The sequence below is a fragment of the Bubalus kerabau genome, chromosome 14 (genome assembly GCF_029407905.1).
Source record: "Bubalus kerabau isolate K-KA32 ecotype Philippines breed swamp buffalo chromosome 14, PCC_UOA_SB_1v2, whole genome shotgun sequence".
In the NCBI taxonomy this organism is placed as follows: domain Eukaryota; kingdom Metazoa; phylum Chordata; class Mammalia; order Artiodactyla; family Bovidae; genus Bubalus; species Bubalus kerabau.
In genome coordinates this window covers 19,038,419-19,110,507 of record NC_073637.1, presented here as the reverse complement: position 1 = coordinate 19,110,507, position 72,089 = coordinate 19,038,419, and the positions used below count along the sequence as shown (strand labels likewise).

Here is a 72,089-nt window from a genome sequence, read left to right as displayed (position 1 = left end):
GAAATTGGCTCACATGATGCTGGGACCACAAACACCAAATCTGTAAGGCAGGCCCACAGACTGGAAACTCAAATAAGTGTTGCTGTTAAGAGTCTTAGGTCTTTTCAATGCCATTCTCCCAAATCTGCCCAACATGTATAATATCATGTATGAAACAAGTCGCCAGTCCAGGTTCGATGCACGATACTGGATGCTTGGGGCTGGTGCACTGGGACAACCCAGAGGGAGGGTATGGGGAGGGAGGAGGGAGGAGGGTTCAGGATGGGGAACACAGGTATACCTGTGGCGGATTCATTTTGATATTTGGCAAAACTAATACAATATTGTAAAGTTTAAAAATAAAATAAAATAAAAAAAAAAAAAGTCTTAGGTCTGAATTCCACAGGTAGCAGGCTCAGGCTGGGTCTCTATGTTGCAGTCTAGAGAATTCCTTCCTCTATGGGAAACCTAAATCTGCTCTTAATAAGGCCTTCAACTGATTGGATGAGGCCCACGCATATTAAGGAGGGTAATCTGCTTTTCTCTACTGATTTAAACGTCACTTTAAAAAGTCTACTGATTCAAATATTAATCACATCTAAAAAATTGTTTGTTCTTTATTCATTAAGTCAAGTTAGACTCTTTTGCAACGTCATGGACTATAGCCTACCAGGCTCTTCTGTCCACAGCATTTCCCAGGCAAGAAAAAAACACCTCCTCCAAAACATCTAAACTGTTTTTATTCAAACAATAGGCCCATAGCCTAGCCAAGCTGACACACAAAATTAACAGTAAATGTCAGGCTAAAGAATCGGTGATCATCTCAACTGTCTCGATCATCACTTGTCACTGTGGCAGAGGGAAAGCAAACACGATGACTCACACTGGTTTTTAACATTTTCTCCCTGAACCGGTGCAGATCACTTTCATTCACGTTTCAGCGCCTGTTGCAAGTCACAGGATCATGTCTACTTGTAATAGGGTGGGGAAGCACAAGCCTATCATGGGCCAGAACAGAACCAATATAATTATGACTGCTTCCCTGTAGCTCAGCTGGTAAAGAATCTACCTGCCATGCAGGAGACCCCAATTCGACTCCTGGGTCAGGAAGATCCCCTGGAGAAGGGATAGGCTACCCACTCCAGTATTTAAAGGTGGCTCAGATGGTAAAGAATCCACCTGCAATGTGAAAGACCTGGATTCGATCCCTGGGTTGGAAAGTTATGACTAGTTTTAATGCATACCACAGCTTCATAATCTCATCCTCTTGATTTTCAAAAGAAGTCCACTGCCTTTAGTCCTTTTCTTCCTGACTATACCAGATGAGGCTTCCTGCTTTCATGGTATCCAAAGATGCCCTTGGCAGGAAACTGGACAGGGACTGCCATTAATATAAGCACCTATCATCAAAAGTCTACAGATAAGTTCTGGGGAGGGTGTGGAGAAAAGGGAACCCTCCGACAACTGTTGGTATGAATATAAATTGGTGTAACCACTATGGAAAGCAATATGGAGTCCCCTTTAAAAATTAAAAATAGAACTGACATATAATCTGGGTATATATCCAGAAAAGATGAGAGCACTAATTCAAAAAGACATGCAACCAAGTGTTCACAGTAGCACTATTGACAATAGACAAGACTTGGAAGCAACCTATCAGAGGGGTGGATAAAGAAGATGTGGCACATATACGTGATGGAATATGCCATAAAAAAGAATAAACTAAAAAAAGAATGAACTAATGCCATTTGCAGCAACATAGATGGACCTAGAGATTATTACACTAAATGAAGTCAGTCAGACAGAAAAAGACAAATATTATATGATATCAATGCATGTGGAATCTAAAAAACAGTACAAATGAACTTATTTACAAAAACAGAAACAGACTCACAGACAGAAAACAAACTTATGGTTATCAAAGGGGAAATGGAGGAGGTGGGATACATTGGGAGTATGGGGTACATATGGGAGTACATTAACAGATGTACACTACTATATAAAAAATAACTAAACAACAAGGGCTTAATGTATCACACAGGGAACTATATTCAATACCTTGTAATAAACTATAATAGAAAAGAATAAAAAAAGAATAAAGATATATATATGTGGATTACTGAATCACTTTGCTGTATACCTGATACTAACACAATATTGTAAATGCAATTATACTTCAATTTTTTAAAGATAATCTATAGACAAACATGGAATATATATATATATGAAAGTGAATGTGTTAGTTGCTCCATTGTGTTTGACTCTTTGCAACCCCATAGACCCACCAGGTTCCTCTCTCCATAGGATACCAGGCAAGAACACTGGAGTGGGTTGCATTTCCTTCTCCAGGGGATCTTCCTGACCCAGGGATGGAACCTGGGTCCCTGCATTGCAAGTCAATTCTTTACTGAGTCAAAACATGGGGGGAAAAATTATATATAGATAGATAGATAGATATCAGTCAGTTCAGTCAATCAGTTGTGTCCAACTCTTTGCAAGCCCATGGATTGCAGCATGCCAGGCTTCCCTGTCCGTCACCAACTCCCACAGCTTGCTCAAACTCATGTGCATCGAGTTGGTGATGCCATCCAACCATCTCATCTTCTGTTGTCCCCTTCTCTTCCTGCCATACATATACACACACACACACACACACACACATATATAAGCACCTCCCTTTGGACCTCTTATCACAGGGTTTTTCAGTGCTGGAAAGTCTGTTCAGAAAAGGCTGCATGAGATTTTGAATTGCCTACTGAGAGAAGCAGTGATACTTCCCACTCTGCATATCATTCTGGAGTCTTCCTGTGCATTGAGAATTCTAAGAAACAGAGGGTCCTATTTCTTGACAGAAATAGACAGAAATGGGGCAGATGGAAGAGGCATCTAAGTTAACAATTTCTGAAAGGATTTTCAAACATCTTTATCCTGGCTATGGACCAGATTTCCCTTCCCGGTTGCTCTACAGGAATTTTCACAGACAATTTATATGAAACAAGGATCTGTCTCTCAGCGCACAGTCAGTTCAGAAGTAGCCTCCTTCCCACCTTCTGCTTCCAAAAAGTAGATTGGTCAATTTCTTTTCTCCTGCTGAGGCCGCCAAACCTAATTAGCATCCTTGGTCTCAAGTAAGAAATGCTTCTCTTTAAGAAAAAAAATTTTAAAAATAGGTTTGTTACAAAAGCCATGCAAATGTTGGATGGATCATTTTTTTCCTTGACCCCTGTATTGGCAATATGTGTCCTGATTACCCATGGACAAGGGTAGATAGAGCTGGTCTAGTCCCCATGTGATAACATGGCAACAAAGTCTCTACTTTGATTATTATGCTGAGTGAAGTTAGACAGAGGAGGAGAAATATCATATGACATTCCTTATATGCAAAATTTAACCAAAAAAGGATACAAATGAACTTATTCACAAACAGAAGCAGACTCACGGACTTAGAGAACCAAACTTACAGGTGCAGGGCGGAAGAATCCGGGGAGAGGATAGTTAGGGAGTTTGGGATGGACATGTACACAATGCTATATTTAAAATGGATAAACAACAAGGACCTACTGTGTAGCACAGGGAACTCTGCTCAATGTTTGTAGCAGCCTGGATGGGAGGGGAGTTTGGGGGAGAATAGATACATGTATATGTATGGCTGAGTCCCTCTGCTATCCACCTAAAACTATTACATCATCGTTAATTGGCTACACTAGTAAGGGTTGAATGAGCTAATGCTTGTGAAGAGCTTATCACAGTGCTGGCCACCACCACGCTCAGCAGAGGGCAGATATTCCTTTGGGCAGTTCTACCGCTTTGCAGAAGGTGACTGCGTGCTCAGGCCTGAGCCCCCAGAGGCAGATAAACTCCTGACTCAGCTACTCCATGGTCATGGGACCCCGGGCACGTTACTTAACCAACTCTCCAGAAAACTCTTCAGTTTCCTCCTTTCCAAATAAGAAATAAGCAAATACCACATAAGATTATTGTGAGGATGAAAGATTGCTATAAACAAAGCCCTTAGCAGAGTAACTGGCCCAGCCTACATGCATCACATCTGCTTTAATTGTGGCGCTGGAGAATACTCTTCAGAGTATACTGCTTCCTTGGACAGCAAAGAGATCAAACCAGTCAGTCCTAAAGGAAATCAACCCTGAATATTCATTGGAAGGACTGATGCTGAAGCTGAAGGTCCAATACTTTGGCCACTTGATGTGAAGAGCTAACTCATTTGAAAAGACCCTGATGCTGGGAAAGATTGAAGGCAGGAGGAGAAGGGGACAACAGAGGATGGTTGGATAGCATCACTGATTCACTGGACATGAGTTTGAGCAAACTCCAGGAGATGATGAAGGACAGGGAACCTGGCCTGCTGCAATCCACGAGGTAGCAAAGAGTGGGACATCACTGAGCAACTGAACAAGAACAATAAGGAAATTGGGACGTGGCTGGATTGTGGTCCTTCTGTTCAGTTCTTCTCATAACAGTACTGTCCTTTTAGAGGCAATGACTTTCAAACTCTGCCCAAGGAGCCAAGATCCCCCCAAAGGAGGAAGGGGAAAGTAAGTCCATAGCGCTTCATTCCTCCTGTAAGCAGAAAAGCCCTCCTTTCATCCGTTCCAGAAACCGAGATGCAGCACACAAATTCATTACCAGAAGGGTGCTACTGCGAAAGAATATGTGAAAATGTGTTTTTCTGTGTCACTAATCACCTTCTCAGGCTTGGGTCAGATCATTAGAAATTAGAATAACAGAAATAATAATTTTGTCTTGATTTCTTTATTAATTTATTTATTCAGCTTTTTCATTCTTTCATTTGTGCTTTTTTTTTTTTTTTTTTTGGCCAGGTCCCAGGGTGACAACCATGAACAAACCACACAGTCCCCGGGGGAGATGAAGGTCACTTTCCAGCAGGAGAGATAGACGAGGAAACAGCACATGATGCCCAGAGTTTGGAGCATCACAGGGGAGGTACATGTTGCTGAAGAAAAAAAGAGTGTCCGAAAGTCACCGGACTTAAGAGAGAGTTCTGGGGAAAGAGTGTATAAATCTGAAGCCTTAAGACGAATGGGAGAAAGGCGGGGGAAATTTTTCTAAGTAGAAGCCCAGAAGAGAGAAAGCACATGGTATACGCAAGTTGTCCAGCAATTGTAAAGGCAAGCAAGTAGATTCCCCCAAAACGAACATCAAGGACCCAGCTAAAAGCCATTCCTTGCAGGATGGATGCTGCAATCACAGCAGATGAGGCTGTATATCCACTGAATGACTCCAGCCAAGGGCCAGGCATCCCAACAAGCTTGCGGGGCGGGGGTGGGGGGGCTGCGGCGCAGTGTTCTGAGAGGTTCTCAGTCTCTTGAGGAATAGGACACTCATACTGCTTGGATGTAAAGGCACAGGCCGGGAACAGGAGAGGATGGGTGTCCTGGGAGAATGCTGCCTGAGAAAACAGGACAGCAGCTGACACAGCTTTCCCTGGCCTCTCACAGACCTTCTTCCCCTCGCTCCCCAGGGGGGCGGTTCCAAATGCAGTCCGTTGCAAGGAGACCTTTGCAAGACTCCGAAAGTCAAGCCCTTCCCCGAGGGCACAGGTTGGGGCTGGGAAATTTGCTGGTTGAATCCAAGCTTCTCTAGGCAGGTGTGACAGTGTGAATGTTCTCAGATCGTGAACGAGGCCATGACTAATTCTCACTTTGTACACCCAGAAGCCAAGCCAAGAGTCAAAAGTTTCACTTTTTCCTGCTTCCCAGGGAAAAGTAAATGCAGGCCTTCCCCCCTGGGGCAGCAGCTTGGGAATGAAGTCAAGGTGGAGGGTTGTGATCCTAATGGTGTTGAGGTAAGAATAGCTACAACAATAGTGATTAAACTCACTGAGCACATACTCTGTGCCAGGCCCTGTTATAAGCATAAATTAGCCCATCTCAGAAACTCTTTGGAGCCAACAACACCACTACCCCAATTTTACAAAAACAAAAAGATGTCCAGAAAGGTTAAGTATAGGTGGACGTAGAAGGTGGGAACCTACAAAGAGCCTGTATAAGCTGTAAGACAAAATAAACTATATCTATGCATGAAAGTGTTGCTTCCCTGGTTGCTCAGCTGGTAAAGAATCCGCTTGCAATGCAGGAGACCCCGGATGGATTCCTGGGTCAGGAAGATCTGCTGGAGAAGGGATAGGCTACCCACTCCAGTATTCTTGGGCTTCCCTGGTGGCTCAGATGGTAAAGAATCTGCCTGCAATGTGGGAGATCTGGTTCGATCCCTGGGTTGGGAAGATGCCCTGGAGAAGGGAAAGGCTAACCACTCCAGTGTTCCTGCCTGCAGATTTCCACGGACAGAAGAGCCTGGCAGGCTACAGTCCATAGGATCGCAAAGAGTCAGACACAGCTGAGCACCTTTCACTTTCATACATGAAAATATGAGCATTTTTATCAGAAATGACTGCAGAGACCTCAGACCCATCATCAGGCAGAAACTTACCCAGTGACATCTACAGCCTTTCAGGGCACACTGACTCAAATGAGCAACTATAAAGGCCATAGGAGAGTTCAAGAAAAATACTCTGGTTTTCAGAAAGAATATGTTCAACTTGAGGGCATTAGGGAAGTTTTGAGGGAAGAGGTGACCTCAGAATTTGAAGGGTTGGCAGGACATCATTCCAGATTAAGGGAACAGAGAGAGGAAAAGAGGGGGAAAGAGGGTAATATGTCCAAGGAAGAGTGGTTAAAGGAGTATTTCAAGAATCCCCAGGCAGACCCACAGAATCCCCTGTGACCCTCGGGGTCACAGCAGACTCTAAGGCCCCTCCCTCTACATCTCTAGAGTAACTACATTTTTATTTGTTTTATATACTGGGCTTCCATATGCAATTTCATTTGAAGAAATAGGTTTGTTTTGGTTTTTTTGGCCACACCCCCCAGCATGTGGAATCTTAGCTCCCTGACTAGGAATCGAACCTGCTCCCCCTGCACTGAAGTGTGGAGTTTTAACCATTGGACCATCAGAGAAGTCCCTAAAGACATAGTTTTAGTTCATCCCACTTTGTCAAACCATAGCACCAAATGGGTGAAACTGTGTTTGTCACTCAGTCATGTCTGACTTTTTGCAACCCCATGGACTCTAGTCAGCCATGGTCCTCTGTCCGTGGAATTCTCCAGGCAAGAATGCTAGAGTGGGTTGCCATTCTCTTCTAAAGGGGATCTTCTCGCCCCGGGGACTTAACCCGGGTCTCCAGCGTTGCAGGCAGATTCTTTACCATCTGAGCCACTAGTGAAAGCATTGCAGAGGAGGGAGAGATGCAGCAAGAGAGCAGAAAGCTTCCATCAGGAACATCAATCCGACCCCTGTCCATTCTGTGCCCCTAGCAGACATCACTAGTCTAATTCTTTCCACTGTTCTCAGATAGTCAGAACCCTTCTGTAGGCAGTACCCCAGATATAAGAAGTGGCACACCATTGTTAACCAAGGGAGTATGGGCTTTTTTCTACAGGATATAGGAGAACCATGTATTTTTCAACCACTGTCCCTAAATGTTCATTCACTTCTAAACAGTGACACTATGATGGGGCCAAGAACCCGAGGCCAGGATCCACTCGCAGGAAGACCTCACTTCAAGGAAACATGAAGAGATGTCTTTCCAAGTTCCCTGAGCCTCCTTCCTATGAGGTCCAGATCCCCAACAATGAGTGCATCAGTGAAATAAGAAGTGAGAGAGGACTTTCATAGTGTCCAGAAGACCGACCTGGGAGAGATTCTTTCCATTAGCACACAGCTAATGAACTGTTCCTCAGCTGACTACAGTGCTCCCTGGAAACCTGGGGATCCAAGAGTGGAGGGAGTAGGAGATGGCAGCTGGTGTGATGAGGAGGCTCCTGTGAAGAGGAAAAGCAGAGTGGTGCAAGCAGTAAGAAAGAAGGGGGCGCAGACCAACTTCGCCTACTCCTTTTGGTGGAAAGAACAGGATCTAGAGATGTAACTTTGCTATATACAGCTGTGCGACCTTGGGCAAGCCACTTCACCTCTCTGAGTCTCCATTTATACTACGGAGGACTAATCATTTCATCAAGCATCCCTCCTCATAGGATTTATAGGGGACATTTGTCCAGAACATCAGAATTTCCTTTTTTGTTGTTGTTGCTGTTAGTGTTGTCTTTACTTTCACGTATAGAAAAATGAGACAGGTTAAGTAATTAACTCAGAGAGTCACAGTTAGAGTCAGATTCAGGGTCCATTCTTTTTCATTACTTGGCCTCTCTCAACAGTGAAATGGACAAATACAGACAGCACCTGAGAGAAGCCACAAGTGTCCAAGCCTGCGAACTATCTCAGATAGTTTTGCTGGGTCACTAATCCTTGACATTTTTGGTTGACTCTAGGATTTTTATGTTCAGCAATCTGGTAGAGGTTTGGTTTTATTTTTAATTTTTTTTTAATTGGAGGGAAAGTACTTTACAATGTTGTGTTGGTTTCAGCTGTACAACAACATGAATCAGCTGTAAGTATACATATATCCCCTCCCTCTTGAACCTCCCTCCCACCCTCTCCCATCCCACTCCTCTAGGTCACCACAGAGCACCGAGCTGAGTTCCCTGTGCTATAACCGCAGCTTCCCACTAGCTATCTACTTTACATCGGTAGTGTATATATGTCAGTCTTCCTCTCTCGGTTGGTCCCCCCATCTCCTTACCCTGCTGGGTCCACAAGTCCGCTCTCCACATCTGTGTCTCTGTTTCTGCCCTGAAAATAAGTCCATCAGTACCATTTTTCTAGATTCCAGCTTTGGATACAGCCTTGAAGGACTTACACATCAAGATGCCTCAGTTATATCCTTGGTCAAGGAGGGCCCATGTGTTCCAGGCTGGGCCAACCAGACACTCTCACCCTGGAATGGGTATCCTAAGGAGACTAACATAAAAACTGAAATCACTCAGAGACAAAGCAAGGCAAAGACAGAGCCCTGAAGAAACTGCCCTTATGTTTCTGCTCCCTCATCCCCAGAGCACCTCTGGGAACTATCACGGCATGCCCTACTTGCGTCTTTCCAAAATAGTCCTCACCACGTTCAAGTGAGCCAGAGTCACCAGGAACTTTGGCTGATACAGGAGGTGTCAAATGAGGAAATGATGCATGGAAAAGTGCCTAGAGAATGTAAAGGATGTATACAACGTCAGATGGCATTTTCTAGTACATCTCACACTATCTACTACCTAATGATCTCACTAAACGGTCACTGAACAAGCCTGATGAGTGTGCCTACTGTGCTGGGACATGACCTTCCAGAGACTCTTCTGACCTTTCTTGTTCTCCTGGACAGAGTTACTCACCCCTTCCCCTTCACATCATCTTACAGGTCACAGGGCATTGAGTCACCAGAACATCTTTATCACACAATGGCCAAAGCCCTCTCTCTCTTTTCTCTCTCTCTCTTTGCTTTACTTCCTTTATTCCAGACACTTCCTTAGCAGAGTCAAGGAAAATTAAAAGTCATAGGGGAACAAAAATACTTTCACCCTCAGTTCACATCAAAAATCTTTGGGATAATTCAAACAGTGATGTCCAGAGCCCTTCTGGATCAGAAGAGCTATGATAAGCCAGGTCATTTGCCCCTCTGGACCATGGTTTTCTCATCTGTCAAATATGAGTGTTTTTTTTTTCTTATTTTAGAAGTATTTTTATTATTTTGATAATGAGAAAAGTTCAAAATCTTTTCTTTATTCACTAAACACAGTAAGACAACACTAGAATAATACAATAATCAAATCAGTGACTATTCCTTGAAAGTTTGAATTCTCTTTTTCTTAATTTTGAAACTGACTATATTTTTCTATTTTTTTCAAATGTGAGTTTTAAATGAGAAAATCTCTAAGGACTCTTCTAAAGCTGACAGTCTCAGAAATGATTTGCCTTTAATGCCCATTAGGCTTAAAAAAAAGAGTGTACCCCAACTTTAATAGGAAGAGATCATGAACCTCTTCTCTGTTTGGACCAATTTATCTATGGCAGTTATTTCTAAAAGTTCTTTAAACCCCAAAATATTAAATATGTTTCATTGAAAACATCTATATTATTCTGCCCCAAGGAAAAGTTCGGATCTTGAAAGAGATAACATCTCTACAACAAAAACTGAATCCAACAGTTTAATTACAGATCAAAGAAAAGAAATAACTTGCTATCAGATTTTATTGCAGAAAGTATATAATTGAGAATTTTTCCTAAATGCTGCCAAAATGCTTGCAAGCTCTTCAAAAAGAGGAAAAGTGCCCCACAGCATAGTGTTAAAAATAATAATAATAATAAACAAAACTGCCCAACCTTTCAAAAATACATCCATCTCCGTAAGATTAGTTGTCAAAACAGATCATTCTATCTGTCTCAGCAAGTCAGGTGGCCCTAGTGAGAACCATATCTTGGTTCTCCAGGCCTTGTTGTTGTAAACCAGGAAGCATTAAACTTTGAAAGGTCTCGCATTGAAATATCAATGTGGGTAAGGGCCCCTGATTTTACAGAGGTAGAGAAGGGAGCTGGAGAAGACGAAGCATCTTTGATGGACTAGATATGAATTTCAGGGGCTTCCCATGTGAATGAAACCAGAGCAACCTCATCACCAGGCCGGCAGCCCTTCCCAATCCATCTTCTTTGCTCCTAAGGCAAATCCATATGTCAGCACAGGCAGGAGCGGCAGGATTCCCAGGAACTGAGCAGTCCCCACAAGGGTGGAAATTGCTCCAATAGCCGTGATTGTAAAAGCTGCCATCGGGCCAGGAGAAAGCAGCACCAGAGCTGGTGAGGGGGAGGCAAGGGGGAGGCAAGGGGGTGGGGAGCACACGCTCAAGGACTGAGGCTGGCTGAGCATTGCCCACCCCTCTGGAGGGCTGTGGATCCCGTTACCTTTGGAGGCAGAAGAGGCTTTTTCCTTTGCATTTGGGTCCCCCTAGCGGAGCAGAGAAAGTACACCAGCTCTGTCTCCAGAAGGAGGCAGATGGGAGACAGAATTGCCTGGGCTTGCAGCTGTCTTTCCCAACCCCCTGCCTGGGGTATGAGGCCATCTCTGCAACCAAGCAACCAATCAACACGGAATTTGTAGCTACTGTTTACCCCGCAATGGCAAGTGAGGGAAGTACTGCAAGAATCAGGCATCTTCTCCCTCTCAAAGGGTTCAAAACTGTCAGACATGTACAGAAGGTCACAGTGTAATGGCACAGGGAAGGGATTTTTGGGGGGAGTTCTATTTTGCAGTATTCTTAGTGCCTGGTCTCGTGCTTGGCATACACTAGGTGTATGTGTGCATGTGTGTGCTCAGTTGCTCAGTCGTGTCTGACTTTTTGTGACATCATGGACTGTAGCCCGCCAGACTCCTCTGTCCATGAGATTTTCCAGGAGAGAATACTGGAGTGGGTTGCCATTTCCTCTTCCAGGGGATCTTCCCGACCTAGGGGTGGAATCTGCATCTCTTTCATCTCCTGCATAGGCTGGCGGATTCTTTACCACTGTGCCACCTGGTAATCCCATATATTAGGTACTCAGTACATATTTGTTGAATGAAAGAACTAGTCCAAGATCACTGAGCTAGCAAGCAGGGGGATTCGAGATAGGATCCCAGGCAGTCTGATTCCAAGGATCTCCCTCTGAACTGCAGCATTATAAAGTAACCTCCTGTACACATCTGACAGGATTAGCTATGATGTATAGGGTTTGCTGGTTATTGCACGCTATTAACCTTGTTCCATACCCCTCCCCATGAACTAAATCCTTTGAGAGAAAGAGATGATGCCTCATTCCTGCTACACTTCCCCTACCCGCCATGGCTGAGTAAACAGAGTCGTCATTTTCCCCTGAAATGCTCAATCCTCTTTATCCTCTGTTCCCACGCATCAGTCTCTGAGGTTGGAAACCTCAGTGTCATCTTTTATGTCGTGCGTGCCCCACCTCAAGTCCAAATAAGTTTCCAAGTCCTAAAACCATCAGGTCCAAATCTTTTGCTGTCCCTGTCTCCCTACGCCTACCACCAGTCACATTCCTACACTGTTACAAAAGTCAGACAGTCATACTTTAATCCACTTTACATTCTTCTCTAAGAACAGCTCTGAACTTCTGTTCTGAAACCTTTAATAACTTTAATTCAAAGTCACTCAAATTAATTCAAGTTACTCATCCAACCTCAAATCCTTACACAATATATTCCTGAAAATGTTTCAACATATATTTATCAAGTGTCTTGTCTTCCAGACCCACCCACTGTCTAAGCCTGGAGGAAACAGAATAAGTCCAGTTCCTACCCTGAAAGAGCCTGTGGTGTCCATGGAAACTGCCTTTCAGACCTCCTTTGAGAGGCCCTATCCAGACAGCATAGCTCCAGCCCCCAGCTGCCACCTCCACAAATACCATGAAACCCACAGGGGCTCCCAGACAGTGACTGAGCATGGCTGGGGTACTAGATTTTGAGAGAGCAATAAATAGCTCTATTTTTTCCACATTTGAATTCAAACTAGAAAACAGGAGTTCTAGCTGAGATTTCAAAATATTCCCTCTCTTACTATTATAAAAAGATAGGAAGATGAGGATTTTTGCAAAAGCCAGATGGACCTGCTGACTGGGCTCTGCTCCTCTGGGATCTCCTGAGAACACTGGTGGGCTTCCCTGGTAGCTCAGCTGGTAAAGAACCTGCCTGCAATGCAGGAGATCCCAGTTCAACTCCTGGGGCAGGAAGATCCCCTGGAGAGGGACTTCCCTGGTAGCTCAGCTGGTAAAGAATCTGCCTGCAATGCAGGAGATCCCAGTTTGACTCCTGGGGCAGGAAGATCCCCTGAAGAGGGACTTCCCTGGTAGCTCAGACAGTAAAGAGTCTGCGGTGGACAGTATGTATTATGCCTCTGGCAGTCTCTGAAATGGGCTAGAACAAAACATGGGTGGACTTACCTATTCTGACACAGGCCCTGGGTTGAAATATAGCAAGCTTTCCCCTAGAAGAACCAAGATGATTCATGCTCATTCCCATGATGGAGAAAGATGAATATGACCCAGACACACCCAGTTTGCTCTTCCCACAGCACCTAATCAGAGAAGTCACCCTCCCTCCCCCGGAGTAGAAAGAAGGTAAAAGTCAAGCTGAGTTTCTTTACTACAGAGGAAAACATCAGAAATGAGGAAGAAATGTTCTTCTGTATCATTCTTTAGCTTCTTGCTCTCAACTCAATAAGCTTCATTGCTAAGTGCATGGTCAAGGTCAACCACAGTGTGGCCATGGCCCTCATAGGAGATCACCAGAAAACTCTGCTGAGCCTCCAGTATCAGGGCCACTAATAATGGATGGCTAAGACACTGCTTTCAGAAGGCTCTGAAATGCATTAGAACAGAAACAAAATTCCATCAATGCCAGGATGACTTCACACCCAAGGCTAAAAATTCATTCCCTGTTCCACTTACCAAATCATAACACGTGCAGTCACTCTGTCCAACACAGCATATCCAAGATTCAACAGTGAGATGAAATGACAACATTACAATACTCTAACAATGAACTGCATACAGACATCACATACAGAATAACTATAACCTAGAGATGCCCCATTATCAAATTTCTTAGAATAAAATTCATAGTCAAACATTAAATCCTGAGTCCATTCTAAAGGAGATCAGTCCTGGGTGTTCATTGGAAGGACTGATGCTAAAGCTGAAGCTCCAATACTTTGGCCACCTCATGCAAAGAGTTGACTCATTGGAAAAGACTCCGATGCTGGGAGGGATTGGGGGCAGGAGGAGAAGGGGACGACAGAGGATGAGATGGCTGGATGGCATCACCGACTCGATGGACATGGGTTTGGGTGAACTCTGGGAGTTGGTGATGGACAGGGAGGCCTGGTGTGCTGCAATTCATGGGGTCGCAAAGAGTCGGACACGACTGAGCAACTGAACTGAACTGAACTGAGACAAGAAATGAAAGGCATCCAAACTGGAAAGGAAGAAGTAAAACTGTGACTGTTTCCAGATGATATGATACTAAAGACTCTACCAAAAAACAATTGTAACTGTTGAATTCAGTACAGTTGCTGGACACAAAGTTAATATACAGAAATATGTTATATTTGTATACACTAACAACAATCTATCAGAAAGAGAACTTAAGCAAACAATCCCATTTACAGTTGCATCAAAGGCATAAAATACTTAAGAATAAATTTAACCAAGGAGGTGAAAAACTTCTACTTGGAAACTACAAGATTTGACCAAAGAAACTGAAGACAACACAAATAAATGGAAAGACATGTTGTGCTCATGGTTTAGAGAAAATATCTTTAAGATGTCCATACTACCCAAAGCCATGCACAGATTCAATGCAATCCCTATCAAAATACCAATAGCATTTTTCACAGAACTAGAACACATAATTCTAAAATTTGTATGAAACTACAAAAGATCTCAAATAGTCAAAGTAATCTTGAGAAAAAACAAAGATGAAGGTATCGTGCTCTCTGATTTCAAACTATACTAAAAGCTATAGTAATCTAACAGTATAGTACTGCCACAAACACACATACACACACACAGATCAGTGGAGTAGAATAGAGACCCCAGAAATAAACCTACACTTATATAGTCAATTAATGTATAACAAAGGACACAAGAGTATACAATGGAGAAAAGACAGCCTCTTCAATGAATGGTGTTGGCAAAATTAGACAACTACATGCAAAAGAATAAAACTGGAGTGCTTTCTTAATATACACATACATAATAATATACATACTTATAAAAACATACATGTACAAAATAACCTCAAAATGGATTAAAGACTTAAATGCAATACCTGAAACCATAAAACTCCTAGAAGAAAAACATAGACAGTAAATTCTGACATTAGTATTAGTAATATTTTTTGCACCTATCTTCACAGGCAGGGGCACTAAAAACAAAAATAAGCAAATGGGACAATATCAAACTAAAAAGCTTCTGCACAATAAAGGAAATCATCAACAAGACAAAAAGGCAACCTACTGAATGGTAGAAGACATTTGCTAGGGATGTATCTGATAAAGGGTCAATATCCACAATATATAAAGAACTCATTCAGCTCAACACCAAAAATATTAACGACCGTATTAAAAAATGGGCAAAGAACATTCTGGACATTTTTCCAGAAAAGATATACAGACAGCCAACAAACATATGCAAAGATGCTCAACATCACTGATCATCAGGGAACTGCAAATCAAAAGCACAAAGGGATATGACCTCACACTCATCAGTCAGAATGGCTAACATCAAAAAGATAATTAAGTGTTAGTGAGAATGTGGAGAAAAAAGAACCCTAATGCTTTGTTGGTGGGAATGTAAATTGGTGCATCCACTGTGAAAAACAGTATGGAAGTTCCCCAAAAATAAAGAGTAGAACTACCACGCAGTCTAGAAATTTCACTTCTGGGTATTTACGTGAAGTAAACAAAAACACCAATTCGAAAAGATACACACATCCCAATATTCACTGCAGCGTTATTTATAAAAAGCAAGATATGGAATCAACCTAAGTGCCCATCCACAGAGGAGTGGATAGTGAATATTCTATCCACAACGGAATATTATTCAGTCATTTAAAAAGAGTGAAATCATGTCATTTCCAATGTAGATCGACCTGGAGGGTAATTTGCTAAATGGAATAGGTAAGCCACAGAAAGACAACTGCCATCTGATTCCATGAGTCTATGCGGAATCTAAAAAACAACAACAACAACAAATGAACAGAGCAAAATAAAACAAAAACAGATGCATAGACACACTGGTGGTTGCCACGGGGAAGTGGGGTGGGGTCGAACGAAACAGGTAAAGCAGATTAAGAGATATGAACTTCCAGTTGTAAAATAAATGTCACAGGGATGTAATAAACAGAATAATGAATACTGTCAATAATAATGTAAATAACTTCGTAGAGCGACAAATGTTTGCTAGACCTACTGTGGTGATCATTCCATAATATTCTTAAATGTTGAATCCCTGTGTTGTACACCTGAAACTAACATAATAGTGTATATCAACTGTACTTCAATTTAGGAAAAATTAAATCCTCCTGAAAGTAAAAGATATTCAAATCTGAATGAATTAATATCCAGAAACAAGTTACTTTGTCCTCGGATGTTAAAAGGCTCCTCTCCTTGCAGTCCACTATACTGGTCACGTACATTTCCAGCACCTGACACAGTGTCTGTCACCACAAAGACATCAAATAACATTTTGTTTCATAAATTCATGAACTATTAGGTATTCACTGCTAAAGAAGAACCAACCGAGCTAACGTCCACAGCAAGGTAAGAACAATCGACTGAACAGTAACCAAATGGCACTTCTGTTTATCCTTCTCTCATTAAATTTAATTATTTTAGGAACTGCTTCTTTGATTATAATTACTAGCAAATTGTAATTACTAGCAAATGAAGCCAGGCTGCTTAGCACAGTTTCTGGCATATATTAGTTATACAGTGTTATTTGGATTCAGTTCTAATTTCATAAAATTTATATTGGGTAGAAGCAATAAGCATAATCAAAAACTTTAGCCATCTAGAAAGCTAGCTACTTGCTTTTCATTTTTGCAGCTCTGAGAGCAAGGGAGGGGAACTATCTTTTTATATCACTAATCAAGAAAATAATGTCAGAGGTGTCTGCTTCTGCCTGGTCCTCTCCTTGGGCCCTCCCCTTCAGCCTCTGCTCTTCCAGTCCCATTTGCCCTCTGGGCAGCCTGCTCCTCACTGGCTTCATCCCCCTACACTGGCACCTGTGAAGAAGGAGCAGATGCTATCCTGACTAACCCTGCTTGGCCACTGCAGACATCCTGGTCCCTTCCCACTCCCTGCAGGCTGTGCATGCCCAGGCATAGGGACCCCAGGAGCTACCGTAAGCCCTACCCAAGTCAATCAGAGAGTCAGCTCTCCAAAGAGTCAGTCACGACATTCTGGAGCCTTCTGGTCTTTGGTCTTCTCCACCCAGGAATCCCCACTCACATGCCATGCTACCCTCGCAGTGCCCTGGGATCCCTGACTCTACACTTACTCTTCCTCATCGCTATGGGTAAATCCCACCAGCTCTCCAGCCCAGGATCAAAGCATCTGTCTGTACGTCTCTCTGGCTGGGCTGCTTCCATGGATGGGGTGGTATAAATCGAGAGCAACAGCAAGTGGGAAGCATCTATCTCATCACAGCAATGGTCATGACTTCCCTGTCTCAGGAGCTCTGCACCCCTACTTTGCTCCAGCTCCCTCTCCTCCCAAACCACATCCTTCCATACTTTCTCTAGCAAGCTCCTGCCACCCTTTGCCCAAACTTCCATCCTCTCCTCTATTCCCAGTACTGTCACTGTTTCACCAAATGCCCAAGGTTCACCTGATAGTCCCCCCCCCCTATAATCCCATAACAGTTCAATCAGTTCAGTCACTCAGTCGTGTCCGACTCCTTGCAACCCCATGAACCGCAGCACTCCAGGCCCGCTTGTCCATCATGAACCCCTAGAGTCCACCCAAACCCATGTCCATAGAGTCGATGATGCCATCCAACTATCTCATCCTCTGTAGTCCCCTTCTCATCCTGCCCTCAATCTTTCCCAGCATCAGGGTCTTTTCCAAAATCCCGTAACAGTTTGCACTTATATTTTAACCAGATTCCTAGAAACAGACATTGAAATGGAAATTCACATACAGGAAGATTATCATGGGATGCTCTCAGGATCAGCACCCAGAGGAAGCAGGACTGGCCCGAGGAAGAAGCTGAACTGTGATAAAGTCACATAAAAGCTTCAGGCCAGCCCTATAGGAGCTCTGGAGAAAGAAATGGCAACCCACTCCAGTATTCTTGCCTGGAGACGTCCACGGACAGAAGAGTCTGGCAGACTATAGTCCATAGGGTCACAAAGAGCTGACCATGACTGAGAGACTATCACTCACTCACAGGAGCTCTGGAGCTGAACTAGCCATTCAGACTTGCCCCACTTTGAGACCCAGAGGCCAGGCCTTCATACCTTCCATTGCCCAGTTAAGGGAGGCACTTGAGAAGGGAACATGACCTTGAATGAAGCTGCTTTCTCCCACCAAAGGCAATTCCTAGAGAGGGGCTCAGCTGAGAGCCAGCAGCAGCTAACAATGCTTAGAGGAGGAAGGAAAGAGCGCCAGGGTCCCAGAGGGACATCACTGTAACACATGATCCACTGCACATTTGCCACATTCGAAGGCAGTGTCTTCATTCTTGCTTTTATTCAACAAATATTTGTCAACTCTACAGGGCCCTGGGGCTTCCCTGGTGGCCCAGTGGTAAAGAATCCGCCCACTAGTGCATGAGACACAGGTTCCACCCCGATCCAGGAAGATCCCACATGCCAAGAAGCAGCTAGGCTCATGCGTTGCTACTATTGAGCCTGTGTTCTAGAGCCCGGGAGCCGCAGCTACTGAGCCCATGTGCCCCAGCTACTGAGCCCACATGCCTTAGAGCCCGTGCTCTGCAACGAGAGAAGCCACTGCAAGGAGAAGCCTGAGCACCAGTCCTGCAACTAGAGAGTAGCCTCCGATCGTCACAACTAGAGAAAAGCCTGAGCAGAAACAAAGACCCAGCACAGCCAAAAATAAATATTTTTTTAAAAAAAGAACTATGAAATTCACTATATAATTAGCTTAGGCTTAATTCCACTGGTAGTAAATTTGGAGTCAATGGTTGACCCGACAGGCGCAGTTCCTATGGTAATAACGCTCTTCTAACTTCCTGTATGGGGCACTGGGTACCATTTCCTCGCAGTTCATGTGACTCTCTGGCGTGAGGCCAGCAGCCAAATGCCAGGGAAGGGCACCTTAGTGGTAATGATAGTATAATACTCTTAACAGGATTATAAAATTGGGAATTGGCAGCACTCAAATCTGAATTAAGCAGAGTAAACTTGGTCTGTGTGTCAGGAAAAAAAAAAATCAGATTTCTCCCCAGTACTGTGCTGGCATCCAAAGTGCCTAACTCAATCCCAGAAGACTGAGAAAATTCAGTTTGCACAGGGACTGGGGCGGAGTGGGAAAGTAACATGGTTTCTAAGCAAGGTTTCAAGCCTAAAGAGAATCTCAATTCACAGACTCTTGAAAATTGTTTCTCTGCTTACAATTAAGGTTGGCAAAAGTTAAAGTTGGCTTGGTTTAAGAAAAGCAGGTTGTTTCACCGATTATTTGCTTCAATGGCAAGCTAGAGCTTTCATGTCCCAAAGATAAGGGAACATTTGCATTCTTGTGCTTTGAATTTCAGCTGGAAGAGGAATTTCTTGGATCTAAACAGCTCCCTTGGTTCAAATTAAATCAAAGCCAGGACTATGAGACCTACTAGTTCAAAAGCTCCCAGTCCAGAGAATTACAGACAGAGGAAAAGGCTACACCTCTCTCTGTACCTTTGAGCTATGGGCTGAGAGACTGAATATGAGATGCATATTGAAGTGAAAGTCGCTCAGTTGCGTCTGACTCTTTGCGACCACATAGACTATGCAGTCCATGGAATTCTCCAGGCCAGAATACTGAAATGGGTAGCCATTCCCTTCTCCAGGGCATCTTCCCAACCCAGGGATCCGATCCAGGTCTCCCTCATTGCAGGTAGGTTCTTTACCAGTTGAGCCACCAGGGAAGCCTGATATGCATATTAATATAGTGTGAATTGACATGAGTCACACATTTCTGTTCTTGCAGTAAAGACTGTATGGCTGTCTTCCCTCGGCATATTTGTCCCCCTCTGAAACCTGGTTCTAATCCTAACTCTGTCCTGAATCAGCTCTGCGATCTTCAAGAAAATGACTCATCCTCTCTGGATTTCTCATTTCCATCACTGGTAGAACCACCTGACAATGTTAACTGAAGTCTCTTTCAATTCTAAAATATTATGTCTATGACATAAGAGTGTTTACCACTGAACTAACTACTTATCAAATGAGGTCATGAACAGGAGAGGGAAAGAATAAATGAATAAACAAATACTTTAATAAATGGAAACTCAGTAGCTTAAGAGGAATATTTCTACCCATATGTGCGTGCTAAGTGGCTTCAGTTCTGCCCAACTCTTTGTGACCCTATGGACTGTAGCCTACCAGGCTCCTCTGTCCATGGTGTTGTGCTGGCCAAAATCTTGGCTTTCTCTGCCCACCAAACCAAATTAAAAAAAATATGGAGACCGAGTTCAGAGGAAATAGAAAGGTGGCTTTAATTCTCAGCTGGCAGAGAGGGAAACAGAGCAGGCTTATGCCTCAAGAACTGTGCACCACCCCGCCATGAGAAGTCCAGGGGCTTATATGACATGAGGGCTCGCAGTCAGGAGTCAGTGAAGAGGAACAAAGGTGTTAGGATTTTGGTTTCTTCCTCCTGCCTTGTTTCAAAGACAGTCAATGGCTGGCGTCAGTAACCTATAACCCAGTGATTGAGTCTGGCAGTTCAGTGGCTCAGCAGCCTTCTTTCTAACTACAAGGGGAAGGGTGTTTTGAGGGTAAACACCAGATACAGGATGTATTTAACATAGAGTCAAAGGAAAAAAATGTGCATTGTACCTCCTGCAGAGTTAGGGGGCACAAAAGCAAACTTGGTTACAGACATTCAGAGTTATGAGCAGTTAAAGCAAAAAAAACTAAGAATGTTCAGGTCTGCTCACGGTTCTCTTTATCTTCTTTATTCTCAGGAAAGGGGCGGGGGGGGGGGTAATTCCTCTTTTTTTTCCTTTTCACTACAACACTTCTTCTGAACTGGATGAGATACCTCTAAAAGGAAATGCACTGGGTGGTGAATATACAAAATGTTTGAGAGGCACGAAAAGAGACATAGTAATTTTGAGTACAATGGACTCAATGGCTGCTGCTGGAAGCTACAAACACATTAGAGAAAGACAATGAAGGCTGAGGTGATTCATCAGTGTTACAGGGTAAGGAGCAAAAATCAGAGGGCCTCCTTGGCAGTAAGTAGACTCACCACCTGCAGCCAGAGGCAGAATTTGAGCATCAAGCCCAGGGCTTAATTACAAGGCAGAAAGTGAAGAGGAACTAAAAAGCCACTTGATGAAAGTGAAAAAGGAGAGTGAAAAAGTTGGCTTAAAGCTCAACATTCAGAAAATGAAGATCATGGCATCTGGTCCCATCACTTCATGGGAAATAGATGGGGAAACAGTGGAAACAGTGTCAAACTTTATTTTGGGGGGCTCCAAAATCACTGCAGATGGTGACTGCAGCCATGAAATTAAAAGATGCTTACTCCTTGGAAGGAAAGTTATGACCAACCTAGATAGCATATTCAAAAGCAGAGACATTATTTTGCCAACAAAGTTCCGTCTAGTCAAGGCTATGGTTTTTCCAGTGGTCATGTATGGATGTGAGAGTTGGACTGTGAAGAAGGCTGAGCACCAAAGCATTGATGCTTTTGAACTGTGGTGTTGGAGAAGACTCTTGAGAGTCCCTTGGACTGCAAGGAGATCCAACCAGTCCATTCTGAAGGAGATCAGCCCTGGGATTTCTTTGGAAGGAAGGATGCTAAAGCTGAAACTCCAGTACTTTAGCCACCTCATGTGAAGAGTTGACTCATTGGAAAAGACTCTGATGCTGTGAGGGATTGGGGGCAGGAGGAGAAGGGGACGACAGAGGATGAGATGGCTGGATGGCATCGCTGACTCGATGGACGTGAGTCTCAATGAACTCTGGGAGTTGGTGATGGACAAGGAGGCCTGGCGTGCTGCGATTCATGCGGTCGCAAAGAGTCGGACACGACTGAGCGACTGAACTGAACTGAACTGAACTGAAAGCCCCAGAGAAGGCTGGAATCCCAACTGCTGCAAGGCTGCTGTGTCTGGAGTAGAGCTCTGATTGGGAAGAAATGGGACCTTGAGTATAAAGTGGGTAGCAACAACAGGGTCAATGCACTAAGAAACCTTGAGCCGCGAGATTCTCCAAAACCATCTGAGCCTGAGGAAGTAGCCCATTTCTCCTAGTTACAGGTTAGTGCTTCCAGCCCTTGCTGAAGACAGCTCGAATGCATAGTGTAAGGCGAGTGCAGAGAAAAAGAGAGCAAGCTGGGCAGTCAGGCAAGAAAAGGAAATTTATTAGAGGGAAAAGAGAGGATGACTGGTTCTTAAGGAGAACCAGCGTTCTCCCTTTCTGACGGAGTCCTTCTTACACCCCACCAATGAAAAATTCTCTGAAGGGATGGTCATGTAGCCGGAGGTCTGGAATCTGGCGATCTTGCAGCTTTAAGAAGATAAGCACCAGTGAGATAACAGGATGCCATTTGGGCAATTTGGTCAGTCTCACAGATCACTCTGATTTTATTCTTCATTTGCAAGGTCAAGATAACAAGCCATCTTAGCAGTGAGACCCCATGTGGGCCCTATCACATAGACCATCATCTTGCAAGACAACATACGCCCACCCTGGGATCTCACTCCACCTCCTCTCTTGGCCACCAGAACAACAACTAGCATCAAGTTACAATTTCATCAGCCCAGGGAAGTGCTGGACCTGCTACAAGAGGCCTAAGTGCCAAAGGAGATACCAGATCTAGCCAAACCACACCAACAGGAACCAGGAAGGAGTGTATAGGACTGCTGCTGCCGCTAAGTCGCTTCAGTCGTGTCCAACTCTGTGCGACCCCAGCCCACTAGGGTACGGCAGCCCACTAGGCTCTGCCATCCCTGGGATTCTCCAGGCAAGAACACTGGAGTGGGTTGCCATTTCCTTCTCCAATGCATGAAAGTGAAAAGTGAAAGTGAAGTCGCTCAGTCATGTCTGACTCTTAGCAACCCCATGGACTATAGCCTACCAGGCACCTCCGTCCATGGGATTTTCCAGGCAAGAATACTGGAGTGGGTTGCCATTGCCTTCTCTGATGTATAGGACTAGATACTGGATGTTCTGTCCAAAGTAAAAAAAAAAGTTAAAAAATAATAATAAAGTCAAATAAGGAAGAATTTATAGGCCCAATAGTTACCAAGTCCAAGCTCACTCTGCTTGCCACACAACAGGTCAATAGAGAGGACTGCAGACTAATGTTCAAAGTAACCATCTTCTAAGGGTCTGGATGCCAGAATCTTTTATAGGACACAGACTGGGGGAGATGAGGAAATAAAGCAAAAAAATTGTTAATCTTGAAAATTTCTCCTAAAATAGTCAGCCTGGGGGATGGGGGGGAGGTGGGAGGATGTGTTAATTTCGTCCTTCCTGTAGCCACCCACAGGTGAACAGGGTCAGGATATTTCCCAGAACAAAGGCACTTGGTTTAGCATTCAGGCAGAGGGACAGGGTTCCCCGAGGAAGGCCATTATGGTATAAACAGTATCCTTTAAGTGAACAAAAGCAACAGGAAGCAAAGGTTAAAGTAAAAGAAACAGCTCCGATAGTTAGATTTTGTTCTTCCCTGTAACACATGATAGAGTAGAAAAGAGACCAAGCTTGGCCTCAGACGGGTTGGTTCAGTACGTGTATCCAAGCCAATATGCAGCCCAGCTGACTTACAGCCCCATGCAAACATGGCCCTGAAAGACAGTGAGGAGAAGCCCTTCTGTGGTCAGAGCTGCAAATGATGGTCATCCACTGTGTGTGTAAAGAGCCCAGCCAGTCATATGGGCAGTGGCAAAAGACTTGCCTAATTGACCAGGGGCCTGGGAAGAAAAAGATCAAAAGATTAGGGGAAAGGAGGGCAGGAAGGGGCGGGAATTCACACTGAATGAAATCAACACACAGTCCAGGCGCAGGTTCGCCATCACAGCTCTCAGGTCGTAGCCAACACCACCATCCATGGGCTTTCAGTCTTAGATTCACCAAAATGGACTCTGAAGTACATCATTTCAGTCCAACAAACTTGACTTTAAAGCAACAGAGGGGGCTTTGCTGATAGTCCAGTGGTTAAGAATCTGCTGGTCAGTGCACAAGACACAAGTTCAATCCCTATGCCAGGAAGATCCCACATGCCACGGGGCTAGTAAGTTCTTGTGCCACAGCTACAGAGCCCATGCCCTAGAGTCCAAGAGCCACAACAACTGAGCCCTTGCTCTGCAACTACTGAAGCTTGCCCACTGCAATGACAAGCCCAAAAGAAAAGTAGCTCCCTCCCTCCACAACTAGAGAGAGCCTGAGTACAGCAATGAAGACCCAGGATGACCATTAATAAAAGTTATAAATAAATAAAGCAACAGAGGTGCAGGAATGGGCAGGTGGCTGTTGGACTCACCAGGTATAACTCACATCACGCAATCCAGAAATGCCAGCCTCATAGAGCAATGGAAAGGTGTGGTTTCGAGATAATATCCTGCAGTGTTATTCTTCAAGATGTGATATGTACCCTACACCAATGAGCATTTTATGGTGCTCTTTATCCAGCAAATAAAATACATGTGTTCAGAAACCAAAGGCTGGAAATGGAAATAGTCCCACTGACAGTCATTCTCACCAATACACTTACTGTGAACTTAGAAGCAAGTGGGTCACAGAGGAACAAGGGTGCACTTTAGTGGATCCTGGGGTTCAGTGTTCAGAAATCATCTTCAGGACCAAGGTACTCACTCCCCAGCTTCCAGAGAGCTGACTGCTGATGGCTTCTAACGACATGCCTCTCTGGGACCTGCCTTCAGTCTAAGGGAGTTGCCTAGCCCAGGTTATACCCTCTCCAAAGGGGCAGCCCACAAGGAGGGCTGTTCATGCCTGGGTCCCAAAGCCTGGTTCCCTTGCCTCAGAAAAGCCTTCTGAGCTCCAAAGCTCACTACAGATCGATTGAGGGCTCCTTTGCAACTCTATCCACATTGAACTTTTCTCTATGCCCAGGCCTGCTTTCCCCCTTCCTTATATGTGTCAGAATAACATGTATTCTTCAATAAGCCTCCTACATATAAATCTCCATTTGAGATTCTGTTTCCAGAGAACACAACCTAGGACACGTGGTGAAGAGGTGGAAGAGACAGACAGGAAAGGGAAGAAGGCCAAGGAAGGGAGCATTAATGAGGGAGTGACAGGTGTGGGCAGCTGGACCCAGATCTTTCTGGGTGTCCTCTGAAAACCTCCATCGACTATACCTCAGAAGAGCCTGAATCAGGGATTAAAAAAAAAAAAACAGGATGCTTATCCACCAATTCCCTTCCCTCTTTGTTTGATGACTGCCCCTGGGAATTAAGTCTCTGACATTTCTGACTTGCTTCCCCAACCCCAACAAGTGGTCCCAGCCTCCTTCTTCAGCCAGGGAACACCCCCAGTCAGAGAAACAAAGATGCTGGGGTTAAGGTACCCTGGCCTTGGATGGAAGATGGAAGCTGTCCGCTCAAGCTTCTGCTGGTCACCTGAGTGGGCCACAGTGTATGAGTGGGGCAGAGACATCATCTGCTTACAGGTGGTGATAGTACACTTCAGGGTCACCATGAGGATTAAATAAGATTTCACATGTCTATAGTTTTAGTATCGGGCCTGGAGGAAAGCAAAGACTCAACAAATGGTCATCTCCAACCTCTGTAGAGTTGACCCTTGAACAACATGGGTTGAATAGAACCAGTCCACTTACACACAGATTTTTTTTTTCCAATTAATACATACAGTACTACATGATCCGTGGTTGGTTGAATTCACAGATGTGGAACCCATAGATAGGGGAAGGCCAGCTAAGGGACTTGAGCATTGTCATATTTTGGTATCTACTGGTTGGTCCTGGAATATATATAGGCTTCCCTGGTAGCCCAGCTGGTAAAGAACCTACCTACAATGCAGGAGACCCCAGTTCAATTCCTGGGTCGGGAAGATCCCCTGGAGAAGGCATAGGCTACCCACTCCAGTATTCATGGGCTTCCCTGGTGGCTCAGATGGTAAAGACTCTGCCTTCAGTGAGGAAGACCTGGGTTCAATCCCTGGGTTGTTAAGATTCCCTGGAAGACAGCATGGCAACCCACACCAGTATTCTTGCCTGGGGAATCCCCATGGACAGAGGAGCCTGGTGGGCTACAGTCCATGGTGTCACAAAGAGTCAGACACAACTGAATGACTAAGCACACACACACACACACACACACACACACACACATATAAATTTAAAAAGCCAGCAAGGGGCCAGGTATGAACATATATGTCAATATATAATATTAATATTATATAATATTAATATACATATTCATCCCTGCTCCCTTGCTGGATTTTTTTTCTTCATGTAGGTAAATATGAAGGAAAGGATTTTTAAATTAAATAGCAATAGGGTATCAGAGGCCCTAAAAGGTAAACTTTACCAACACACAAAATGTTATCGACAGCCTCCTCACAAATATTAGAGAGGCAGTTAACAGTATCTGCCAGGCAGCCTTCCTTCTAACTCACCTAACATAAACAGTACTTGCCCTTGCCACTGAGCAATCAGCTCTTTGCAAGTCTGTATCATAGCAACATCCAGCTGAACTTTCAAGAGTACTGAAGCATCCCTTTGGTGGCTACAGTTGTCCTAGCAGCAAGATGGAACCAAAGGAAAATCCCCACTGAGTGATCAGTGTACTGGAACTCAGGGGCCTGAATGTCCCACACACTTGGCGCATGAGCTTGACTAGCCTCTTGATTCCTCTGAGCCTTGATTCTCTCGCCTGTAAACCAAGCCCCTGGACTCTATTCATTTGTTTATTCATTTAACAAATATTTGCTGAGCACCTGGTAGATACCAGACTCAAAGCCACTGAGGAGGGGAAGGAGGGTAGCCAATCTTCAGGGTTTTTTCCCAGATTTCACTGGGAGTTGGAATGGCACATGTGCAGAAATATGGAAATATGTCCCCAAACCAGCATTTTCCACATGCCATTCAAGCACCATCTCATAGCCAAACCCTCCATCATGTTGCTAATGACCCTCTTTCACATCACCTTCTTGGTAAAAAAAAAAAAAAAAACACAGTTGTTTGGAGTCATCCCCTTGCCCACCCAAAAGAGGTCATGGAGGAAGAGAGCTGGAAGGAACGTGCGTTTGCCCAGGGTTGCTGACTCAGCCGGTCTCCTCCCTGCTCCCAGTCCTGTGCTCCTCTCCCCTCCCATCTTCTCCAGGGAGCCACGCCCCCTCCACGGGGCTGGCTTCAACGCTGATCTGCATTTTGCACACTCTGTCGGACTGAACTTTGGGATCTCACTAGTCCCCTCAGCAAAATATCAGGTGGAAGTGGACCAGACTTGGATGCAAAGGACAATTATATAATTTGCCTAAGTCCCAGAAATGCCACAGTCTCTGCTAGTTCTCGTTTTCCCTTTCGTCCCTTTCCCTAAGAAGCCTAGGAAAGTAATCCCACAGCCTAGCAACTAAACCCACACATAACCTTTCCGCAACTGAGGGTGCTTTCTTCACACGCTGGGAGACTGACTGCAAACGTGGCTGCAAGATGAAATTCCTTTTGCTTCTCATTACAGTGTTAATGGGGGTGAGACTGTCAGATATATATTAATAACTATAGATATAACTGTCGGAGAAGGTGATGGCACCCCACTCCAGTACTCTTGCCTGGAAAATCCCATGGGCGGAGGAGCCTGGAAGGCTGCAGTCCATGGGGTTGCAAAGAGTCGGACACAACTGAGCGACTTCACTTTCACTCTTCACTTTCATGCATTGGAGAAGGAAATGGCAACCCACTCCAGCGTTCTTGCCTGGAGAATCCCAGGGACGGGGGAGCCTGGTGGGCTGCCGTCTATGGGGTCGCACAGAGTCGGACACTGAAACAACTTAGCAGCAGCAGCAGCAGCACAGATATAACTGTAGACACTATACACACTATTATGTCACTACATATGCACATTATTATATCATGTATATAATTTTATATAAATTAATATTTATATACAATATATTTTATATAATCTATTCAGTTCAGTTCAGTTGCTCAGTCATGTCCGACTCTTTATGACCCCATGAATCACAGCACACCAGGCCTCCCTGTCCATCACCAACTCCCCCAGTTCACTCAAACTCCTGTCCATCAAGTCAGTGATGCCATCCAGCCATCTCATCCTCTGTCCTCCCCTTCTCCTCCTGCCCCCAATCCCTCCCAGCATCAGAGTCTTTTCCTCATGTGAGTCAACTCGTCACATGAGGTGGCCAAAGTACTGGAGTTTCAGCTTTAGCATCATTCCTTCCAAAGAACACCCAGGACTGATCTCCTTTAGAATGGACTGGTTGGATCTCCTTGCAGTCCAAGGGACTCTCAAGAGTCTTCTCCAACACCACAGTTCAAAAGCATCAATTCTTCAGCACTCAGCTGTCTTCATAGTCCAACTCTCACATCCATACATGACCACTGGAAAAACCATAGCCTTGACTAGACGGACCTTTGTTGGCAAAGTAATATCTTTGCTTTTCAATATGCTATCTAGGTTGGTCATAACTTTCCTTCCAAGGAGTAAGCATCTTTTAATTTCATGGCTGCAGTCACCATCTGCAGTGATTTTGGAACCCAGAAAAATAAAGTCTGACACTGTTTCCCCATCTATTTCCCATGAAGTGGTGGGACCGGATGCCATGATCTTCGTTTTCTGAATGTTGAGCTTTAGGCCAACTTTTTCACTCTGGTCTTTCACTTTCATCAAGAGGCTTTTTAGTTCCTCTTCACTTTCTGCCATAAGGGTGGTATCATCTGCATATCTGAGGTTATTGATATTTCTCTCGGCAATCTTACTTCCAGCTTGTGCTTCTTCCAGTCCAGCGTTTCTCATGATGTTCTCTGCATAGAAGTTAAATAAGCAGGGTGACAATATACAGCCTTGACGTACTCCTTTTCCTATTTGGAACCAGCCTGTTGTTCCATGTCCAGTTCTAACTGTTGCTTCCTGACCTGCATATACATTTCTCGAGAGGCAGGTCAGGTGATCTGGTATTCCCATCTCTTTCAGAATTTTCCACAGTTTATTGTGATCCACACAGTCAAAGGCTTTGGCATAGTCAATAAAACAGAAATAGATGTTTTTCTGGAACTCTCTTGCTTTTTCCATGATCCAGAGGATGTTGGCAATTTGATCTGTGGTTCCTCTGCCTTTTCTAAAACCAGCTTGAACATCTGGAAGTTCACGGTTGACGTATTGCTGAAGCCTGGCTTGGAGAATTTTGAACATTACTTTACTAGCGTGTGAGATGAGTGCAATTGTGCAGTAGTTTGAGCATTCTTTGGCACTGCCTTTCTCTGGGATTGGAATGAAAACTGACCTTTTCCAGTCCTGTGGCCACTGCTGAGTTTTTAATTCATATAATAATTTAATAACATGATGTTATATGATCATTAATAATTAAGTAATAATAAAAGCATTATTGATTAAATATTAATAATAATTGGGCTTCCCTGGTGGCTCAAACAGTAAAAAATCTGCCTGCAATGCAGGAGACCCAGGTTCGATCCCTGGGTTGGGAAGATCTCCTGGAGAAGGGAATGGCAACCCACTGCAATATTCCTGCCTGGAGAATTCCATGGACAGAGGAACCTGGAGAGCTACAATCATGGGGTCACAAACAGCCAATCACTTTCATTAATAGTAATTAAATAAATGATAATTGAATAATAAATAGCAATCATATGTGATAAATAAATAATTAACTATGTGCATGCATGCTAAGTCGCTTCAGTCATGTTTGACTCTGTGCAACCCTATGGACTGAAGCCTGCCTGGGTCCTCTGTCCATGGGATTCTCCAGGCAAGAATACTGGAGTGGGTTGCCATGACCTCCTCCAGGGGATCAAAAATTATATTTTATATGAATTATTAATAAATACTGTGTACATATATGATATATGCAATTTAAATGGAGTTTGAGCAAACTCCCAGAGATAGTGTAGGACAGGAAAGCCTGGCGAGCTGCTTTCCGTGGAGCTGCAGAATTGAACACGACTGAGCAACTGAACAACAACAAATTTAAACTGTGACTGCCCCCGCCCCCACCAGATGGCCAACGTTTCATTTTGTACACCTGATCTAAACTTATTCACCAGCTTCTTCCTCAAGGGAGCAGGAACTCACCACCTGAAGGGCTCTCGGTCTCTTCCAGTTGCAAACAGCATCTTTGAAGCTGAGTCACCGAGAGTGAAATGTTCAGTCCGCCAGGCTGTCTCCCCTGCCTGCTGTGGTGCACAGCTTTGTCTCAGTGACTAGTGACCAGAGGAGCCGGGGAGTCTTCCCTGGGAGGGAGCTGGGCTGGGCTGGAGCCAGCCTGGATGTCTCCTCAGGTGCAGGGAATCCTCTCCCAACCTTTGAGGTAACAAGCCACCACCGCTTCCTGAAGTCTGGTTATGGCCCTTTGCCTCAAGCTTAAAAGTCTCGGGTTAATAGGTCCCGAACCCAAGCCCCTGCTGAACCAGCCGTTATTTATTTCTGGTTCCGCATCTCCCCCACTGTATTCACTTCCTAGGGCCGCCATGGCCAACTCCCACAAACTGGGTGGCTTAAAACGACAGAAATTTATCCTCTCACAGTTTTGGAGGACAGAAATCCAAAATCAAGGTGTCGGCAGGACCTCACTCCTCGCGAAGCTGTAGGCGCAAAGGCAAGATGCCGTCCCTTCCTCTTCCACCTTCAGGCGGCCCCCGCCTCACTGGACCTGGACTGGCACACTCCAGTCTGCTGCCATCTTCACAGGGCCTTCTTCACCCTGCCCTGTGTCTCAGTCTCCCCCTCCTCTCTCTCCTGAGGATGCCAGTCATTGCACACAGGGCTCGCCCTCGGTCCACTGTGATCTAATTGCTAGATCCTTAACTTGGTTTTATCTGCAAAGACTATTTCTAAATTTTTTCCCATTCACAAATGGAGGGGTTAAGACTTGTACATACCTTTGGGTGCCACGTTTCAACCCAGTATACTTTCCAAGGACTATCTGGGAATTAGTGAACTCCCCACTCTCCTCCCCCACACTCACAGGCATAGAGAAATCCTCTTATCTAGTGAGAAGCCCCCCTCAGCTGTTTCCCACCAACAACGAGGTACCTTGATGAAGCTGGACTTTTCTGTAAGGTTTGTGGTCCCATAGGACATCCTGGACAAGAGAGTTATTTCTACTAGGAGATGCCTGAAAATTCATCTGGAGTTTCTAGCCAACGTTCCAACTGCCTGATTGTCTCTGTCCTTCCCCAGCTGCCTTTCTTCCCGACACTGGGGCCATCTCACCACCCTCCACCCCCCGCGGAGGAGTGTAATGAAAAGTGAAATGAACTAATTGAGAAAAGCTGAATCTGAACTCCAGGTCTGACATTTCCTCACTATATGGCCTTGGGCAAACCATTGCTTCCATTCGGAACTCTTCCACGCCACACCCCAACCAACAGAGAGAACCACCCCCTCCCCGACCTCCAACCCCCTTCCCACTGGAGGAAAAATTTACTGCTACTAAGTGTGCACCCTGATGCAGCTCCCAGGTGCCAGACACCTCCAGCTAAGGGAAAGATGAGACATGCACAAGTCCTGCCCACAATTCAAAAGTCACCTACTCGTGTCTCCCTGCCTGCTTCTCATCCTGACTCCCCAAACCAAGGACCAAGCACCTGCCCCATAGCCTCAGATAAACACTGGACCATATTCTTAGCTGATTACCTACCCTGTTCTATGAGACATTCAGGATGGTTCCATCATCTCAGTATCATCTCAAACCTGTCAGAATAGCTATCATTAAAGAGAACACAAATAACAAGTATTGGAAAGGACGTGAAGAAAAGGGAAGTCCTCTTACACTGTTGGTGAGAATGAAACTTGGTACAGCCACTGTGGAAAGTAGTATGGTGGCTTCTCAAAAAGCTAAAACTAGAACTACCATATGACCCGGCAATTCCACTCCTGGGTAGGTATCTGAAAAAAACAATACTACAGTAATTAAAAGATACAAGCACCTCAATGTTCATAGCAGCATTATTTTTACAATTGCCATGTAAGTGCCTACCAACAAATGTGATACATATACCACACCTTCTTTAGTCTTTATATATATAATTTATTTAATATTAGATATATATTTTATACATTATATGTATCTCTTATATATATATATCTTTTATATGCATGTGTGCTAAGTCACTTCAGTCCTGTCCAACTCTTTGTGACCCTGTGGACTGTAGCTCACCAGGTTCCTCTGTTCGTGGGATTCTCCAGGCAAGAATACTGGAGTAGGTTGCCATGCCTTCCTCCAGGGAATCTTCCCGACCCCGGGAATGAATTCACGTCTCCTGCTTTTGCAGCCGGGTTCTTTACCGCTGAGCCATAGATAGATAGATAGATAGATACTACTCAGCCATAAAAAAAGAATGACATTTTACCCCTTGCAGCAACATGGATGGATTTTAAGTGAAATAAGTCAGATAGATAAAGACAAATACTGTATTATATCACTTACATGTGGAATCTAGAAAATACAAACTAGTGAAAAATGACAAAAAAAAAAAAGAAAGAAACAGCAGCAGCAGACGCTCAGATATAAAGAACAAACCCGTGGTTCCCAGTGGGGAGGGAGGAGCAGTGTAAGAATGGGGGAGTGTGAGGTACAAACTATTGGGTATGAGATAGGCTACAAGGATGTGTTGTACAACGTGGGGAATATAGCCAATATTTTGCAATAACTGTAAATGGATTATAACCTTTAAAAATTGTACAAAAAAAAATTTTTTTTAAAGGGCAAAAATAATTTAATATGGCAAAATAAAACCCCATCTGAGTCATCTTGGGCACCATAGAAGTCCCAGCATCACCTGACACTTCTCTTTTTTTTTTTTAATATTTATTTATTTGGCTGTGTCAGGTCTTAGTTGCAGTACGAGGGATCTTTCATTGCAGGCTCAGACTTCTCTCTAGTTGTGTCATGCGGGCTTAGTTGCCCCACAACATATGGGATCTTTGTTCACCAACCAGGGATCGAACCCCACATACCCTGCATTGCAAGGCAGATACTTAACCACCGGACCACCAGGGAAGTCCCCATCCTAACACTTCTTTTCATACTGCCTGTACATCTCCTAATCAAAACCATCTCTCACCCTTTCTCTCCCCTTGAAACCTTTCCACAGACCCCTCTAGAACTCAGGTTTTCCCCCGCAAACTCCATCTCCTTTTCATCCTCAACCTCTTCTCTGAACATTCCTGCCACCTTGTTCTACTACCTAAAATGTAGCCAGTCCCTGGGAACACTAAGTCTTCCACTTAGTCTTCCACTAAGTCTTCTCAAACAATCTCTATTGGGGGCCAGCGTGAGGCACTCCGCCCATGGCAAAGGTCATGAGGAAGGAGGCTCAACATACGCAAAGGTGGGATCGAGCCTCAGGAGTCCCCCTGGAAATCCTCGAGCATCTACCCCCATAACCAGAGCCTGCCTACTTTACTACTTTGTGCTCTCATCTACACCTCTGACTTTACAGGGGGCTGTCCCCCACCACTTCTTTCGGAGAAGGAGTTAACTTAGAGCTCCAGTTAATAAAAACTCCTGGGCATGACAAGAGTGTTTTAACCTACAAACTCCTCTGAAGGTTCTCTGGCCTGCCTGACAGGCTTGTCCGGCCACATGTGATTGCTCACAGCCTGCCAACTGTGAGAGGCATGAGATGCTTTAAACCCTCTAAAAACAGGTTCCTTAGAAAAGTTAGAAAGCTATATATGGGCTGATTAGAAATTGTATTGGTGAAGAGTTTTTCATTTGTTGAGCCAATGTTTGTTGCTAAGTCTCCACATCCCCTGCCCTTACACACATTAATGAATATATAGAAGAAATAAGTATTAACCTTTGATATTAATCACGTTAGACCTTAGGCTAAGTAAATTCTTTCCTTAATTAAAACCCACTACACCCTCACCCTATAGGAATGTAACTTTATCTGGTACCTTAGGAAGGTGGAGTCTTTTTTAAGAATAATCACCCCTGGAGAAATAAGTGTCCTGGTTGACTGACCGCTGTCACAAGAAGAGGGTCATAAATTGTTAGCAGGCCCCCTGGCCAGAAGATGATGTAACTCCCCTAAGACCTCTGTATACATTTGTATGAAGCACCTGTCTTTGATAAAAGTCAGGACTGCTGACCCCGCGTGACTTTTGCATAACATCTCAGTGTATAAAAGTAGACCATGGAAAATAAAGAATTGGGATCAGTTCCTCTAAAGACTGGTCTCCCCATGTCTCTCTCTCTCTCAAACTCTGGCTGAGTCTCCATCTGGAGTGCGGAACCCACCATGCTTATTAATTATGCCTGAGCTTCTAAGATCCGACCGGGGAGGCCTCAATGTCTCCTCTCCTTCGGGAGAACGGAAGGACACCTGCGGCCTACGTAAGTGGTGCAAGCTTCTTGTCTTGAAGTTATATTGGTTTCCCGCGTAAACCAAGCTCCTCAGCCTCTTTTCTCCACTGAATTTTCCTACTGAGCTATCCTTATTCTATTACTCTTTATATCTCTAATTAATATCTAATTGAAGCTATTGTATCCTGATCCTCGCCGATGCCGTCCCCGCTTCGAACTCCCTAGATCAGCCGGGGCTGGACCCTGGCAGGTGGCGCCCAAGACAGGCAATTCGAAGGTAGGTCCCCAACCCTATTCCCCCAGTGTTGAATTTTAGCGATGGCTAGGACCCCACTCAGGGTGCCGCGGACCCCCTGTAGGATAGACAAGGCGAGTAGGAGTGGGAAGTGTTGAAAGTGTTAAAGAGTTAGAGTTAGAGAGAAAAAACAGTTTCTGAAGTTGAAAGGCCAAAGAAAAGCCTGATCTTTTGAAAGCTAAAAGCTTTATCTTCTATTATACTTAATTTTCTGACATGGGTAACACTGAATCAAATGAAAGACAGCTCTTTATAGGAGTAATTTTTTTTCATTTGTACAAAAACAGTGTCCTTGATTTCCAGAAGAGGGTACTGTTAATTTAGATACTTGGGTGAAGGTAAAAAAAAAAAAAAACAACTAAAAACTTATCCTATAAATATGATTAAAAATGTTCTGGACCCTCGTCATGAGGCTGTGGGATAGCCTATGGGAGAGGCTATAGCGGTGGATGGTAGTGGGTCTCCACCTTCTGCACAGATCATATTTTCTGCCATTGATGAAGAAAAGGAGGGAGACTGTGCTCTACCTCCCGAGGAGTGAGAGGGCTTACAGGACGCTGCAGCCAGGCATCCTGGCGAGCCCCCTCTCCCTCTACACAAATTTTTAAAAATTTATCCAACAATTTCTGATTTAAGGTGACTACCCCACCTCCGCTTGCACCTCCCAGGGCCTAGGAATTCCCCAGTTTACATCCAAAGCCTCCCAGAGCATTGCCTAAGGCTGAAAAAGATAAAAAGATTTCTTTTAAACAAAGGAGCTTTTAAAAAATACACAATATACAGAGCCTGCTCCTTGCAGAAAACCCCCTCAGGGGGGCCTCACCCAAGCCAAAAAAAAAAAAAGAGAGAGAGAGAGAAATAAAAAGATTTAAAAAAGAAAAAAGTGAAAAAGAAAAAAGGAAAGAAAATAGAGAAAAGATCTAAAGATAGAAAAAGAACTAAAGAGTGAAAAGGAGAGAGGAACGGAGGAGGAAGGAATCAGGGGATGCAGCAAGATAGAGAAAGGAAAAAAGAAAGTTAGAAAAAAGATACGGAGAGAAAGAGAGGGAGGAGGGAAGAAAAAGTTAGAGAGAAAGAGGGTAAAGGGAAAGAAACGAAGGAAAGAGAAGGTAGCGAAAAAGGAAGGGGGAGAGAAAAGTGAGAAAGGCAGGAAGAGAGGGAGAGAGAGAGAGAGACAGTAAGAAGGAAGAAGGGAGAAAGAGGGAAACAAGAAGGAAATGATAGAAAGTAAAAGAGAAGAGAAGAGGAAGGAAAAAAGATAGAGTGAGGGAAAGAAAACTTGAGAAAGATTTAAAGAGAAGAAGGAAGAAAAAATCAGCAGAGGAGAGAGGAGAGGACTTACAGGACACTGTGGCCAGACGCCCTGGCGAGCTCCCTCCCCCTCTGCGCAAACCTTTAAAAAAAACTTATCCATCACTTTCTGATTTAAGGCGATCGCTGCCGCCTCCGTTTTTGCCTTCCAGGGCCCAAAAGTTCCCCACTTTGCCACCAAAGCCTCTCAAAGTGTTGTCTAAGCCTGAAAAAGATAAAAAGTTTTTTAAACAGTGGAGCTTTTAAAACAGACTGCGTGCACAATATGCAGAGTGTGCTCCTTACAAAAAACCCCCGGGGGGAGGGGGGGGGGTCTCACCCAGGCTAAGAGAAAAGCGAAACGTTAAGGGGATTTAGCAACAATATTGACCCCTGACGAGCCAGTTACTCCAATTCCAACTGGAGTGGCTGGTCCCCTACCTGAGGGCATTGTAGGATTTGTGCTGGGGCGTAGCTTGCTTTCTTGAAAAAAAAAAAAGAAAGAAAGAAAAGAAATTTCGGTGGTGCATGGTGTAGTAGATTCTGATTATATTGAAAAATTAAAGTTTTGACCTCACCGCCTACCAAAACTGTGCAAATTAATAAAGGTCAAAGAGTAACACAGCTTTTGCTTTTTACCTTAGTATCAGACAGGAAAAAACTTGACTTCTCAGGCTAGGAGCCACAGAGTATTTGGATTTAGTGATCTAGCCTTTTGGGTGCTGGAAATTACAGCTCCAAGGCCTTTAAAAGATCTTTTAATTCAAGAAAATAAAATGTCAGGGCTATTAGACACAGGAACAGACGTTTCTTAACATTGCTGGGAAAGACGGGCCCAGCTCCTGGCCCACGCATACTACTGAAAATGAGTTGGTGAGATTAGAGAAAGTGGTATGTGGGGTGGGAATGCTGTAGAGAAAAAGGTGAGGGAGAGTTTAATACCTTGAAGAGTAGTGAGTTCCCCGTTGCTGGAGGTATTCAAGCAAAAATTAGATGGTTGCTTGTCATCTAAAAAGCTATAAACCAGATTTAGGTTACAAAACGATAACTGGAGAAGCTTATAAAGATGTTGTGCAACACCTCTTTACTTGCTTCTCATATTTAGGTCTGCCAAAAGTTTTGAAAACTGATAATGCCCCTTTGAAGCGGAGAGATTGTTTACTAACTTTAAATGATTTCCAAAAATTATTAGGAGATGTTAATTGGATACGCCCACATTTAAAACTGACTACTGCAGATTTAAAGCCTTTGTTTGATTGCTTAAAAAGCGATCCTAATTCCAGTTCTAAGAAAAAGTTGACTAATGAGACAGAGTCGGCTCTTGTTAAAGTAGATGAGACTTTAAATGATCAGTTAATTAAGATTAATATTACCAAAAGATGAGATTAAATTATTCTTGCCACAAAACATACACCTACAGGGTGCTTGTGACAAAAAGGCCCATTGGTTCCATCTACCAGTGACCCCAAGAAAAACAGTGTTATCTTATCCCAGCTCGGTGGCACAATTAATTATAAAAGGAGGAAAAAAGAAGTGTGGAACTTTTTAGAAAAGAAGTAGCAAATATAGTAATTCCATTCAATAAGGATCAACTGCAAGTCTTTTACAAAATAGTGATGATTGGCAAGTTGCCCTGATAGATTTCAGGGGTCAAATTTTGTTTCATTTGCCCTCAAGCCCCCACAGTAGTTAAAAGTTCAAAAATGTTAGATTGGCAATTTGAGGATACCTGTGGAACTTTCCAACTCTATGTAGTTCCTACACTCCCCTTTACCCTATGGGGGAGGGACATGCTATCTCAAATAGATACTCAGAGAAGGGTTTTCTCAATTTCTTAGTTATCAACAGGCGGAGTGCCTCACGCTGGCCCCCAACAAATCTCTTTTTTTTTTTTTTTTTTTTCATAATTCTTAACCCTCACAATGGAATGGTGGAAACGGTATTCTCTTGGCTCCCCACTGCTTCTTCCAAACAATTTCTCCTTCTTGTCCCATTAAAAAATAATAACAAAAGCAAAAATAGGAAAAGAATAATCAGGGCCTGTTCTTCATTAGTTATTAAATATTTGAAATACTACCCAGGACTGGGAGCACACATTATAGGAGGCAAGAATCACAACCACCTTTGGAAAATATTTGGAATTGTTTCAAGTTTATAGAAAACACCCCCAGCCTTGCTTTCCCAGCCTTTCCAACCTGGATCCCTTTGGAGGTATCAGTTCCTGAAGCTGAGGCACAGAAGTGCCATCTGGTCTACCCACACCTCCATGCAAATCGCATGCACAACCAGAAACAGTTGTCAGCAGGCATGCCCCACAGGCCAAACAAAACTGCACCCACTACATCACACATTTCCTTTTCCTTTCCTTGTCTCACCTCTTTCTCACTTTATTTCATTGTTTTTGCTGTCGGGGTTATTACTTTGCAATGCCCTTTGGAGGATTTTCAGGAGTAAAATTACCTCATTTAATTCAATGCATTGCTCCCTGAAGCAAGTTTTATTTCCTGTACTTGAATCTGGATGGTAAACAAGATGCTTCTCTTTTTCCCATCCTCCTTCCCTGCCTCCCCTGGTGTCTCTGTGGTTAAGAGGGCTCACACATTTATAACACACCCTGTCATTTATGGAGACTCGGCCTGAAGCTTGGATGGAGACAAACAGAAATTTCTGTACACATTTTATTCCACATATTCACAGAGGACAAGGCAGTGAACGAGTGGTTTTATTCAGGTGGTTTTATTCACATTTTTAGGGGGTTGTTCTCCCAGGCTGAGTGAGTCAAAGAATAAGGTACAAGTTCTTTGATTTTATAAGGTTTTCAACCACTCCATTTTGTACACGAGAACTTTCTGTGCTGTGTAGCAAAGCAAAGGCAGCATTGGCCTTAAAATCACAAGTGTGATCTTTGGGTGCTCTTCTCCACCCATTCCAATAAGACTTGCATACCCAGTTCACCAATGGCTTGTCAAGGTCACCAGCACCTGCGTCTGGCCAAATCCACTGATGGATTTTAGTTCTCGTCTTACTCAATGTCTTCAGCAGCAAGTGACACTGTCTTCTCTTCATGAAACACTATTTCCCTTGGCTTCTGGACCATCAATTTTGTTTCCCTCCTCCCAGTCTGTCTCGTCCCTTTCTCCTTTGCTAGGTTGGTTGTTTTTTTTTTCTGACCTTTGTATGTTGGGATACCCCACAACTCAATCCCAGTCTTTCTGTCTCCTCTATGTGAGGAAATGGCAATTCACACCAATATTCTTCCCTGGAGAATCCCATGGACGGAATCTGGTGGGCTACATACGGTCCATGGGGTCACAAAGAGTCAGACAAGACTGAGCACGCATGCACAGGTATGTGATCTCATCCAACCTCAAGGCTTCAGAGGCAATCTGTATGCTGTTGATTCCTGAATTTTACCTTCAAACCCATCATTTCTCTTACTAGGAATCTCAGACCCAACACACCCAAAATGGCATTCCTAATTTTTCCCCTCAAACCTAGCCTTCTTTCAGTCTTCTCCAACTCAGCAAATGATACCACCATTCCCCAAGATGTTCAGTCCAAAACCTTGGAGTCTTTCTTAACTCTTCATTCATTCCTACTTACTTGCCTACATTTACTCGATCAGTAAGTCCTCCCAGCTCTACTCCAAATCTGACCTCTTTCAACCACCTCAACCACTACCACTCTGGCCGTCTTCGTTTTGCCTTGATTACTGCAAGTCTCCTGTGGTAGATCGCACCATAGTTTCCAAGTATTCACGCTTCCTCTTGGTGGAGGATTATATTTCCCCACCTCCGGCGATGCCAGGGTTAGTCACATGACTTCATTCAGTCAAGGAAATGTGAAGGATGTGATGTGTGTCACTTTGAGGCAAAAGAGTGCAGAATTTGCATGTGATTCACCATCATCATTTTTGTCTCTACCATGAAACCAATGAGCGTTGCATACAGAGGCACGTGTTCTAGAGTGGAGGTGATGTGGAGTAGAGCTACAAGACGTGCAGCATCGTTACTCTGGTCTTACTCAGCCCATCCTGACCAATACACTTACCAACCTGACTCCCGACTTCTATGTCACTCCCCTCCCTCACCACCTGGCCAGCAAACACTCCACAGAGGGGTATTTTGAAAAGGTAAATCAGATCATGAAATTTCCCCACTCAAAGTCCTCCAAAGGCTTCCGCTTAACTCAGACTAAAACCCAACCTGCTCATGGTATTCTATAAACCCTTTTTGGTTGAGTCCTTCCCCAACACTCTGACAGCATCTCTTGTCCATCTTCCTCTTGCTCACTCCTCTGCTCCACAGTGGCTGTGATGGTTAATTTTACACGTCAACTTGAGTGTTTCACAGGATACCCAGATTTTTGGCTGAAAGTCATTTCTGGGTGTGCCTGTGAAGGTGTTTCCAGATTAGCATTTAAATCAGCAGAGTGTGTAAAACAGATTGTCATTCCCAATATGGGTGGGCCTCATCCAATTGATTCAGAGACTAAAAAGAACAGAAAAAGTGGAGGAAGGGAGAATTTGCCCTCCTCTCCTTGACTGAGCAGGGACATGGGTCTCCTGCTCTTGGACTGGAATTTACTCCTCATTGGCTCTCCTGAGTACTGAATGTCAGGCCTTCAGATTCAGACTGAATTACACCACAGGCTCTCCTGGGTTTCCAGCTTACAGACAGCAGATTGTGGGGTTTCTCAGCCTCCAAAGTCAAAACATTGGTTCCATTTCTCTGGAGAACCTTGACTAAGGCATTTCCTTTGTTGCTGTTTCTTGAATATGCCAAAAACCTATCCACTCCAAGAAAAGACAGAGAGGTGCTGACAGCATGTTGAAGAATCGAACCTTTGGAAAGTAACTTGGTTTAGATCCAGTCATGAGGGTGAGCCTCTAGTTTTCTTTTAAAAGGAAGAAGAAAGTCTAAAACTACACTCTCTCTCCCTCTCTCTCTTCCTCTCTTCACCATGAGATGATGCAGCAGGAAGCCAAGCCAGGACTTCTTTGGTGGTCCAGTGGGTAAGAATCCATCTGCCAATGCCAGGGACATGTATATGATCCCTGGTCTGGGAAGAGTCCACATGCTGTGGAGCAACTAAGACCGCAAGCCATAATTACTGAAGCCACTGAAGCTGGCGCCTAGAACCTGAGCTCTGCAACAAGAGAAGCCATCGCAAAGAGAAGCCCACACACGGCAACAAAGAGTAGCGCCCCCTCACTGCAACTGGAGAAAGCCCTCGCGCAGCAAGGAAGACAGCGCAACCAGACAGAGAGAAAGAAAGGAGAAAAAATAATCTAAGCCAGGAAGCAGTCATCACCAGGAAACTTTCAAATCTGCTGGCACCTTGATCTTGGAGTTCCCGGCCTCCAGAACTATGAGAAATAAAATATTTGTTGCTTAAACCACCCTGCCTATATAGTATTCTGTTATGGCAGCCCAAACAGATTGACAACACCTAAAATAATGTGTATATAACTTTGATGAAAATGGAAACCAAATTTTGAAATGATCATGCATCAACAATAAATTAAAAGGATGATTTTAATTTGGCTTCCCTCGTTGTGTGCACACAGATACATAGCACCATTTGGGCAATACATTTTGCACAGCATCTAAATGCATGAAAATATTTCAGGGAAGTGATAATCATGGCCTGGGCCAATCTGTCTTTTGTAAATAGTTCTCAGGGAAGTATACTAATTAGAGCTAGGGTAGGCAAATGATACAGCAACCCATCAATCAACAGCCTCGCTGCTCATCTATTGAATATATAGCAACAGATAGTCAACCTTCTGTGGGATAAGCAAGCAAGTGGAAGTTTCTGGCACTAAAAATGTTATCATTCAAGGAAAGACATGGGACATAAATTTCCGTAAAGTTAAATGACAGTACCAATTTATAAATAATACTTCATCAAAAAGTAAAAAGATGCCACAAGATTATGCAAGACTTTCACTAAATAAAGTGCAGAAGAGTTATTGTATAGAAGAAAGAGAAATCGAGATGCAGAGAACGGATCTCAGAGGAAAGAGATGAGAAGTAGGTCTTGAAAGATGGGCTACACACGAATGGATGGGGGAAAGGAGGAATTCAAAATGTGGATCCATTTAAACAAGATGTGGTCTTGGCACCATGAAAAAATTTCCAGGTCTGGAGCCAACACATTAGAATGTAAGTCTACTAAGCAGAGTTCAAAGGCAAAGTTTTAGCCTTTGGCCAGAGGAAAACCACTTATTCAGAAAAAAATAATTCCATCACCCACAGTGAGGCCAAGAATCCAGTCAGGTGCCCTGCTAGGGTATATATCATCTTTTATGAGATTAAAAAAAAACCCAGGGATGGTTTCTGATCAATGTTACAGGCCCAAATTACACGTAAACAGCAATTGCCTCTTAGTAAAATCATTAATTAGGGCTGACTTGATTTTATCATGAATAATAAAAATAAAAATATGCTTGTGGACTTCTATACTTCAATAAAAGTATGGGGTGTGATTTATTGGTGAGAGTATTCTCCAAGGGAATATAAATATGTAATTTATATAAAGTTCAAATACATTACCTCTTCAATGGCTGAAATAAACTAGTGACTTCAGTTCAGACAAATAAATAGGAGGGATATGTAAATTAGCAAAAATTAATGTTCTGACATTTACATAACACTTAAATCCTGCAATGAAAATTATCTAGATCAGTGGAAGTCAGAAGTGTTTCCCTTACGTAACTATCATCAGACAAATCTGCATACATGGTAGTCACTCAAAAGCAAACTTCTAACTCTTTTTGTAAGTAACTAAGGGAGATCTGGTGGTTTCCCAGGTTACTCAGTGGTAAAGAATCTGCCCACCAATGCAAGAGCCACGGGAGACATGAGTTCGATCCCTGGGTCGGGAAGATCCCCTAGAGCAGGAAATGGCCATCCACTCCAGTATTCTTGCCGGGAACATTCCATGGACCGAGGAACCTGGCGGGCTGCAGTCCATGGGGTTGCAAAGAGTCGAACACAACTAAGCGACTGAACACACACACACACAGAGAAGACAGAAGCCACATCACAAGGCAAGGCTGTGACCAGTTGACATCCAGTTCAGAAGAGTAGGTAGCCGTACCCACCAGTGCCCAGAAGAGGGCAGGCAAGAACCACTCAGGGGGAGTCATCCTCAGAAGGTCACCCTTTTGGCACCAGTCAGGAGAAACCATCCTCCCCACCTGCACAGAGATGGCCCGAATCTGCCCAGGACTGACTGGTAAAGGAGATGGAAGAGGGGAGATGCAATGGTGAGTCACCTTGCCAAAGGCAGCTGAGACGTATGAAGCACAAAGCCAAGAAGAATCGTGGAGAAGCCAGAGGATGGACAGAGCAGCCAGGAGTCAAAAGGACCCAGGATCAGGAACGCAGCAGCTCTGACCATGCCACTCCCCTGCTCACGTGCCTTCAGTGGCTCCCTATTTCCTAAGCACATCCCAAGCTCCTTAGTCTGGCATCCAAGGCCCTACAATGATCTAGACAGAACCCACTTAATCATCTTAGGCATTAGTGTTTGTTTTTAATCGTACACTCAATACGCCAACCAAGCCAAGGATGACTTCCCTCCTCAGTGTCACTGTTCCTGCTGTCCCTTCATTCATTCATCCTAAAACAAACACCCTGTGGCCGCTACATGCTGGTGATGAGAGGGAGGGATACGGGATCGATAAGATGAAATGCTCACCTTTGAGCAGCTACCAGGAGGAGACAAACAGTGAGGTGTAGTGATGCATGCTACACTGAGGGTACGCAAGGGAAATAATGGCGTGGAAAGAGGAGTAACTAATCAAGCTGTCTGAGAAGGCTTCCTGGAGGCAGTGCCCATCCCCTTGAAATGCCTTTTTCTCTCCTCACCATATATTGAAACCTTCATTGCCTACTGGAGAGCCATCTATTGTTTTCATCTGCCTGCCCACCTTTCCCTGCTGCTGGGAAAATGTACCCCCTCCTCCTTTGGAAATGGCTCTCTGCTCACCTTCCCCAGTGGGCTAGCCAGTCATGTTATCTCTTCCTTTTGTCCATGGTAACTGGTTCAAGGAGTATCCTCTAAGCCAATCAGATCAGTTCTCTGGAGTTTTTTTGCCCTCCCATTGAAGTTAGAGGCGTCGCTGCTTCTGTCTCTGGGTTGGAAGCTGTCAGTATGGATTTCAAAGCTGCTGGTGCCAAGTCCCTTGCCCCCTTGAGGATCCTGAGAGGATAAACTGGAGAGAAAGAGGCAGAGAAATGTGACCCGATGGAAATCCCAGAATGCAGTTATATTGAATTATGGCCAGGACTGTATTTAACTGTGTGTAACAAGAGCCCAGCTCTGGGACTTAACCAAAGAGGAGTTCTTTTCCTCAGGTAACAAGTGGTCAAAAGGTCAGCAGGCAAAATCTAGAACGCTGGCTCCACAACAATGACAAAGACCAGCCTCCTCCCACCAACCTGCCTCACCCTCCTTATCAGCTCTCCTTCTCACCTCCCAGGATGACTGCTGCCTCTCTGGGCATCGTATCCACATGCCAGACAAGAAGGATGAAAAGCATATGCCAGCTTGTTGTTGTCGTTCAGTTGCTCAGTCATGTCTGACTCTTGGCAACCGCATGGACTGCAGCATGCCAGGCCTCCCTGTCCCTCACTATCCCCGGGAGTTTGCCCAAGTTCATATCCATCAAGTCGGTAATGCCATCCAACCGTCTCATCCTCTGCTTCCCCCTTCTCCTCCTGCCCCTTTCTCCAGCTAGGTGTCCCCTTTTGTCCAGATTCCCACAAGTCACATCCTGTATACCTCAGCTTACATCTCAGTGTTCAAAAAAGGGTCCTGTGCCCACCCCACACATAAGCTACAAGGGAGTTTGGAGGGATGTTAGTTGGGCATGATGAGAAGACAAAAGGAATGCCTACTGGGAAAGCAGTAGGTGGTGTCTGTCACGACTCCTAAATTGCCTTGCTGGGCTATATAGATCCACAAATCCTCCTTTTTGGCTCAAGCCAGTTTGAGGTAGATGTTTGCAACTTTCAAGAAAAAAGCCATGACCCATACACCTGCCAAACGCCACTGTTACCACCGGATCCCACTCCATCAGGACAAGCCCACCTTCAGTCTCCAGTTGTAATGGGCGCTTTTCCCACCGCAGCCTGGGTTACGGCATCCCTGGGACAGGGTTAATTCTGCAGACAGCCCAGGCAGGCCGGCAGCTCCTGCCAGCATGATTGCTAGAATCTAGCTACTAAAGACCAGCTGTGTCTAAAGCCGTCAGCACCGTGGGGACTTCCCTGGTGGTCCAGTGGCTAAGACTTCAAGCTCCCAATGCAGGCGGCCCAGGTTCAATCCCTGGCACTGCAACTACGAGTTCGAATGCTGCAGCTAAAGATCCTGTATGCCACATGGAAGACCGAAGAGCCCAGGTGATGCAACGAAGACCAGGAGCAGCCAAATAATTAAAAGGCCATCAGCACCGTCAACTTTTACCTAGTCACTGCTATTGGCCCCACCCCTGAATCCAGCAATGCTACCCTGGGCTTGTTGCTGGCAGGAAAGAGGGGAAACAACAGCCATCCCTATTTACCACTAAAATGCTGAAGTATAATCTGGTACATCTACATGATGGGACACTGCACAGCAATAAAAGAGATTAAGGATTCTGTATTTCTGATGTGATTTGTGTGTGTGTGCTCAGTCGTGTTTGACTGCTTTTGACCCCATGGGCTGTAGCCTGCCAGGCTCCATGGGATTCTCCAGGCAAGCATACTGGAGTGGGTTGCCATTTTTCACTCCAGGGGATGTTCCCCACCCAGGAATCAAACCCACATCTCCTGCAGCTCCTGCATAGACAGGTGGATTTTTTACCACTGAGCCACCTGGGAAGCCCCATTCTGATGTGAAACACCTTCCAAAAAGCATTGCTAAGTTGCTTCAGACATGTCTGATTCTTTGAGACCCCACAAACTGTATGTTGCCTGCCAGGCATTAGTAAGGGGGCGGGGTGGGGAATCAAAGCGTAAAACAGTATATATAGGAGATAGTCACTTGTGTTAAAAGGAACAAAAAATAATACACGTGTAAATATTTGCACCTGCCTAAAATATCTCAGGAAAAAAATATGAAACTGATCCTATTAGGGGCCTTCAGGGTGGAGAACAGGGAGCTGAGCAGACTGGAAGGGAGGCATTTATTACACCCTTTAAATCTTTTAAATTCTGGACCTTGTGAAACCTATTTGGACTTATTTGGATCTTGTGAACCTATCTGAAAAAGAACAAAAATACATTTCTTGAAGTAAACACTTCTGTGGTTTGTGGTGGTATGCCTGGGGGGTTTTTGTTTTCTGTTTTGTTTTTCTAGGCAGAGCAACAGGAAAGAAGAAATTGGCAGCCAGGGCTGGGAAGAAAATGGAAAGAAAAGGAAAATTAGCACTCATTTAACAATACAATGGAAATAATGTCTTCATTATTGGCTGTTTTTCTCATATATTTTCAAAGCATTTACAGACATCAGTTCACTCATTCTCTCTGTCTCCCTCCGTCCCTGTCTCTCTCTGTCACCTTACAAGGTGTGGGAAATGGATCCAGTTCCTTTCAGCTCAGAGGTGGTGATGTACTGCTTGAAATCCAAGTCTCCCAGCCTGACCAGCTCCTCCATTCTGGTATCAGGCTACTGCGCCTTTATCCAGGCTGTTGTCTGGGCCTGGAATTCCCTTTCTTCTCTTCCTTACGCCCAGAAGCCACTCCAACATGACCTTTTTATTGAAAATAACTGTTCCTTCTTTTAAACCCAAGGTTTCACAAACTTTTCCTTTTAAATGCTGAATAGTAAATAGTTTAGGCTTTGAGGATCATCTGGTCTCTCTGGATACCAACTTCCCAACTCTGCCATTAGGGGGCAAAATCAGCCATGGACAGCACAGAAACAAACAAGCAAGCCATGTTGTCCTCCCACCCAATTTTATTTACCAAAATGGATAGTGGGCTGGAGTTAGCCTTCGGGCAGGATGGTACTTTGCTGACCTCGCATTTGACCCCCAAGGAAATTTGCCATCAGCTAGCATCATGCTCCACATTACATTATCCACCAGGGGTTTATCCTTCTTTCTTCCCCAAGATGCAAATATCCAAAGTATATATGTACTTTGGACAGTAGATATCCAAAGTATGCAAAAACACTAATTCAAAGAGATACATTCGTACCTATGCTCATCAGAGTGTTATCTACAATAACCAAAATACAGAAGCAACTAAGTGCCCATCAAAAGATGAATGAAGAAGATGTGGTATATACATGCATACAATGGAATATTACTCAGTCATCAAAAAGGTGAAATCTTGTCATTTGTAACAACATGGAAGGAATCTGAGTGAGGGTATTAGGCTTACTAAAGTAAGTCAGACAGAGAAAGACAAATAGTGTATGATTTCACTCCTACATAGAATATAAAAAACTAACAACAATAACAAAATAAACTAATAAACCAAACTAAATGAGAAGAAACATGTAAATGCAGAAGACAGAGTAGTAGTTACCAGATAGGAAAGGGAGGGGGAAGGCCAAATGTGTAAAGAGGATCCACTATGTGATGACAGATGAAAGCTAAATTTGGGGGAATGAGCACACTCTAGTGTACACAGAAGTAGAAATATAATGTTGTACATATGAAACCTATTTCATGTTATAAATCAATGCTACTGAAACAAAAAATAATAAATTTTATAGTCCCTTCTAATACTCACCCACTAACCTGGACATCCACTGAACTGGCCCAAAGTCTCTTAAACCTTCTGCAAAGGAGAGAACCCAGTTTAAAGCTTCATTTTCTGGGGTCAAGTCTGTCACACCCACCTCCAGCCATAACACCCCACGTGCCCTTCATCTGAAAATCAGTGTCCCTGTCTGCTCCACACCCCTGGGTTCTCTGCTTCCAGAACCTCCCAAAATAACTGTGTGTCTTCTCTAAATGTTTGGTAAAGGATCTGGATTGTGTGCGCCTGATCAGTCGCTCAATCATGTCCAACTCTTTGTGACCCAGTGGACTGTAGCCCACGAGACTCCTATGTCCAAGGCATTCTCCAGCAAGAATACTGGAGTGGGTTGCCATTTTCTCCTCCAGGGGATCTTCCCTACCCAGGGATCGAACCTGACTCTCCTGCATCTCCCACATTGGCAGGCGGGTTCTTTACCTCTGAGCCATTCGGGAAGTGTCTGGATTAAGCTTTTTAAATTATCAAATTCAAAGCCAATCTTGCTGAACCTGGATGCCACACCCCTGTCTACGACTCTCTGGTCCCATCCCTCACACACTGCACAGTTGGTCCATGATTTAGCCACACTGCTTTTGTCATTGTTAGTTTTCTGGTCCATCTTCAACATTCATCAGTAGCAAACTAACATTCATTGAGCAGCTACTATAATCTGTGCTTTGAGAATTTGAGAAAGAGTCTCAAGAGAAGATTAGACTTGTGGTTTCCATTGTATAACCTTTGGTACAATTAGATTTTTTTTTTTTTTTACATTATTGCAGGCATGCTAAATCTTTTCAATCATATCTGACTCTTTGCAATCTGACTCTATAGAGTGTAGCCCATGAGGCTCCTCTGTCCATGGGATTCTCCAGGCAAGAATGCTGGAGTAGGTTGTTATGCCCTCCTCGAGGGGATCTTCCCCACCCAGGGATCAAACGCACATCTTCTGCATCTCCTGTATTGCAGGTGAATTCTTTATTGCTGAGCCACTGGGGAAGCCCGTTTACATGACTACCTTTAGCTTATAAACATCTTAGAAGCTAAAGGTATTGAAGGGATTTGATACATCATTTTTGAAAAAGTATATTTCACATATGAGGTCTTTCTGCACATGATTGTGGATTAATAGTTCGTGGCTAAGTCTAGAGGAAAACAAACAATTTTTGTTTTGAGTTTGAAAACTACAGAGCTTTATTAAATAATCTTACCCACCCCTTTCTAAGATTTGTTTCTGCACTAATAATGTTCCTATGCTTCCAAAGTCAAGAGCCTCAGTGTTCTGAGACTTGGAAACCCAAAAAGGAGGCAGCCTTTCCTTGGGCCCTGCCCACAACACTCCACCAGACTCAGAACTGCCTCCTGCACACAAAGGGTGAATCTAGAAAAAACCCAGCTGAGTCAGCCCTGAGCTCCCTTCCTCACTCCACCCGGGCAGGACTGCTGTTCCTCTGCCTCCCAGTAGGGGGAGCAGCTGTTCCCTCCATCAGTTCCAGAGACCTTCCCAGCCTCCCGCGATTCTCCAGGGTTCATAGACCTAAAAGACTCTCCCCAGAGTTTCAATCTTCCGTGTCCCACAGCAGTGGCAGCACTGTTCCAACTCCATCTCTGCTGAAAATGTAGCAAAATGAAGACTGAATTAGGAGCGGGCACCCGAAAGCACATCTCCCATCATGACTGCCACCTGCCTTCAGCCCCTGATGTCTTGAGAAAAAATGAAATGCATATTTGGACACAGAAATGATGGATGAAGCTGCCACCACCCCCTAGAGCCCTTGGGCTTTCTTCTCTGACTCAGTCACGAATTCCCTAAGCTCCGCAATGCTTTCCAAAGCCCGGGTGTGGCTACAGAGCCCTTGAAAAGTGACTAGTGTGATGAGTAGTTGAATGTTTTAATTCAGCTAGATTTAAAAACAATTGAGTTATTGGAAAACTTTATGCCTGGAACAATGTGGGCAGATGAATGTTTTTTCAACTGTAAATTTTATCAAATCAAAATACATATCAAGTATTTTTAATGAAAATTTAAGAGTCCAGATGAGATGCGCTGTGGGTAACAGATTTTGAGCGCATAGAACAAAAAGAACACAAAACTGTCACATTCATAGTGGTTCATATGATTACATGTGAAAATGCTATTTAGGATATCTTGGGCTAAACTATATTACTAAAGTTAATTTTACCTGTTTCTTTTTTCACCCAAGAGTTGACCCTTGAACAACACAGGATGAACAGCACAGGTCATTTATATGCTTATTTTTAAACAGTAAATACTGCCGTGTTACACAGTCTTTGGCTGGTAGAATCTGCAGAGGTGGAACCACAGATACAGAGGAAGCATGGATTTGGAGGGCCAATCATAAATTACACTCAAATTTCCCACTGCTTCAAGGGTTGAGGCCCCTAGTCCCCCATGCTGTTCAAGGGTCAGCTGTATTTTTTAGCAAACAGCACTTTTCTAGACCCTCTTCCAGTTTATTTGTTTGTTTTGGAGAGTGGTTGGCTGTACTGAGTGGCATGTGGGATCTTAGTTCCCCAACCAGGGATCAAACCCACTCTGCCTGCTTTGGAAGCACAGTGTTTTAACCACTGGACCATCAGGGAAGTCACTACAGTTTTCCTTTGCGTTGAAAACTGGCCGGAAATTCCACCTGGTATGAACAAGGTGGTGTTCTGCAAAGAAATCACACAGCTTTCCGAGGCCCGCAGTGCTGGAAGGAGGCAGAAGGATGGAATGCCAGGTGGAACTGGGTCTGACATCCTGAGGGAAAGCCAACCCATGCCAGGACCCTCCCAACCCCACCCCGTCTCCCACGCCATCAATGGGATCCCTGCAGGCCCTCAGTGGACCCTCTCCTGGAGACCCAGGGACGATAAATGCACGGTTCTGGGCTTTTAGGAGCACATGGCTTTGGAGGGAGGGTTTCCACAGTCAAGCATAAGAGCCGTGGTACATGCAGGAGCCTCTGACTCAGCCCCAGGGGGAGCAGGGAACCCCCTCCCCCCAGATAAGATGGCTCTGGGGCAAAGCTGGAGGAGATTAAGGCCTCTCTCCAGCTGGCCTATGAGGTGACTCTACCAAACCAGATGCATGAACTTGGGCATCATTGCCCCTGCCAAGGCTTGGCTTCCATCTTGTAAAATAAGACGCTTTGAACAGATTCTGCTTAAGAATGTAGTTATTCAGTACAACTGTTCTTTTCTCTACGCAGTGTTGGCAGAGAAGTGGGGCTCCAATCAGGCCCGAGGCCAGGCCTTGACTTTTCTCCGAGAGCTAACTCAGGACTTCATTTCCATGCCCAGCACCCAAGCCCAGGTCTGCTTGAAACTCAGGCCAAAGGCTCATTAAAGATACATGGAAGGGAGGGCTGCAGGAAGAGGAGTGCCAGCCCCTGCCCCCCAACCAGCAGGACCAATGCTGGGAGTTCAGCTTTCGGTGGCCGCTCTTATCCCTGGGGAGCACCCCTTCCAGGAGACTCCAAGTTGGAAACACACAAGATGGATTTGGGCACAAGGACCCATCACAAATGCCAGCAGGATCAAAATATCCAGCAAAGTGCTTTCAGGGGCTCCTGGTGCCTGAAAAGTCCCTGGGAGACCAGGGAGGAAGGGGTGCGGAGAGTCTGGTAATCAAAACCCAGAAACCCAGCTCTCATCCTGACTCAGAAAGAAAGTAAACAGAAAGCAATAGTCTCTCAGTCGTGTTCGACTCTTTGCAACCCCTGGGTCTGTCCATGGAATTCTCCAGGCAAGAATACTGGAGTGGGTTGCCATTCCCTTTTCCAGGGGATCTTCCCAACCCAGGGATCGAACTTGGGTTTCCTGCATTGCAGGCAGATTCTTTACCGTCTGAGCCACCAGCCTTGGAAATGCAAATAACAACAATCACAGCAGTAATCATTTGCCCATGTCTCCGTCCATGTGCGAGAGCAAAACAAGCACGTAAATCAAAGGCAGTGGGGATGAGAGAGGCCAAGTGCACCTCCAGCTGCAGGAATCGGGAAGGGTGGGATCCTAGCAGGTTGGCATTTAGGGGAACAAGGAAACTGGGATCCTGGGCGGAGAGGCCATGGAGGCTAAAAGGAGTGCACCTTCCTTTTCCGTTTAGTTTATACACTCTTCTCAAGAAGAAAGAAGCAAGTATTTCTGCAGCAGTGGACTAACTCTTCTCTATACTGAAATGTAAAGTTTGTTCTGAGCTTTAACGCTTGGTTATTTACACTTGTTACTGATTTATCACTCTCAAGAACGTGTGCAATAGTTTACGACTGGGATGCTTTGTGGGAACCTGGTCCCTCCAACAGGACAGGGAGTTTGTTTGATACTTTGTCTTGTTCCCTGTCAGCCTGCCATGCGATCTCTGAATTAGAAGGACCCTGAAGATTATTCTAGCCAGACCCCCATCTTCTTCTCTCCCCCAGATGCCTCTGCAACACAGGTGTGCATGCCACCTTTTCTTTATTGTATGCAAAACAGGATGTTAAAAATGTATTCTTTCTGTTTCTGTATCAGCTCATACCCCAAGAGAACAAGAGCTGGCTGTTTACCATTTCAAAGTGAAGGGTAAGGGACTTTCCTGGTGGTCCAGTGGTTAAGAATCTGCCTTGCGATACAGGGGATGTGGTTTCGATCCCTGGTCGGGGAACTAAGATCCTGCATGCCACAGAGCAACTAAGCCCTTGCACCACAACCAGAGAATCTATGCGCTGCAATGAAAGATCTCCCGTGACGCAGCAAAGATCCCACGTGCTGCAACTAAAACCCAATACAGCCAAATAAATACATAAATATTCTTTAAAAAGAAGAAAACCAAGCGAAGGGGTTTTTTGGAGACAGCCGTCAAGTCCATATGTCCATGCTCCCTGTGGGGAAGGGGCTCCGACGTCTCACTGAAGCCGAGACAAAGGGCCTAAGGTGACTTCTTGGAAGCCGGCTGAATGCAAGTACACAGGAGGCTCGTACACTGGTGTCTGACTCGCCCTGGGAACACTGAGGGCCCTGGCCAGCCAGCTGCTCTGGGGGTGGAGTGAGGAGCGGTTTTGTGGAAGGTGGCCCACTCTCCCCAAGTTGCCAAGGGGATATGGGAGAGTTTCCTCTGAACCAGAACCTGGCCTCCAGGAGATGTGTTGCCAGATGCTGGGGTGAAGAAGTTGCGCAGGAGCCAGCAGAAGACACATGGTGCGCGGTCAAGCAAGCTGCAGGTGCCCACCAGGAAGAGGGAAGGGCTGGTTGCAAAGAACCCAGGAAGGAACATTTGAGAAGATCAGTCTACTGTCAGACCTGGAGGGCTAGAACAGCACCAGACCAGTAAATCTTTTCCTGCCCCTTTGCTTCTCTCTGGGCTTCCCTGATGGATCAGATGGTAAAGAGTCTGCCTGCAGTGCAGGAGACCCCGGGTTTGATCCCTGGGTGGGAAGATCCCCTGGAGGAGGAAATAGCAACCCCCTCCAGTATTCTTGCCTGGAGAATCCCATGGACAGAGGAGGCTGGCGGGCTACAGTCCAGAGGGTCGCAAAGAATCGGACATAACTAAGCATCTGAGAACCTTGTTCCTCTCTCTCCCTTCCCAGTTTTGGAGGAAGCAGAGGCTCAGGGAAGATGAGAGGGAAACAGAAATACCAAGTGCAGAAAAAGAGACACAGCAGCCCCCACCCCTTCTCACTCACCCCGGGAGCCAGCCGAGCTGGAGAAGGAAGACATTGTCATTCTCAATGAAGATTGGAGGTGTCGAGTCCTTACACTGGAGTGGACCTATTAATTACTAAATGGAGTCTGGGTTTTTGTGGAAAAAGTAACTGGATGACTGTTTTGTAGATAAGAGTGACAAAAGAAGTCCAGTTTTATCAAGGAGCAAGATAAAACCTACAGAAAATTTGCTAGGACAGCAGGAGAGCAAGGATACCATTCATTTCCACTGCATCCTACAGGTGTCTTCTCGTCCACTGTGATAGAGACACTTTCAGAAGTCAGAATCATGCTCCCTGTGGCATTCCAATCTTTTTTTTTTTCCTCAAAGAATAATATAAGATGAAGTTTTTCCCTTGGAAGAAAATTTTCATCTCCAAGTTGAACATTGCACCATATGGACACACCGTCATTTATTTATCCAATATCTATCCAATGTTTGCTCTTGCAAATCATGCTAAAATCAAATATACTATGCATAAATCTTTATACACATATCTGATTCCTTCCTAAGGATAAATTCCAAGGAATGGAACTGCTAGATTAATGGGTAGAAGTTTCCAAGGCTTTTTCTCTCCTATCGAAGAGGTCTAGAAACATATTTTTAGTAAGTGAATTGAGTTGCCCAGACCAGCCCTGCAGTGGCTGATAAGTTTTCTACAATCTGAATCGCTTTTCTCAGCTACTCTTGGGGAGGTCTTCCCATGCACAGGTATGTAAGGAGAGTGAGCATCACTCTTGAAGAAATCCACTATAAAACAGAGAAAGAGAGAGAGAGAAACTCATTGCATAACACTTGCGTGTAGTGCTTACCTTCCTAAGTCCCTCACAGGATTGATTTCTTGGGGAAGCAATATTTCTTGGGAAAGTGTGGTCCATAGCACAGATTCTGGAGTTAGACAGGTCAGCCTTGCCTCCCCCACATTCTAAAGGTGTTCCTCAAGCAAGTGTTACTTGCCCTCTGTGCCGAGTGTCCTCATTTGTAAACTTTCTCTGTACTGTGACCCCCGAAATTCATGTTGAATCTTAACACTCTGTGCCTCAGAATATGACTGCATTTAGAGAGCATTGGTTTTTGAAGAGGTAATGAAGTTTAAATCATTCGAGTTGGTCCTCATCCCATAAGACCAAACTTCATATAAGAAGAGAAGCTTAAGATACAGACACACGAAGAGGAAGGACCATCTGAGGAGATGCCATCTCCACACCAAGGGGAGAGGTCTGAGAAGAAACTAACCCTGAGGACACCATGATCTCAGACTTCCAGCCTCCAGGACTGTGAGATAGTTTTCTACAATCTGATTTTCTTGTGTAAGTCACCTAGTCTGTGGTAATTTACGATGGAAGCCTTAGCTAACTAAAACTCTTTCTAAAAGCAGAGACATCACTTTGCTATGGACAAAGGTCCAATAATCACATATGGCTGTGAGTTAGACCATAAAAAAGGCTTAGCTCCAAAGAACTGATGCTTTCGAACTGTGGTGCTGGAGAAGACTGGACAACAAGGAGACCAAACCAGTCAACCCTAAAGGAAATCAACCCTGAATATTCACTGAAAGGACTGATGCTGAAGCTGAAGCTCCAATGCTTTGGCCAACTGAGCCAACTCATCGGAAAAGACCCTGATGCTGGGAAAGATGGAGGGCAGGAGGAGTGACAGAAGATGAGATGGTTCGATGGCATCATTGACTCAATGGACATGAGTTTCAGCAGACTCCAGGAGATAGTGAAGGACAGGTAAGCCTGGTGTGCTGCAGTCCATGGGGTCACAAAGAGTTGGACAGAATTGAGTGACTGAACAACAGAAAAATTAGATTAATTCCTGAAAGTGCTTATGTCTGGAGGGCTAATTGCTTGATAAATGTTATCATTCGTTGTCATTTTCTGTGCTGATTTCAACAGAAAAACTGAAGCCAGGTCAGCTAAATCAGTGGTTCCCAGCTGGGAGTGTTTTTGCCACCCAAGAGATATTTGGCAGTATCTTTAGATGTATTTGATTGTCACAGGTTAGGGGACAATGTGCCACCAGCATCTAGTAGGTAGGAATGCTTCTAAACTTCTATGCACAGAACAGCCACACACACACCCACACACACACACACACACACACACACACCCCAAAAATCAGTATTTCAGAGGTTCAGAATGCCAAACCAACCCTGGCATTCACTGAGAGCCAGCTTTCACATCCTGTAAGCCACATATCTTTATTTGGTGTGAAGCGTTTCCCTCCCACTATCTCCAAAGCCATCTGGTATACCAACAGGTAGGCTTGGCCACACCCCCCTGTCTAGCACTCACAGTGTGAGAAGATACAGAGGAATCTAATTACCAGGTGTATTAGTAGGCTCTTACTACAATGGGTCAGGCAGTAAGAATACCACTTCCCTGGGTCAGGAAGATTCCCTGGAGGAGAAAATGGCAACCCACTCCAGTATTCTTGCCTGGGAAATAGCATGGACAGAGGAGCCTGGTGGGCTACAATCCCTGGGGTGGCAAAGAGCTGGACATGACTGAGCATGCATGCACGCACTACAGTGATGCTGCCTAATGAGCAATTACAGATCTGGGAGGCAAACACATTAAGCATTTCTCTGTTGCTCATGGCTTTGAGGGACAGCTGTCATAGTTCAGCTTCAAGCTGTGGGTCAAGCTCAGGTCTGCCCCATGCATTTTATCCTGGAGCACGGGCTGAAGGAACCCCAAGAAATTGGCATGTAATTCTCACAGCAGAAGTTCTCAGGGGGTCGAGCCGCCTACAAATAATAAATGTTGGAGAGAGTGTGGAGACAAAGGAATCCTCCTGCACTATTGATGGAAATGTAAATTGGTAATTCCACTATGGAAAACGGTGTGGAGTTTCCTTAAAAAACTAAAAGTAGAGTCACCATATGATCCTGCTATCCTATTCCTGGGCATATATCTGAAGAAATCTCCAATTCAAAAGGATACATGCACCCACCCCAGTGTTCTTTGCAGCACTATTGACAATAGTCAGACATGGAAGCAACCTGAATGTCTATTGACAGGTGAATGGATAAATAAGATGTGGTGTATATACAATGAAATATTACTCAGCCATAAAAAAGAATGAAATAATGCCATTTGCAGCAACACGGATGGTCCTAGAGATTATCATATTAAGTGAAGAGTCAGACAGAAAGACAAATATCATAATATAACTTGTATGTGGAGTTTTACAAAATGATTAAAATGAACTTATTCATAAAGCAGAAACAGACTCAAGGACAGAGAAAACAAACTTATGGTTACCAAAGAGATAGTGGAGGGTGGGAAGAGGGGAGATGAATTAGGAGTTTGGGATTAACATATATACATTACTATACGACTGATCTGATCTGATACATTAAAATATGTGAACACCAAGGACCTACTCTATAGCTCAGGAAACTATACTCAATATTTTGTAATAACCTGAGATGAGCTTCCCTGGTGGCTCAGACAGTAAAAGAATCCGCCTGCAGTGTGGGAGACCCAGCTTCAATCCCTGGCTCAGGAAGATCCCCTGGAGAAGGGCATGGCAACCCACTCCAATATTCTTGCCTGGAGAACTTGAACAGAGGAGCCTGGCAGACTACAGTCCATGGGATCACAAAGAATTAGACACGACTGAGCAACTAACACTAACATAATGGAAAAGAATCTGAAAAAGTAAATATATTGTATATACACACACATATATAAATCACTTTGCCATACACTTGAAACTAACAGAACATTGTAAATTAACTATACAACTTTTAAAAAACAGGAATGGAGGGGGAAAATGCCTCTTACACCCAGCTCAGTCTTTGCATTATGGCTGCCAGATTCTTTTCCTTCTGAAAACTCAGGGGAGAAAAAATACAAAGTTTTAACACTAAAAAAAGTGCCAAGAAATTTTTATAAATTCAGTTATCAACTCTTCTGGCAACAGGTAAATTCTGTCACCTCCCCTCTGGGCAATATTAATGTTTTACACTTTGAAGTCAGAGTTCTTGAGCACAGCTGTTATTGTCCACTGTTCCTCTGAACACCACTGCACATGGAGGACAACCCTTTAACTCCCACCCCCTCCCAGCTGTCCTTTGTCCACTTCTGTGGACTTGATATACGCCAGTTCCCTCCGGCTGCCATCCAATCATAGGGCTTCAGAGCTTAGCATGAAATTCTCCCACGTTTTCAAGCCCTGCTCTCTCCCTCAGACTCCATGCACCAAGTCCTTTAATCACTTACTCTGATTCCCCTTATCTACACCTAGCTCGCACTAATCCAGTATCTCTGTGGAACAATTAGGCTTCCAAATAGGGGCAATTTCTTCCACCTCCCATGGCCAACAGGCTGATAGAGCCATAAAACAGGGCAGAGATCACACAGCCCATGCAGAAGAGTGGTTCTCAGAATATTTATATTTTAAACCTGGAACTCTTTGTTCATCTAAAGTTCCTCTAAAGAAGCCAAATATGCAAAGCAGATAAAGGCAGAGCTACCCGAAATGAGAGTGAGTCTGGAGGGAACCCAGAGATCCGCCTGATCTTGCTCCCCACCCCTCAGCAGTTTTAAGGGAGCCCTTTGAAAGCCAAGGCTCAAAGTCTCCACATGTGTTCTTCCTTCTTCCTTCTGCCTGAAGTGCACCTCCCCCAGGTGTCTGCCTGGATCATCCCCTCACTCCAATCAAGTCCCTAAACAAATTCCCCTTTTGGGTGGGGAGGGGTGGGGAGGGGTGTTTTCTGGCCACTTATCTAAAGTAGCCCCCACTCCAAGTCTTCTTTCAGGCTGCTTTAGTCTTGTGTTAGTCCAGGTCCTCTAGGAAAAAAAGATGCCAAGATGGGATAAGAACTGTGCAACATTATCAGGGGAAACACAAGAAAGTAAAGGGAGATAACTGGGATGGACTGGAAAAGCTGCCATGAAGGTCTGCTCCTGAGTGAAGGAGAAAGGAAAGGAAGGGAGAACGAAGGGAAGGAGGGAGGGAGAAAATGAGGGAGGAGGAGAAGGAGATAAGGAGGGGAGGAGGAGGGTCTTAGACTATAATAGACTTCAAAGGAAATTTTCCACAAGACCTTCAGAGAGTATTCAAGCCAAAGTTTCGCCGCATCAATGAGCCGTGTGTCTGTCTTGGTGTCCTGCCATGCTCAGCTATTGGCAGAGAGCAGACCTGAGAAGCAGGGTCCCAGACAACACAGCACTGGGTTTCAGAATCCGGCTGCTGAAGCTCTCAGTCACTTACACACCCAGCAGATGGAGATCCAGGAGGCCTAGTCTCATGGCCACTGCAGTTTTTCTTCATGGCACTTTCACTTTCTGACGTCGTGTTTAGTGCCTCTTTGTTTTACTGTCGTAATCTCTGTGACACCAGGGACATGCTCGGCTTGCTCACTACTGTATCCTCAGCTCCTAGAAAAATTCCTGATGGAATAGATAGAAAGTGCTCAATAAATATTTGTTGACTAGATGGGTGGGTGGATGGATGGATGGGTCAGTGGATGGGTGGAGGGAAGGAATAGGCTGAAAAGGAGCTATTACATGAAGAGAACAATGTTAAGACCTGAAAGTGTTTGTCTCTCCGTTGTGCCCAACTCCTGATGCTGGGAAAGTTTGAAGGTGGGAGGAGAAGGGGACAACAGAGGATGAGATGGTTGGATGGCATCACCAACTCAATGGACATGAGTTTGACTCCGGGAGTTAGTGATAGACAGGGAGGCCAGGTGTGTTGCAGTCCATGGGGTTGCAAAGAGTTGGACATGACTGAGCAGCTGAACTGAAATGAACTGAACTGAAATGTGCCCCACTCTTTGAGACCCCATGGGCTTTAGCCTGACAGGCTCCTCTGTCCATGGGATTCTCCAGGTAAGAATATTGGAGTGGGTTGCCATTCTTTTCTCCAGGGGATCTTCCTGACCCAGGGATCAAACCCGGGTCTCCTGCACTGCAGGCAGATTCCTTACTGTCAGAGCCACCAGGGAAGCAAAGACCTCAAAGTTGTGTTGTTAATCGAAGAGAAAACAAAAAGCCTCTTCCCACCCTGAGTTACATGGCATATGGGAGAAGAAAAGCAGGCAAATTGAGGGGATTCAAGAATATTGTTTCCTTGGAGAAAAGACAGGATTCAGGGAAAGCTGAGAGGAACTCAGCCAAGAGTTTGAAGATGCAGGGAGTTTGCTGGCCGTGGGTTGCCATTCATCTAGGCTGAAGGCTTAAATTTACTCTTCTGAAATCAAATAGTAGCAAACTGGTGGCCGTGAAAAAAAAAAAAAAAAAAAACGGAAACATAATCTACCTCCTCTCCTTAGAAAATGCATACACCCACACATACTCAGATGCTGGGCTTCTTCTGAGTGGAGTCATTAATGATCTAGAAATAATGATCTAGGCCATAGCAGCCTCCACCTTTACCCTCGGCTCAAACTCTCCACTGTAACAACACTGTTATATAAGGCGCTTTTCTGCTGCAGAAGTTCCAAACTCTGAGACTCAGATTCCATGAAGATCTGACTCCACTCTTAAAAATTCGGAGCCGAGAAGATCTGAGGCTGTTAGGACTTAAGTTAGCATGGCTCTGGAAATGAGAAAAGGAGAATGGCTTCTGGGTGAGTCAGTGTTGAAATCTAAAGTGACTTCTCCCTTATAAGTAAGAATATAACAGCCCAAGGAATGTCTCATCTTTTAGTTTACAGGGCTCCCTCTGATTCAATGAATTCAACTGATTTGTGTAACAAACCATAAAATTAAATGTATGGACTTAGAGAAATGAGGCTGCCAAATGGATTCTCTGAAGTAACTCGGCCTTTTTTTATTTGCTGCCCCATTTTTAGCCAAAGCTAATGTAATGTTCTGAACATTTTCATAACAATGGAATCTCATAAGCCTCCAAGGAGCTAAGGGCAACCTCCAACTTTTAGTGACAGAGTTTAGGCAGTAGCTAAGGATCAAGTGAAGTCATTTGATGGATTTGATTATGGAAAAAGCTATCATTTCTGTCTCACTGAGCTCCAGGGATAGGATCAGAAAAGGGGCCTTAGGGACAACAGAAGATGAGAGGGGCCCAGCATAGAGGAAGGGTCTATAAACACCCAGCAACCCTTCCCTTCTCCACCCAAAACACCTTTCATCTACATATGTGCTAGACTTTGCAGTAAGCTTTCATAAGACCTGAATAAACAATGTGAATAGTGCTAGTCAATTCCAAGGAGATGACACAATACTTGTACCAGATCCTTCATTCCCTTAAATCCCCAGGGGATTACCCATATACGATTCACTGATGTATTTCCACTTCCCAACACTGAGGGGTTGTCTCCTACGTGGGACAGACACTGTCTGGCACACACTGTTTACTGTAGCTCCTAGTGGGAAAATTATGGAAAAATAAATATTTCACTGACCATCACATGTGGATGGACCTAGAGATTATCAAACTAAGCAAAGTGAGTCAGAGAAAGACAAATACCATATGATATCACTCATGTGCAGAATCTAAAATATGACACAGATTAACATACCAATGAAACAGAAACAGCCTCACAGACATAGAGAACAGACTTGTGGTTGCCAAAGCAAAGGGGGAGCTGATAGAGGGAAGCATAGGGAGTTTGGGATTACCAGATGCAAACCAATATATATAGGATGGACAACAAGTCCTACTGTATGTGCAGGGAATTATATTCAATATCCTGCAATAAGTCATGATGAAAAAGCATATATATATATGTGTGTGTGTGTGTGTGTAACTGAGTCTCTTTGTTGTACAGCAGAAATTAACACAGCATCGTAAATCAACTTATATGCCAATAATTTTTTTTTAATTTACTGAGTTCCTACTCTGTTAGACATCAGTGATAAAAATAAGAATATGAGGTCATTCTTCCCCACAAATAACTTACAGAATAAAAGAAGAGAAAAACACCATAGAAATGTGAACATAATATGGTGAATCATTTAGAATGCACTCACATGCAAATCACAGAATAACCCCTAAAATGTGTCTTGGGCAACAGGTGGTAATTATTATATCTCTCATATCAAAAAGTCTGAAAGATAAGTTCTCAGTTTGGTTCAGCAACTCAGGGATTTCAGGGATGTGCTTCACCCTCCCTGTGATTCTCTTTGACTTTCTCCTCATAGTTGCAAGATGGCTGCTGCTGCTCCCAACATCATTCCTCATAGAACTATTTACATTCAGTGGAAGAAATGAAAAATAAAGGTGTTCTCCGAATCACTTCGTTGTTGTCAGGGAGGTAAGTTTTCCCCAAGAATCCCTTAGTAGATTTCCCATCCACTCCTTTGAGTAGGACTGGATCACATCCCAGACCTTAGCTTCAAGGCAGGCTGGGAGAGACTATCACATTTTTTCAGCCTTTGTAAGAGGCAAATTCTGCCAGCAAGTAAACAAGAGAAGCAATGACTCTGGGTAAGAAATCAACAAAATCTGGCACACATATAGGATCCAGTGACAGAGAAGAATATGGTGAGCTGTGGAGGAAGTACAACTATCTTGTCAAGAGGAGGATCCCTGGACCTGATGACACCTAAGATGAATACTGAAGAACAAGTCGGATTTAGCAGGATGAAGATGATGATAGAAGGGTGGGGTGGAATGAGGTTCTAGGTAAAGGAACAGCATAAGCCAAATGGGTTTTCATGGGTTCATGAAAAAAAATGTCAGCACCAATTTAGTATCACAAGAGCATCTAATGGCAGGAAATGTGTCTTGGGAATTATCAGGGGCGTCAGTTTTCATTCCAATCCCAAAGAAAGGCAGCGTCAAAGACTGCTCAAACTACCGCACAATTGCACTCATCTCACACGCTAGTAAAGTAATGCTCAAAATTCTCCAAGCCAGGCTTCAGCAATATGTGAACCATGAACTTCCTGATGTTCAAACTGGTTTTAGAAAAGGCAGAGGAACCAGAGATCAAATTGCCAACATCTGCTGGATCATGGAAAAAGCAAGAGAGTTCCAGAAAAACATCTATTTCTGTTTTATTGACTATGCCAAAGCCTTTGACTGTGTGGTTCACAAGAAACTGTGGAAAATTCTGAAAGAGATGGGAATACCAGACCACCTGATCTGCCTCTTGAGAAATCTGTATGCAGGTCAGGAAGCAACAGTTAGAACTGGACATGGAATAACAGACTGGTTCCAAATACGAAAAGGAGTTCGTCAAGGCTGTATATTGTCACCCTGTTTATTTAACTTATATGCAGAGTACATCATGAGAAACGCTGGACTGGAAGAAGCATAAGCTGGAATCAAGATTGCCAGGAGAAATATCAATAACCTCAGATATGCAGATGACACCACCCTTATGGCAGAAAGTGAAGAGGAACTAAAAAGCCTCTTGATGAAAGTGAAAGTGGTGAGTGAAAAAGTTGGCTTAAAGCTCAACATTCAGAAAATGAAGATCATGGCATCCGGTCCCACCACTTCATGGGAAATAGATGGGGAAACAGTGTCAGACTTTATTTTTCTGGGTTCCAAAATCACTGCAGATGGTGACTGCAGCCATGAAATTAAAAGACGCTTACTCCTTGGAAGGAAAGTTATGACCAACCTAGATAGCATATTCAAAAGCAGAGACATGACTTTGCCAACAAAGGTCTGTCTAGTCAAGGCTATGGTTTTTCTTGTGGTCATGTACGGATGTGAGAGTTGGACTGTGAAGAAGGCTGAGCACCAAAGAATTGATGCTTTTGAACTGTGGTGTTGGAGAAGACTCTTGAGAGTCTCTTGGACTGCAAGGAGATCCAACCAGTCCATGCTGAAGGAGATCAGCCCTGGGATTTCTTTGGAAGGAATGATGCTAAAGCTGAAACTCCAGTACTTTGGCCACCTCATGCGAAGAGTTGACTCATTGGAAAAGACTCTGATGCTGGGAGGGATTGGGAGCAAGAGGAGAAGGGGATGATGGAGGATGAGATGGCTGGATGGCATCACTGACTCGATGGACGTGAGTCTCAGTGAACTCCGGGAGTTGGTGATGGACAGGAAGGCCTGGCGTGCTGCAATTCATGGGGTCGCAAAGAGTTGGACACGACTGAGTGACTGATCTGATCTGATCTGATCACAAATTCCTCCTGGAATATGTGCAGGAGCTGGAACTTTTAAACAAAGGCCAGACATTGCAAACTTGGAGCCTAGAGGCCAAACCCAAACTTCAGACTTGTGCTTGGCAGGCATGTGGTGTTTGCATTTTTAATACAATGGCTGGAGCAGGGCATCCCTTTCTATCATCTTCCACCTGGCCTGCTTCCCTTAGTTACATCTTCTGCCTGTTCCCTTAAGGCTTTTGAGTTTGCCTCCCCTGAGTAGGCTCCAGGGAACCATCAGAGGATCTTAAATAGGAGAATGGCCCCATCAGTAGTACATCTTATATTAATCTCTCTGGTGGCAGGGTGGGGAAGTTGTAGTATGAAGATCACACTGGAAATAGGAAGATGGTCAAAGGTATATTTTCCAAAAATCTTGGTTGCAAGTGTCAGAAACACCACTCAAACCTGCTTTTAAAAAAGGATATATATTCATCCATACAACTTTAGAATCCAGTATTAATTTAAGCTTAAAATATGGCTAGATCCAGGAGCAATGTAATAACAACACGTTTCTCCACATTGCTGTCCCATGTTTTGACTATTCTCAGACTGGCTTTCTGCTCCTAGAGAAGACAGTCGTTAGACGCTTGAAGCTGATGTGAGTTTTAAAGCCAGTTGTCTCCAAGAAGGGAGACACTGCCGTTCTTTATAATAAAATGTAATACTTTATAATAAACATGAGTTCCCTGGTAAGTCAACTGGTAAAGAATCCACCTGCACTGCAGGAGACCCTGGCTCAATCCCTGGGTGGGGAAGATCCCCTGGGGGAGGGAATGGCAACCCACTTCAGTATTCTTGCTTGGAGAATCCCCAGGGACAGAGGAGCCTAGAGGGCTACAGTCCACGGGGTCGCAAAGAGTAGGACACGACTGAGCAACTAAGCACAGCACATAATGAAATATAATACTTCAGTTGCATTTGAAAGAGCTGCTCGTTTTCAGTGTTAAAAAGATGGCTGTGGTTTTGTGTGATCCTGCTTCTACGGCTAATTCTCTGGCTACTCTTTCTTTGCAAGGTTTCTCTCTCTTCCTTTGTTCACCCGGGGGTGGGATCCTGTGCGGTTCCATCTTCTGGCCACTGTTTCTTCCATAACTGGGCCCTGTGTTTTAGCTCTCAAATGATCACATGATCCAACCAGGATGATCAAAGTCTTTTCTAGGAATTTTGTTAGAACTATCAGGGAAGGCAAATTCTCCCTTCTTGGAACCGCACAGGATCCCATCCCCGGGTGAACAAAGGAAGAGAAACCTTGCAAAGAAAGAGTAGCCAGAGAATTAGCCGTAGAAGCAGGATCACACAAAACCACAGCCATCTTTTTAACACTGAAAACGAGCAGCTCTTTCAAATGCAACTGAAGTATTATATTTCATTATGTGCTGTGCTTAGTTGCTCAGTCGTGTCCTACTCTTTGCGACCCCGTGGACTGTAGCCCTCTAGGCTCCTCTGTCCCTGGGGATTCTCCAAGCAAGAATACTGAAGTGGGTTGCCATTCCCTCCCCCAGGGGATCTTCCCCACCCAGGGATTGAGCCAGGGTCTCCTGCAGTGCAGGTGGATTCTTTACCAGTTGACTTACCAGGGAACTCATGTTTATTATAAAGTATTACATTTTATTATAAAGAACTGCAGGGTCTTCACTAGGTTGCTAAAAATGTTGGACACTGATAACAATACTTTGATGAGGTTGTGGGGCCTAGGTGGGGAGGATGGGAGAGTTAGCAATGGGTTTGAGGAGGACATAGACAAAGATAAAACAAAACGATAGATGACTGAAAAAGTTTGGCTGAAAGGAGAAATAGAAATAGAAAAGTTATAAACAAAGATACAGGATCAGAGTAAGACATTTTAGGCTATAAAGAACTTGAGTTAGCAGGTGGGATGGGGATCTGAAGATAAAGAAAAGGGAGTTACTTTTTAAAAAGAAAGTTGTATTAAATAACAATAATTAGGAGTGTTAATCAGGATGTATGGCAGGTGAAAATTTCTGTTGTTCAGTTGCTCAGTCTTGTCTAACTCTGCAACCCCGTGGACTGCAGCCTGTCCTTTACTTCTCCCAGAGTTTGCTCAAACACATGTGCATTGAGTTGATGATGCCATCCAACCATCTCATCCTCTTTACCCCCTTCTCCTCATGCCTTCCATCTTTCCCAGCATCAGAATCTTTTCCAATGCATTGGCTCTTCGCATCAGGTGGCCAAAGTATTAGAGCTTCAGCTTCAGCATCAGTCCTTCCAATGAATATTCGGGGCTGATTTCCTTTAGGATTGACTGGTTTGATCTCCTTGCAGTCCAAGGGACTCTCAACAATCTTCACCAACAGCATCAAAATTTCTAAAGAGTGTCTAAATCCTTCATTTTTGATGTCCTTCGCTTTCATGATGACTGAAGAAATAGAAGTCCTGCCAGCATCAGCTATATTCATTCATAACTTGGCCAGGAAGCAGTTAAGCTGCTAGTGAGCCAGCAGTGATTGAAACTGACAAAATCTCTACTCTTGAGGGTATTAAATGCCTTGATTCAGGAGTCCAGACTCTTCCACTTTCCTGGAGATTTGCACTATGCATTCCACTTTCAGCTCTTTCTGGGCCCACAGGCAGATGTACCTAGACACTGGGTACCATCTCTGACAGCTGGAAGTTTGGGTCCCTGAATTACTGTCAGCTTCACAGTTTACACCTGGGCTTCTCAGGTGGCTCAGAGGTTAAAGCATCTGCCTGCAATGCGGGAGTCCTGGGTTCGATCCCTGGGTCACGAAGATCCCCTGGAGAAGGAAATGGCAACCCACTCCAGTATTCTTGCCTGGAGAATCCCATGGACGGAGGAGCCTGGTGGGCTACAGTCCACGGGGTCGCAAAGAGTCAGACACGACTGAGCAACTTCACTTCACTTCACTTCACAGTTTACAGGCTGCTTACCCATTACCTGAGCAAAGAGAGAATACAATCATTTCTATCTCATCTCCTCATCATCCTTTTCTCTTCCTTATTAAAGAACCTAGAGGGTGGTTGGGCTTCCCTGATGGCTCAGAGGGTAAAGCATTCGCCTGCAATGTGGGAGACCTGGGTTCGATCCCTGGGTCAGGAAAATCCCCTGGAGAAGGAAATGGCAACCCACTCCAGTACTCATGACTGAAAAATCCCATGGACAGAGGAGCCTGGTAGGCCACAGTCCACTGGGGTGCAAAGAGTTGGACACAACTGAGCGACTTCACTTTCTGGATGGTGGGGAAAAACAAAATTTCCCATACCCTCAGCTGCCAATAGAATTCCCAAAATAAGATGAACTTCTCTAGATGATTTGCTTAAAAAACACTTCACACTTCTGCTGCACCCCTGAAAAAAAAAAAAACACACAGCTGAGAGGAGTTATTATTCTGGGTTACAGGTGGAGATCAGAGAGGGACATTCAGCCCAGCAGAAGAATAGAGCAGGACGACTTGAGTCTGTGGATTCTGGAGTAAGACCACCTGGGTTCCAATTCTGGAGTTCCCACTTATCAGCTTTGACACTCTGAGCAGGTTACCCTGCCTGGGAAGCAGTTCAATAATAATAATGATGGGGGCTTCACTAGTGGTTCAGGGGTAAAGAATCCACCTGGCAATGCAGGAGACATAGTTTTGATCCCTGGTCCAGGAGGATCCCACGTGACCTGTAACAACTAAGACCATGTGCCACAACCACTGAGCCTGTGCTCTGGAGCCCCAGAGCCGCAACTACGAAAGCTCATGCACCCTAGAGCCTGTGCTCCACAACAAGAGAAGCCACCACATGCTGCAACTAGAGAAAAGCCAGAGCATCAGTGAAGACCCAACAGAGCCAAAAATAAATAAATAAATAATGATAATAGTGATGATGATAGCAGTTACATCAAAGAGCTATGTAAATGAGATATGCCCATTCATTATAGTGACCACGTGGGCTGAGAACTAATACGAGGCACATTCCACATGAAAGTTGGGTGTTGCAGCCAAAACGAAAAGAGAATAAACATTCATGGGGAGAAAACATTCAGCGTTCACTTGATGACCCTGTGAAATAGTGTTTACCTAATAGCTCACCCTTCTTCAGACCCCCTCGGCCTGGACATAGTGAGGCAGGAAGGATAAAATTTCTCTGTCCACTTCAGAATTTGAAGTTAGTACAATTCATTCTTAATTCTTCACATCTGGGGCCAATAGGCTTATGTCATTTGTTTAAAGAAAAACTATCTCCCTCTTAAGAACATAAACTCAGTGCAGCCATTAGGTCAAAGTGTCAGCTAAAGATTGGGTTCCTGCAAAATGTCGAGTGAAGTGTCTTACCATTTATGACAGGACAGCTGTTGCCTCTTTTTCCAAGAAGGAATGAAAGGATCTTATTACCTTAAATGAGAATGACTAAAGCATAATTATTTTCCTTTCAATCTTTTTCTCCCCAGTGGAAATTTAAATAAGATGGAGCTGTCTATAATCCATTCTGTTCATGCCAGTTGCATGTCAGAAAAACCTCCCCTCTTGTGGTCTCCGTGGCATTGGCCCTCAGGCTGATCCCGGTCAGCCTTTGCCTCATGGTGAGGATTTGACTTTTATCCGGCAAAAGCAATCAGTGTAGACAAGGGCTCTGTATGCCTCCAACATGAGATTCTTTCTGGTTTGGAATTCCATGTGTGTTTTGGCTCTGAGCATTGGTTAAATTCATGTGATGAATTAACGTCTGTTTGTTGCTTTATTTTGTGATGAAATGGCCCGAGAAACCTCCTGGCATTTTGAATGCTGTCTTTCCCTCAGTACTGATGATGCTGCATTTTCCAGGTCTCTAAGAAGGGGATGAGGGCAACAGATCACCTTCCCGGATCAGTGGGGACTTGACTTCAAGTTGTTCTCTCAGCAGTGGACCGCTCTTTCTCAGCTCATCCTTTTGTGATATCCTGAAACACACTGACCTGTGGTCACTGAGTAGAGTTAAGCCCATGGTGGGGGTGAGCTATTGTACAGCCGAGTGAGCAGAGCCAAAACAGGCCCTCATGAGCGACAACCAATGGAGTGGCCCTGTTCAGCACTCTCAAGTAGAAGTCAGGCTTTTCTAAATGGGAATTTAAAACCTCCACTTGTTTTGTCCCGTAAAAGATCCTGTTTAGAGAATGAAAAGACAAGCTGCACACTAGGAGAAAATATTTGCAAGTCTCGTATCTGACAAACGCCTTGTATCAAAACTACATAAAGCCTTCTCAAAATCCAGCAGGAGAAAAGCAAAGAAACAACCCAGTTAGAAATTGGCCAAAAGATACAAGCAGACATTTCACCAAAGTGGAGATACAGATGGCAAATGAGCAAAAGAAAAGTTGTTGAACAGCAGTCGCCATTAGGAAAATGCAAATTAAAAGCACAATGATATATCCCTACATCTAAAGGTGATGAATTCCATTTGTTTGCCACCATTGTTTGAAATCACTCACACTTAATATTTGTAATTCTTTTGGCCTTTTGAAATTTCATGGGTGCCCCTCTTATTTGCTGCTGCTGCTAAGTTGCTTCACATGTCCAACTCTGTGCAGCCCCATAGACGGCAGCCCACCAGGCTCTGCCATCCCTGGGATTCTCCAGGCAAGAACACTGGAGTGGGTTGCCATTTCCTTCTCCACCTCTTATTTGGGTCTATTGGAATTTGATAAACAAGTTTATGTATAAGCATCTTTTTCTATGCCCTTCAGGAATTCACAGGACTTGATCATTTCTCCAAAGCTTTGGTCTTTCATAACTGAGTCCATCTCTGTGTTCTTGCTCAAATGTAGGTCCCTCTTAATAATTTAGTTTGCCTCTTGCAATGTGTCCTCTGCATGTGGTTCCCTGAGTACACACAATCCTGCTGACCACCTAGGTTTTGTACAAGATAGACAGAAACAAACTTTTAGAATTTAGGACCAATAAAAGGCTCTTTTACTCAACAAGTTTTGGAGGTTTGCATTTTTCTTCTAGACTTCTTTCTTGCCTTGTACCTTTTTACCAATTGAAATCTGCATAACATGAACATGAAGGGCAGCTGCTCTCGGAGGAACTAAGAAGCTGTGCCGAAGAACGTGAGACAATGGGGAGCAAGGTTTCCTGGCTGCCATAGCAGACTGAGATGCTGAACATGGAAAGGTGAAGGTGGCAGACATTTACATAATGATATCAACATATTTTATCTGCCAGCTGTTAGCTCTCTATGTTTCTCCTTTCACAAACTCCTCAAAGTGTGGCGTCCGGGGTGACCCATGGGTATGTCGACCCCAGGGACAACTCTGGAAGCAACTTAACAACTTCAGCTTTGTTTCTAATGGTCCTCTGAATAATAAGCAGGATTTTCTTGTTCTGCTAAGAAACACACTGTTAGGTAGGAAGTTAGGCGTGAGCAATGAGGGGTGGCCTAGCCAAAAAGGATGCAAGTTGATCTCTAAACCCTATCTTGACACTCCCAAGAGAGCTCACAGATGTGCTACAAAAATAACCATGCTTTTCCAACACCTGCACAGGGGCCCTAGGCACACAGTGGATACAAACTAACACATGGACTTCTCCAAGTAACCTTAGGCAGCTAAAAGCCCATTAAGGATTCATAAATATTCTACATATATTTATGTAGATATTCTACATCTGATTATAACAGAGTGAATTATGGGAATATACACATAACAGAGCCTGTTGTTCTATAACTTGTGGTTGCCAATCGGCCTTGAGCATATGCCCTTTTACATTCCCTTTCTTGATTGGTGGTTCATACAAGCCCTGTTACTGCTGCTGCTGCTGCTGCTAAGTCACTTCAGTTGTGTCTGAATCTGTGCGACCCCATAGACAGCAGCCCACCAGGCTCCCCTATCCCTGGGATTCTCCAGGCAAGAACACTGGAGTGGGTTGCCATTTCCTTCTCCAGTGCATGAAAGTGAAAAGTGAAAAGTGAAAAGTGAAAGTGAAGTGGCTCAGTCGTGTCCAACTCTTCGCGACCCCATGGACTGCAGCCCACCAGGCTCCTCCGCCCATGGGATTTTCCAGGCAAGATTACTGTAATGGGGTGCCATCGCCTTCTCCTATACAAGCCCTAGGAGGGCACAACCATAGGAGGAGATGGAAGTATAAAAAGAGGGAAGCCAAGTGGGATGGCTATGATGACTCCTTTGGAGTTGGTCTTCTCCCATATCTTGGGCATGTCTGTCTAGGAAAGATCTGTCTGCTTGAGCTGAACAGAGCTGTAACTTGTCTGTTGTTTTAAACCCTTTGGTCTTTCATTCCAAATTTTTGAAGCAATGAGACAAGAACTGAGGAAGAGAAATAAACTGACCTGACAACGCTATGCAAGTATTTTTTTTTTAGCAAGCCTTCTAGAGTGAATATTATATCCCTTTTCTTTGTTAAATTTATTTTTAATTGGAGGATAATTGCTTTACAATATCATGTAGGTTTCTGCCATGTATCAACATGAATCAGTCGCAGGTATACATATATCCTCTCCCTCCCACCTCCCCTTCCATCCCACCCCCTCACGCTGTCACAGAGAACGGGATGTGAGCTCCCTGCTGTCATACAGCAAATTCCCACTCTCTTATATCTCTTAAGGGGCTGCTTGCCACGATGATATCCTCCTGACAGGAAGGAACAGGAAGCTTGGATAGTGGGGTCTCCCGTAGCCCCAGCTTCTCCCCTCTGATGAGCTGTGATGAGGTCTGGTGAGCTAGTAGAAAGAACCCTTGATGTAAGGTCAAAGGAGAGGATCCTGGACTTAGCTTTTCCGTTTAACAGTTCTGCGGCCTGGAATAAGCCTATTAGCCTCTCTGGACTTTAGTTGCAACCCATTTGAAATTAATAACTTGGTCTCAGTGATCCAGTTCTAAAATGTGACTGCCTGCCTGTGTCTCTATTGACCTGGAACTCCCAGCTGCTGCGGCTGCTGCTATGATAGTCGCCCATCCTGATGACCCTGGGGGAGGGGTGATGGCAGCAGGCACGGGGGAGCAGTGCAGATGGGGATAATGCTTACGATAAGGACAGAGGATCAGTGGTTGGTGACGATGCTGATGGCTGACAGCAATGGCAGGGCTTCGGGTAGCTGCGGTGGTGGTCATGGCATACTACAATCGTCTCTCTGCCTGTCTGCTGCAACCCTCATCACCACCATAAATTGAGACCTTACCACTACTGCTAGAATAAGAAATCTTAGAACTGGAAGAAGCCTCAAGCTTGAAGGTAGGCAGAGTGTTGTCTTTACTCACAGATGAAGTTCAACAAGAGAAGGGAAGGGCCAGGTGCAAGGCTTTCCCCAGCTGACACCTCTGTTCACAGCATCCTTATGTTTCATTCCCAGTTCCCACACTGTACACCCCACCACAGTGGTTCTCAGTCCTGGGCATTCATTACCAAAGCTTCAGCCCCATTCCTTATCACTCGAATCAGTCTCTGGGGATGGAGTCTCTAGGGACTTCACTGTGTCTTTCCTGCCATTTTCATCTGTTGAAGTCCTAAGCCCCAGTATCTCAGAATGTGACTGTATTTGGAGATAAGAGGTTTAAAGAGGTGTGTGCGCTCAGTCGTGTGTGTGATTCTTGGCAATCCCATTGACTGTAGCCCTCCAGGCTCCTCTGTCCCTGGGACTTTCCAGGCAGGGATACTGGAGTGGGTTGGCATGTCCTTCTCCAGGAGATCTTCCCGACCCAGGGACCAAACCCACATCTCTTGCGTCTCCTGTATTGGCAGGCAGATTCTTTACCACTAGCACCTTCTGGGAAGCCACCCCCTCTGCCACCATCAATTTTTTTTTTTTTTTTTAGAAAATGGGAAAAATCCCAAAGGGGAGGTGTGGTGAGGATAGTCACAGGAAG

At 44.4% G+C, this 72,089-nt stretch overlaps 1 long non-coding RNA gene across 1 annotated transcript; it reads left to right on the top strand.

The window, feature by feature from the left end:
• Positions 1 to 34,018: 34,018 nt before the first annotated feature.
• On the top strand, positions 34,019 to 41,269 carry LOC129627198 (uncharacterized). Its single transcript, XR_008702475.1, has 3 exons — positions 34,019 to 34,195; positions 34,341 to 34,442; positions 40,718 to 41,269. It is a non-coding gene; the product is annotated as an uncharacterized LOC129627198 (long non-coding RNA).
• Positions 41,270 to 72,089: the final 30,820 nt, after the last annotated feature.